This window comes from Anabrus simplex, chromosome 1 (assembly GCF_040414725.1).
Source record: "Anabrus simplex isolate iqAnaSimp1 chromosome 1, ASM4041472v1, whole genome shotgun sequence".
Classification (NCBI taxonomy): domain Eukaryota; kingdom Metazoa; phylum Arthropoda; class Insecta; order Orthoptera; family Tettigoniidae; genus Anabrus; species Anabrus simplex.
Genome location: NC_090265.1, coordinates 1,450,782,690 through 1,450,843,637, shown reverse-complemented (window position 1 = coordinate 1,450,843,637; position 60,948 = coordinate 1,450,782,690). Strand labels below are relative to the sequence as shown.

The following is a 60,948-nucleotide window of genomic DNA, read 5'->3' as shown; positions in this document are numbered from 1 at the left end:
TACAGATAGCGGACACCTAAATATGTATTTGTAAGGTTGAGGGAAGTGAACCAGTTAGATCATAGTTAAACCATGTACGTCGAAATATTGAAATCGTTCTCTTTTATATTGTTTGTTCTTTATAAATGGTGTGGACTATATCTTTTTATCTGAACCGACTCAGTTAATTTATAAATGTTAGGATTTTCAGTTTGCCAAAACTAATTTTGAGTAACGATTTATAAACTGCCTCAAAATTTAAAATACTGTTACCATATGTTTTCTTTTTCAGGTTTTCCACAGTGAAATGGTCTAATACGAGCCCATCGAAATGTGGATACAAATTAGGCTTACGATGTATTGCAAGTTGTTAGTTATTACTCAAAATTAGTGTCGGCAAACTGCAGAACCTAAGAGTTGCAAAATATACTTTATTTCCTAAATATTACTGTTTGCTGGTTATTTAATGGCATTCACATCTCTTTTCATTATTTAAAATTTAGTTGTATTTCAGTGAAGCAAATTAACAAAGCGAGTATTTTATTAAAAAATAACAAGTGAGTATTTAATTCAAAATACTAATATTGGCATTAACAAAGAAATTTATGGAAGAAAATGATTCACGTTATAACAGAAAAGCAACTTGGTAGTAATATTCAACAATAACTCAAGATTTCATGGTCGCATACAACATAAATTCAATAGTAATTTGAAATGTACAACCATACAATCTGAAAGTACATTGTTTTACAGGAACAGATTAAGTGATGTGTTTGGGCCTGATTTTCCACAGTGAATTGGTCTAATACGAGCCCATCAAAATGTGGATACAAATTAGGCTTACGATATATTGCAGTTGTTAGTTATACATAATTTGAATATGAATCCATGTGGATCCTAAAGGATATGTATTTGGTTGAAATACATTTGTAAAGTTTCAATATTAAGGCATTACATAACAATACCATATCATATGCAATATACTGGATTACAGTGCAATTTAGGTACATAGCTTGTCATGGATTTATTACATTTATGCTAGTTTACAAAGATTATACAAGGTTAATACATATGGCAGGTACTAAACATTATTTTCACTACACCGATATTGAAATTAATTCACATATCAGATATCAGTTACAATATACACAATGTTACAACAGTAGAATAAAATACATAATAAAAGGTACATTTTAGTTGCTCATGTATCTCCTTAACATAACTATGTCCTTTTAACAACCCTCAGATTTATTCCACTAGTACTGGCGAGAAGAGGAGATTTAGGATTGAGTTTCAGTGGAATATCCGTGCTTTCACAGACTGAAAATTCGAAGTTGGACAGCAGAGTGAAGAGTCCGATCTTGGACTGGAGCAAGCCAAACCTCATACCTAAGGACAGAAGGATTCATAGTTATGACATGATGAACAAATCTACATAAATTAATACGACGAATTGTCTTGATTTCTACACTTACCGATGCAATTACGAGGTCCTTCTCCAAACGGTAGATAGGAAAAGTTAGGACGTTTGGCCTTATTTTCAGTCGTGAAACGATCCGGGTCGAATCTTTCAGGATCTGGGTAGTATTTTGGATCGCGATGTATTGCAAATGTAGGAATCATTACCGAAGTGCCCTTCTCTAAGATGACACTGGTACCTGGTATGTTGTATGACTTGAAGGACTGTCTCGCCAGGTTTGGAATCGGTGGGTATTTTCTCAGTGTTTCTGAAAACAATTGCATAAAACACATTAAATGAGAAGAAGAAGGGGTCGAGAAGAGTACACAATTATAATTCCTGTTAACAAGTTTTATGATTTGTTCCATTTTTTCTGCTTGCTATGTGGTTTACGTTGCACCGATACAGATAGGCTTTATGGGATAGGACAGGTCTGGGACAGGTTTAGAACCCATCATATCCCGAATGCAAACTCCCAAGAAAAGCGTAGCCAACTCGTTCGGCGCTATGATTTTCGAAAAGCTTTCACGGTGTTGTTAACAATATTGAACTTGTTTAATTTTTTAACATCTTCGGGCCGATTGAACAAGAGTTACAGGTAGGTTAAAAGCTATATCTCATGCCAGGGCTGAGGCAAAAGATAAGAAAATAGCACGAAGAATGCCCGTATGAGCATGTATGGCGAGAGTGTGGAACTGAGCAGGTTTAAGGTAACTTAAAGAAATACAAATTTAAGATCAAGCCGAAAGTAAATGATAACGGCGAAAGTGATAATGGACTTCACTGGAAAGGGGGTGAATGAAATAGGGTACACATGCGTGCAGAAAATCTGACATATTCCTTAGATCACAGAGGTGTTGTTTCTTCAGTAATGTTTCCACAGTTACCTAACTAACACTTGGAGTCATCCAGCTCTTGCTGCTGCTTTCTATGACTGACTTGAACTAAATCCGGAGAAACGAAACTGAACGAATGAACGACGTTATGTTCGATGTGAAATAATAGGGAGTGAAAAATAGCTTCCTTTTGTGAAATTTGCTATAACTGGAGTAAATAAGGAGAGGTAGGCTATGTTAGAGACTCAACCTTGAAGAGATACGCCACACTATTAGAAGTTTTGAATTTTGTTTAGTAATAGCCTTTTTAATCGTTATTTATACAGGTATTATTGTGCCATACAATGCCAATAATTTTTTATAGGCTGTATATATATATTAATGTGATATTATTTTTATTGAATATACTACTGTGTAGGATGAGCACCACATGTGTTTGTTTATATTAACTTTTGTAAAAACCGAGCACGATAGCTGCAGTCGCTTAAGTGCCGACAGTATCCAGTATTCGGGAGATAGTGGGTTCGAACCCCACTGGCGGCAAACCTGATGATGGTTTGCCGTGGTTTCCCATTTTCACACCAGGCAAATGCTGGGGCTGTACCTTAATTAAGGCCACGGCCGCTTCCCTACCACTCCTAGCTGTTTCCTGTCCCATCGTCGCCATAAGACCTATCTGTGTTTCTGCGACGTAAAGCAACTTGCAAAAAAAAAAAAAAAAAAAAAAAGAAGAAAGAAAGAAACACAAAACAGTTTTGTAAACCTTAGAAGTGAAGCTTCCACGGTGTGAAGAATTATTTAATTTAATTTCCGGGTTGAACCGTGTTGTACTTGTGCGCACATCACGTCCAGTTTGCCGACGTTTCGAATACATTGCAGTATTCTTTGTCAAGGCGACTGAAATACCCCTACTCGATCCGAGGTAATCAGTCTCCCAGGCAGAAATTACATTACTAGAGTGGCCTTGATCTTGGCCTTTTATATCCTAGCCTTTCTGGCTGACGTAAGCCCTGGCTGTCTCGTGCAACCCCATTACATAACAGCGCGGGCAAGCCCCCACTACCTGGCTGTGACACATACTTTCCAGAATTTTCACGAGACAGCCAGGGCTTACGTCAGCCAGAAAGGCTAGGATACAAAAGGCCAAGATCAAGGCCACACTCAAGGCCTGAAATAACGGTCGAAGGGCTATAATCACTCACTGGTCCCCCGGGACCTATGAGAATTGGTGGCTGGTAGTAGTGTAATTTCTGCCTGGGAGACTGATTACCTCGGATCGCGTAGGGGTATTTCAGTCGCCTTGACAAAGAATACTGCAATGTATTCGAAACGTCGGCAAACTGTACGTGATGTGCGTACAAGTACAACACGGTTCAACCCGGAAATTAAATTAAATAGTTTTGTAAACCGGTGATGAACAATATTAAAAATATAATTAGGATTTTGAACTTGAAGTTAAATTTCTCATTTACATGTTTGTGTTCTATTATTGAGATAAAACTATATTTTATGAATTATGTTTACATGAAAACAGTTTAAATTTGTTTCTCATTAAATTATTTTAACAGTATTCAAGTAGCGAGAACTCAATGGCAGTGTTACCCTCCATTCATCTTGTGATGGAGTTAAGAAACTTGTCAGTCATGTTGCTAAAAGATCGGCGGGTGCTGAGACGGGTGGCCACAGCTGGTCCAGGGATTTACAACTCTGCATACCGACCAACCAACCGAGCAGAGAACCAGTGGCCACGGCTGCATTTGGTAATCAGAGAGGTGCTGGTCCCCACAGTCGCCTCTTCTGAGAATAGTTTTCCGTGGTTTTCCATTATTCGGCACTAAGGAGAATTCCAGGGCAGTTCCTAGTACAGGATACGATCACCAACCCCCTCACCTTCGCCATATCGAATCTCTCGGCTAGCGAGAGGGCGTTTCCCTCTAGGTGGCCCGCTTCCCCCTTCAGGAGAGCAATGAAAACTTGTATTAGGTTAGGTTGCTCGAGGCACTCAAAGGGGGAGGAGGTTGACAATGGAGAAGGTGGGGCAGTTAGATATAGCAGTACCATCCTAAATCCCCCTTTCTGCAAGCGCCACATTCCCTACACGCAAGTGAACATAAACCAGAACTCTCACGGACCCCTGGCTTGAAGGATAAGAGAAGTTTATCATTTATTTAACTATGAAAATTTGCAAATTCTCAGCATCTCTCGTAGAGAAATCCCTGTGAGTTTTTCGCTAAACAAGGAAGAAATTCCTATGAAAGAATATAAATCGCTTTGGGAACACTTAGTCAACTGCTGTCAAATCCTTGCTGACCTTTCGTGGCGCCACAGCAAGAAGTTTTGATTATTTTACGGCGCCTACTCAGGAAATTTTAACATACACTAAGGAACCTGTTGGGCCTGTGCTGGCACAAAGGAAGGGTAGACAGTACGAAGGATGCTATGTGGTAGAACTGGACATGATCACTCCAAAATTAATTATCGTATCTGATACATCAAAATGTATTAAAAAATCGACAAATTTCTAATGCCTTCTACACAAATAACTTAAATTATTTTTACTAAAATACACTGAGGTTAGACATAATATATCTCAACTCCACATGTTCTCGCAGCTGATCATTAATGCCAGCCATGGGTGTTACTTCAACACACTGCCTCAACACATAGTTCACACTGCACAACATGAACAGAAATCTTGTAATCTCCTCTCCCTCTCCGATGTTGCCAATGATTACCGGCAGCATGTGCTGGCTGACTAGTGCTTCAATCACGCAAGCGAACCACGAACTGTCATTCTGTTACAAAGTTGGATAAAACAAATGACACTCGGGCGAAACCAGGAGGGGACTTTGACGGATCTCAGATCTCTGAGTGAATTCCCGGTAAATTATTCTTAAATACTCCTAGCTTCCTGGTTGATCATATTTTCTCTGCATGTCTTAAGTATTCCTCTAAATCAATTACTTTGGCTTTAAGTATTTCTAATTCATCAACCTTCTCTGTTATAATTCTCAGTTTCTCGTTTACACACTCTTCTATCTCTTTCATTTCATTACATTGTTCCAGAATACGGTTGCTAGTTCTTTCCACCTGAAAAGCCTTTCTCATTATTTGTTTGACCTTCTCCATCTCTTCCCAGCCAATTTATCCCACTGGTTCGGGACCAGGATTCCTCTCAACACCAATTACAAGTAAGACTGCCACTACTTCTGTCACCGTACGAGATACCTGAAAGCCCCACTGTTGCTAGTTACTCTTCGCACTACCCCTACGTTCAAACTTCACACGGCCCTGCAATCGACCTATGGTCGCCCGATATTGTTCAGCAGCAATCCGCATATTCCTCACTCAGCACTCTTTATCAGCACAATCTTTCGCTTCGCTAACTCGGTTACAGCAGTGAGTGACCTACGGTAGGTAATATTTATCGTCTAACTTAAAGAGAAATAAAAAATGAAGATTAGCGAACTGAATGTCACAGAAATATTTACTGGGGGAGTTGACTGTGCGGTTAGGGTCACGCAGCTGTGAGCTTGCATCCGGGAGATAGTGGGTTCGAACCCCACTGTCGGCAGACCTGAAGATGGTTTACCATTTTCACACCAGGCAAATGCTGGGGCTGTACCTTAATTAAGGCCACGGCCGATTCCATCTCACTCCTAGACCTTTCCTATCCCATTGTCGCCACAAAAGCTATCTGTGTCGGTGCGACGTAAAGCAAATAGCAAAAAAAAAAAGAAGAAGAAAAACAGAAATGTTTGTGACTAGCTAATGTACCCGTGCCTCGCTACGGAATTCTACATTGTATACAGAATTCTAGGTTAAGTACTGTACACGTCGTTAGTAAGATTGTAGTAAATGGCACGACCCTTAACGTTGCCCCAGAAACGCGACGGGGAAGTCTTTTCTGATGTGAAGACTGGGTTAGGGAATTTTCATTTCAATGGCAGGCCTTCTTACCTACTATCAGTCACAAACAAGTTGGGGAGTTTGCATTATGATGGGAGGTCCATTTGCCTACTGCCATTCACAATCAAGTTGGGCAGTTTTCATTATAATGGCAGGCACTCATTCTCTATCTGCCTTTTTACGACCTCGGAAAGACTGTCTTTGTGGTTTTCCGACTGAAATCATCAAAAGTAATTCCAATGACGTCAGTGTCGCAATTAAAAGCAATGCTAGCAGATGAAATACTCGATCAAATGAAAAACGGCATTATTTCTCACTTTTAATTATCGACCAGTACTATGCTGCCGATCAAATAGTGTCAGGTTCCAGAGTTGAAATGACCAGGCGGCAACAGCCATGAACATTCCTCTGCCATTATATTCCGTTAAGTGTGCACACTCCTCATTCCATCAGCGCCTCAGAGTAGGGATCGAATAGCTGGAATGCCATGATGAACCAGTGTGTCACGTACAAGTAGTATCTGAAAATTTATGAACCAGAGGAATGACATGCTGAAGAAGGATGTTATCTAACTCTCCAGATACTTCCCGCCAATATTCAGGCAGGTTGTTATACTCATTACGCATCAGTATTTCCATCTATCGGAGATGAGTGGCAGCAGAAGAAACAGAGCATATCACACCAAACAATGGCCAGTGTAGTGTTATTGTTGATCATATTTATGTACTTTTGATATTGTGGGCCTTCACATTTAGTTGTACTCCAACTCTGTGATATTAGGGCACCTAATGTAAAGGGAGTCCTCCCTTCTTTCATGAACCCCTCTTATCTTATTCTTCATGCGTTCGTTGCTTAACAATTTTTTTCATTTTTATAATCATCATAATTCTCCTTGTCGATATGGACCGATGACCATGCTTTTTTACATCTTAAAACAAGCATGACATAAACCATCGCAGTTAACACGACTGAACAATATTTTCCTGTCAGCAATGCTCGGTATTGACATAGAGTAAGACAAAAGTCTAAATTCACCCAAATTCATGAATTATCTTATCATAATTATCTCCCCTGTGGGTGGGGGTGGTAGAATAACACCCACGGTATCCTCTACCTGTCTCAAGAGGCGGGCTCTGAACTTAGGAGCGCGGGGTGTGACCACGGGGCCCTTAGCTGTATCCTGACATTGCTTCCACTTGTGCGAGACTTCTCACTTTCAACTATCCTACCCGACTCCGACAGTATTACGTGTTGGGGCCTAGGAAGTCTTTAATTTTTACGCCTTTCATGGCCCTTGCCTTTCTTAGGCCAATACATTAATTTTTCGAAGTGTCGGACCCCTTCATTCTTTTTCTCTGATTAGTGTTGTATAGAAGATGGTTGTCTAGTTCTACTTCCTCTTAAAACAATAATCACCAACACCACCATTCTTATCATAGTGTACTGTAGAACTGAATAAGACATAAATGATCAGAAATTGCATTCTCTATAACTTTTGTTATGTAGTACTTTTCGATAGGACCACTAACCTCGGTACTTACCATTTCATTCAGAGTGAAAAACATTTATAGCCTAGACTGTAGTTCCTCATTCCCCGACTTTACATACCGATTTTTATTCGATTCTGTTTACCCATTTTCTCGTGGCTCAGCGTTAATCTGGACTTAGCAACACAAAGTCAAATTTATGAATATTTCTGTTATCATAGCCGGTACGGTAAAAATATAGGACATAAATGATCTGAAATTTACGTCTATACAACTTTAGTTACGTAGTATTTATCGATAGTTCCATTAATAACATAAATATTTGAAAAATACATTTTAGACCTTCCCCTAAACTAGCATTTCTTTCAGCGTGAATAAAATTATTTATAGCCCAGATTATAGTGGGTCATCCCCCGACTATAAGTACCGATTCTCATTAAATTTTCTTCAGCCATTTTCAAGTGATGAGGGTACATACATACATATGACAGAAAATTAAAAAAGGCATTTCCTTGCTCCTGTGGACATGACCGATACAGAAATACCATTGTAATTATAATTCTAATCTTATTTGATATAGATGAAAGTTAACATTATTGCTGATATCACGAGGCAAAGGAGATCCTGCTAAAGCGCTGAAGAATCCGCAATGCAGTTTCGATTTAGATCTACCATTGGTGAACACTAGTCTTCCACATGAACGTAGAAGAAATAATTTGAATCCCATAAAGGAGTACCTAGATTTCTCGATTAATTCCTAACTACGACTTGGAAAATCCCTAGAAAAATGCTGGGCTTACTAACGCTATAAATTGTAAACTGCTAGGCTTCGTCTCGTTTAATCTTACAACGCTCTTGAGGAATACCAAATGAACTACTGCATAAGAAACCCCCGGAATATTCACAAAACGCTTTGAAATCCTTCAAGAATAGCGGTTGAAGGAAAGGTTTTCACTGATTAGATGTACATCGTACATTGTTTCATTTAGGAGGCATAAGGATGACCTTTTGCATGAATGTACATCACCTTATAAACTACATGTTTGTGTAAACAACCATTGTACGTACTGATATTATTCCATCCATATATTACCTGACAACACTCTGTCCAAGTACTCCATGTTCTGGATGGCCTCGTACGTGATCTTTCCATCACACTCCTCCAAAGTATTGTCCACTTCCTCTCTCAAGCGAGCCTGGATGTCCGGGTTCACCGCCAATTCATACAGAGCGAAGCTTATAGCTGTTGAGGACGTTTCGAAGCCAGCAAAGAAGAAGACGAATGCTTGAGCGGCCAAGAGAGAGTCTGTCATTTCTGCAGACATACAAGAGAACGAGAGGATATATAAGACACAGAAATGTACAAGTTGTGAGACGAATGTTTCATCTCTATACTGTCTGTTACCTGCAAGAACAGATTTTGATATGAGAAGGTAATTTTATGAACCCTGTTTAAATACTCTTTACATATTTTAAGAAATGAAAGATGAAATACCATATGCGGGAAAACAAACGACACTGATGTCTTCTAAATGTGCACCATCACTTCATGACTTTTCAGAAGATTATTGAACTTGTTGTAAGGATACAAAATGTGACGATCTCTTCATTCTGAATTGGTTAATATTCGTAGGTGGGTCATCTGTCTTGAAACCTCTTTCAACATGCCCCATATGTAGGCATCCGGGGGCCATGAGTTCCGGGGATCAGCAAGGGTACGGGAATGGAGTTCCACGAGAAATTAGGCGATCTCCGAAGTGTTGTTGCAAAAGGTTAAACGACTCCCCCACGATGTTGGCTGTAGCTTCAGCTTGCTGAATCCATAATCATTGGAGGTGTAAGTCTCTGACGCCAAACAACGGCGCAAATCTCACACGAATGGGGTAATAAAGATGTTTCTGTGGACTTGCTGGTCCACTGTTTTTGAGTTCTGTGCAACACCCTCGACGAAATAAAGGCCCAATATTCCGTGACAGGATACACCGCCAAGTTTAGTAGTTTCTGTATAACTACCTTAGGTCGTTCAAACCCTAAAGAAACAAGTTGTTGCCGGTTGATGTAGTCATCAATGTGAATATGGCTTTGATCTGAAAACCCTTTGTTGCAGACGAGATCTGAATCCTCCTACGCTATAGACAATACTCAGCTCTAATACTGCAATCGGGCTCCCTCGTCCCTTTAAGCTAGACGCTGAGTAACTTAAATGGGATATGCAAATCCACCCAGCTCATTTAACACTTGTGGAATAGGAGTATCGCTCAAACCGAGGTTGAACGATGTTCGTCGCAGATTACAGTCTGGAGGCTGTATCACCTGTTGGGGAAGACGTCCGTGATTCTCCTTTGTAGTAACGGCTCTTGGGTGTCCTGTTTTCCCCTTTCGTTGACATAAGACGATGCCGCATGACGGAACTTGTCGACGACAGCTAACTTAATTCTGTAATTAAATCTTATTAAATCCCTCACACCTTGTGGCAAGAGGTATAAAATACATAGAATATTTTGGTGTATGGCTCCACCCACGATATCCCCTTCCTGCAGTACAAGGCGAATTAAAGGAGCACCCATGGCGTGGCTCTGGATTACGGTTACGGAACTGTGAATTGAACCTCCTCTGGAAGGGATGGTTTGAATACATCCATAAGTGATCCCTGCCTGTCGTAGAAGGTGACTAAAACGGTTGTGTTGTTATGGGTCTTCTATCGAATGTTAGTTGTAGTCCGATTCAAAATTGAATGTACCGGGCGAGTTGGCCGTGAGCGTAGAGGCGCGCGGCTGTGAGCTTGCATCCGGGAGATAGTAGGTTCGAATCCCACTATCGGCAGCCCTGAAAATGATTTTCCGTGGTTTCCCATTTTCACACCAGGCAAATGCTGGGGCTGTACCTTAATTAAGGCCACGGCCGCTTCCTTCCAACTCCTAGGCCTTTCCTATCCCATCGTCGCCATAAGACCTATCTGTGTCGGTGCGACGTAAAGCCCCTAGCAAAAAAAAAAAAAAAAAAAATTGAATGTGCTTTTCACGTGGGAATAGTCCCATACGTGAGACTACGCTCGAATACCCAGACGGTATCTACAACCCGTCGGGTTGGTGCGTCATTGTGAGCGATGGCAGGGGGAATTAAACACTGTTATGAGATGGACAGCAGACAATGTTAAGAATTTAAATGAGATGAAAAGTCAAGTTGTAAGTTTCCCTAAGAGGAAAAGTGTTGATGGGGTGATATAACTCACGGAGAACACTGGAAGTATCTAGGTCTTAATATAAGGAATGATCTTCATTGAGGTAATCAAATTAACGAGTTTGATAAGAAAGTTTACAGATCTTTTCATATTGTTATGAGAGTATTTAGGAGTTGTAGTAAGGATGTAAAGGAGAGGACGTATCTCTGATAAGACCTCAGTTATAATATGGTTCTAGTGTATGGGACCCTCACTAGGACTACTAGATACCAGAAATGGAAAAGAATTCAAAGAAAAGCAGAACGGTTTGTTCTGGGTGATTTCCGACAAAGGAGTAGTGTTACAAAAATTATGCAAACTTAGGGCTGGAAATACTTAGGAGTAAGAAGAAGAGATGCTCGAATCAATCAATTAATTTCAGTTATCAAACAATCAATACTGATATACATTTAGGGCAGTCGCCCAGGTGACAGATTACCTATCTGTTGCTTTCCTAGCCTTTTCCTAAAAGAAATTGGAAATTTATTGAACGTCTCCCTTGGTAAGTTATTCCAATCCCTAACTCCCCTTCCTATAAATGAATATTTGCCCCAATTTGTCCTCTTGAATTCCAACTTTATCTTCATATGGTGATATTTCCTACTTTTATAAACGCCACTCAAACTTATTCGTCTACTAATGTCATTCCACGCCATCTCTCCGCTGACAGCTCGGAACATACCACTTAGTCGAGCAGATCTTCTTCTTTCTCTCAATTCTTCCCAACCCAAACATTGAACATTTTTGTAACGCTACTCTTTCGTCGGAAATCACCCAGAAAATATCGAGCTGCTTTTCTTTGGATTTTTTCCAGTTCTTGAATCAGGTAATCCTGGTGAGGGTCCCATACACTGGAACCATACTCTAGTTGGAGTCTTACCAGAGACTTATATGCCCTCTCCTTTACATACTTACATCCTTACTACAACCCCTAAATACCCTCATAACCATGTGCAGAGATCTGTACCCTTTATTTACAATCCCATTCATGTGATTACCCCAATGAAGATCTTTCCTTATATTAACACCTAGATACTTACAATGATCCCCAAAAGGAACTTTCACCCCATCAACGCAGTAATTAAAACTGAGAGAACTTTTTCTATTTGTGAAACTCACAACCTGACTTTTAACCCCGTTTATCAACATACCATTGCCTGCTGTCCATCTCACAACATTTTCGAGGTCACGTTGCAGTTGCTCACAATCTTGTAACTTACTTATCACTCTATAGAGAATAACATCATCCGCAAAAAGCCTTACCTCCGATTTCACTCCTTTACTCATATCATTTATATATATGAGAAAACGTATAGGTCCGATAATACTGCCTTGAGGAATTCCCCTCTTAATTATTACATGGTCAGATAAAGCTTCACCTACTCTAATTCTCTGAGATCTATTTTCTAGAAATATAGCAACCCATTCAGTCACTCTTCTGTCTAGTCCAATTGCACTCATTTTTGCCAGTAGTCTCCCATGATCTACCCTATCAAATGCTTTAGACAGGTCAATCGCTATACAGTCCATTTGACCTCCAGAATCCAAGATATCTGCTATATCTTGCTGGAATCCTACAAGTTGAGCTTCAGTGGAATAACCTTTCCTAAAACCGAATTGCCTTCTATCGAACCAGTTATTAATTTCACAAACATGTCTAATATAATCAGAAAGAATGCCTTTCCAAAGCTTACATACAATGCATGTCAAACTTACTGGCCTGTAATTTTCAGCTTTATGCCTATCACCCTTTCCTTTATACACAGGGGCTACTATAGCAACTCTCCATTCTTTTGGTATATCTCCTCCGACCAAACAATAATCAAATAAGTACTTCAGATATGGTACTATATCCCATTAAACCACTAAACTACAGAGGTGGACGTTAAAATAATTCCTTACTTAATTTTGTTATATTTTAATTTGTATTTTGATAACGTTATCGAAATAATGCATTGAGTTTTAGATCCACTAATTATTTCAGTATCATAATCACTTTCATCATTACCATAATTTGTATCCTAGTCAGTAGAAAAAGTATACATTTTTAAGCTATTATTTAATTTCTTTTTTAAAATTTGCTTTACGTCGCACCAACACAGATAGGTCTTATGACGACGATGGGACAGGGAAGGCCTAGGAGTGGGAAGGAGACGGCCGTGGCGTTAATTAAGATACAGCACCAGAATTTGCCTGGTATGGAAATGGGAAACCATGGAAAACCATCTTTAGGGCTGCGGACAGTGGGCTTCGAATCCACTATCTCCAGGATGCAAGCCCACAGCTGCGGCATGGAGTCACATACCCTGGAGTAGGGTAAATGACCAAAAATCAAAATCAAATCATCAATGATCTGCTTGTAGGGCTGTCCGAGGTGGCATATTTCCTATCAATTTTTACCTTGCATTTTCTTAAACATTTTGAAAGAATTTAGATATTCATCGAACATTTCTCTTGATAATTTATTCCAATCCCTCACTCCTCGATCTATAAATGGAAATTTGCCCCAATGTATCCTCTTGGATTCCAACTTTTTCTTCTTATTCGTATACTTATTTCATTTCACGCCAACTCTCCACTGACAGCTAGAAACATACCACAATGCATTATTTCGATAACATGACCAAAATACAAATTAAAATATAACAAAATTAAGTAAGGAATTATTTTAACGTCCACCTCTGTAGTTTAGTGATTAGTGTGATTAGCTGCCACCCCCGGAGGCCCGGGTTCGATTCCCGGCTCTGCCACGAAATTTGAAAAGTAGTATGAGGGCTGGAACGAGGTACACTCAGCCAAGAGAGGTCAACTGAGTAGAGGTGGGTTCAATTCCCACCTCAGCCATCCTGTAAGTGGTTTTTCGTGGTTTCCCACTTCTCCTCCAGGCAAATGCCGGGATGGTACCTAACTTAAGGCCACGGCCGCTTCCTTCCCTCTTCCTTGTTTATCCTTTCCAATCTTCCCATCCCCCCACAAGGCCCCTGTTCAGCATAGCAGGTGAGGCTGCCTGGGAGAGGTACTGGTCATCCTCCCCAGTTGTATCCCCGACCCAGAGTCTGAAGCTCCAGGACACTGCCCTTGAGGCGGTAGAGGTGGGATCCCTCGCTGAGTCTGAGGGAAAAACCAACCCTGGAGAGTAAGCAGATTAAGAAAGAAAGAAAGAGAGAGAGAAAGAAAGAAAGATTATTTTTAACAGTATGACCATGTACATAATATACTGCCCGTCATCTCGTAGAAAAACAAGGGGCTTCGTGCTCAAAAGTTGTACACAACGCGTTGATTGATTGCCACGTCCACGCAGTCCGTAAGAACGTGTTCTACGGTGAGATGGTACTCTCCCTTCAATATGTACAAATGCGTTGCTCTACCATAACTGATCCGAAGGCGACACAATAGCACTGCTTCTCTCTGGGAGACCCAGAGGAAGGTCTTCCAAACCTTCATTGTTTCTTTAATCGTTCTTATAATTGGAAAGTAGGGTGGCATCCCACTCCGTTTCCCAATGGAATATTAGCAAATGTCTCCGCTGAGAATGTAGGTCCTTGGCTGGAACCTTGTAGGACAAAGGGACTAGTATGACTGCACCCTTGGAAGCCTCATCAGTGAACTCGTTTGTCGCTATACCCATGTGACTTGAAAACCACACAAATGTAATTATGTTGATTACTTTCCACAATCCAGCTAGTAGATCGTGGGTATGTTGCACCAGCGTGTATTGTGGGAAGTACCTATCGATAGACTGCAATGAACTCAAGGTGCCAGTACACACAAAGTAAAGCGGCGTTGAATGGACAGGGCGTACCGCAGAGCCTCAAAGCTTTAGTATGTACACACTGCAAGTTTCCGACAGAGAAAAGAGAAACCTATTATCGTTGACAATGAACGAACACCCAACCTTCCCTGCTGCCATCGAACCATCCGTGTACGTCACAGTTGATGCTGGACACTGACGGACCTAAAACACCTCCGATGAATTGAGGTGTCCGTGTTGGATTTTGGGCCGGTATGCAAATCCAGGATTTCAGGGTGACGCACCTTACTAGGTACACTGACAAGACAAGGAACCGAAGGCATATCAGACGTTGTGTAAACGCTATCCAGGTGTATTCTAACCGCTGCGTTGCTCGTGAATAGCCGGCAATACTTGTTATGAAATACGCAAAGATAGCTGGGGTGAAATGGCATCTACCGTAGATTTGCAGCATATGACAACAGCATTTGCTTGCGTCTCAGGTACAGTTCTTTCTAAAGCTTCCGTAGTCATGAATTCTAAAACATAAAGTTATCTTTGATGGGAGGAGTCAACTGGTATGTCCACAGTGTACGAATTACAACACTTGTGAGAGCACAGATCCTTGAGTTAGCCCGTTATTGATAACTTTCAGTCTGCTATACTTATTTTTCTGTTACGACCGACTCGCTGGTTGAATGGTCAGCGTACTGGCCTTCGGTTCAGAGGGTCCCGGGTTCGATTCCCGGACGGGTCGTGGATTTTAACCTTCATTGGTTAATTCCAATGGCCCGGGGGCTGGGTGTTTGTGCTGTCCCCAACATCCCTGCAACTCACACACCACACATTACACTATCCTCCACCACAATAACACGCAGTTACCTACACATGGCAGATGCCGCCCACCCTCATCGGAGGGTCTGCCTACAAGGGCTGCACTCGGCTAGAAATAGCCACACGAAATTATTATTATTATATTTTCTGTTACCACCTGAACTTACCAAGGGAGATGTTCAATAAATTTCCAATTTCTTTGAAATCATTTAGAAAAAGGCTAGGAAAGCAACAGATAGGGAATCTACCACCTGGGCGACTGCCCTAAATGCAGATAAGTATTGATTGATTGATTGATTGATTGATTGATTGATTGATTCCTATTTGACAACACATTGTTTAATAACTGTGTCATCAACCTGCATCCCGTCGGTTTAAAGAAATTATATAAACTCCACTTCACCAAACTGTTACCATATGTTTCTGTGAAGTCTACGAACACAGCTCCACCCTTCAATCCTTTTTCGAAGGCTCACACGATGTAAGTCGTCAATGCTAGAACCATGTCTTCACTACTTCTATGTGGTCTTAAACCCACATGTTGTACTGGAAGGATGTTAAAAAATTTGAGGACTGATCCTGTTAATCGTTCCAGTAGTTTATAACAAACACTCAATAGCGCAATTGGTCCGTAACTTTCAGGAAATATGTGTTGAAGAAACCGATCGCACGGCTAGTATTATCATAACTGATGGTGTCCTGGAAACCATTCGTAAATTTCGATTCAAGCCCTAGGGTCGTACTGTAGTCTTAAGTTTGTCTCCCTCACCCTGAAGGAGTGAGGCCAGCCGACTAACAAGAAACAATTTATTGAACACTATGCAACCTATATCTACACATTTTATAAAATATTCAACCCATAACCGGGTTTCTGAAGCTTTATTCAATTCTCAGTGGTTACATTAAAAATTATTTATTTTAAAGTTAAAATTCACATAATTCTGTCATCCAAACATTAAAAATTGATGTCACCGTACGGAAACAAACCAAAAAGATAGTGCAGTGAAATGGTTAACATACGCTTTACTACTGATTAATGCTGTGATGTAGTCGGGACTTGAGAGAAAATTCTGCCCCTCTCTCTCTCTGGTCAGGAGCAGTAGTACACCGTCAGGGACTGAAGTCGAGTTTCTGTGAGGAAGCCGTGTGAATTCTTAATGAAACGTTAAGATTCCCAGTTGAATTTCTCGTTTCACAAGGTATACTGAACCCATGACCTTTGTGCCATAAGAATTTTAAGTATGAAAATTATTACGGGAGACCCCATGTCAATTGTAATAGGAAGATCAAAATTTTATATATATCACGGGAGTGACACGTGGCAAGGAGGTAGCTACTTTCCGTCCCACGCCCTGAAATGTGACGTCACCGCACGTGTCGAATGTGGAAGGATACAGAAGAAAGTTTATGTTGAATAAATATAATCAAATGAAAGAATTAGTGGTGAATGCAATATAATGAGGGTCCTGTATTTATCTATAAGACGATTGGTCTTTAGTAAGACGGATTTGAGACTGCTAAGCCATTTCTGAGGATTATTTCAGATGGACGCGCATGTCTAGCTTACCCACGCTAAGTCAACAAAAAAGTAGTGCCTATCAAATGAGGTCATTTAACCAGTTAATTTAATAAGAATAAATTTTAAATGTCCAGGAACACTACTGTTAGCAATGTAGCAAGTATGTGGTTACATCATAAACTCTTTTAAATACAGTTCATTTAAGTCGAAAAAGTTACGCAAATTTTCTTGGCGGCAAAGGGAAAATGCCTGGAGAGAGGGGGTACTGTCTATAAATATAGAAGGGACGCCATGTTGTAACCCCTGCATTTTGTATCGTGAGGCTGAAGACAGAGGGTTGAACTGCTCTGTAAATCGATCGACAAGTAGACCAAGTCCAACCAACAGATTTTAGCCGATGTGGCTGGGGTCTTGACTCCATGTGGAGATAGTTTTTCTTTGAGCAGAAGTAATTGCATAAAAAGGACGGTCAAGATACCGAAGATTTTATAAATTTGTGTGGGGTAAGGATAGTAATTCGTGTGCGGTTAATAAATACTTATCAGTCGAGTGCGATCAACAAAAACGACAAGTGAAGGGTATTTCTTTTTTATGCTTTATTTCCAGGAAACAGGAAGAAAATGCAATGTACAGCCAAAAATGTAAAAATGGCTAAATAAGTGACAGACGGTCGCCGGTTAGCCCAAAGATGAACGTTGGCGTGACTTAAGGTAGGTGATACGCCATCTTACCGCCTACTATATCTTGTTTCATGATGTCAGACTTATATGTATTTGAAGTGGGTATTTATGACGCAGTTGGTCACCCATAATGTTTCTTTGTGAATGTCAGTATATGACGAAAAGGGTCATCTGTTTTTTCTGCTTGGATACATTTTTAAAGTATTGCGAGTCCCGTGTAATGTTGTAAAAAGTTACTAATGAGGGTTTCGAAGTGATATCACGTCCAAAGTAGATCGTCAGTTCCGTGTATTTTATTGCTTATATTTTGTGATGTCAAATTAAGATGTTTATTCGACGTAAAACTTTTAGTTGGAATGTTGATGGAATTGGTGCAAAGGGATCCGTGATTACCCATTTTCAATCGGATGGAAGCGCCTGTGTGTAGTGTTGAGTAATGCAGATGGATGAATTTTGTCACGAAGTGTAACGTATTCTATGTCCGTTCAAACCGTGTCTTAGTGACTATAATAACAGCAAAATTTGTCAGTCATTTTCGTGAAAATCCAGTTTTAAAATACGAAATCATTTTATGCGAAGTTGTTCATTATTAAAGTATTGTGCGTTATTGGGCGTCGTGGATTCTAGTAAGGATTTTTATTCCAGTTCTTTTGTCAGCGAGAGTCATTGAGTATGAGAAACAGAGATTAGATTTGTCGTATGAGTTGAGATATGATTTGTGAACCAGGTGATTGGAAGCCTGTAGATGATGCCGGGACTTTGTGGGAGCCCGAGGAAGATTTTATAATGTTTGGGATTGAAAGTAGAATGCGAGAATCCACGAAGGTATTAATTTGCGACGTGTACAAATATTGTGGGACATTTAAAAGTAAATCTATGTGTATATTTGTTTGGTCAGAATATCGTATTTTGTTCCATTTTGCTAAGTCAAAGGGGTTCATTCTTTGAAGCCAGTCATGTATGACTAAGACATGTGTTTCATGTCGAAACTGATAGACAGAGGAGGGTCGTGTGGGTTTCCAGCCGCCAGCTGATCGATAGGGGACATTTAGTATAACGGAAGACGTGTAGAGTGTTACGTGTTGAAACGAGATTGCATTCTTGGCAGCGGATATCATTAACTACGGGATCTAGTTGAAATTTTCATCCGGGAATAACGTGTAGGTTATTAGATACTGTGAATTTGTTTAATTGAGATTGTAATGTATATTTGAAACCCTAAGGTTAGAGTATAATGAGCGAGGTTAGCCAATTTCAGGGTTGTCCAAAATATAGAGTGGTTGTAGTGATGATTGTTTGTTTGTGAGGGTGCACAAACTTTATGAAATGTTATTACAAGATATGACGTCGTATTCGGCTTACGTTATACGGCGAGTTACTTTTGGTTTGTACTAGAGTATCAGGGTTATCCAAGTATTAATAATGGCTAGGGTTAGGTTAGATTAAAAGTGTGATGTCATGAAACTAGATATAATACTGGAAATGAATGATGTAAAAAAAATTCCAGCTACAAAATAATGCTGGATGATAAACATTAAACATGAATTGAATATAACTGCGTCACACGTTGAGTAGGGGCTTGTGAAAGAAACCATTCGTCCGTGGAGATAGAATTTGTTGTTCATTAAGATTTCATTAAATCATTTTTAATTTATTTAATTATTAAATACAGTGGAACCGTATTTGTGAAATAACTTTAAAGCAAGCGAATAACTTGAAGATGCATTCTGGAAATCGTAGTTTATTTTTCTGGGAATATTTAAGTGTTAACGTAACGATTAAGGGGACATATCCGAAGGTAATGGATTTTACTGCCACAAAGTATTGTGAGCGTTGTTGTTGCATTATTTGACTTTGATTGATTGAGCAGTAAATGTGCTGGGGTTGGTGAAGTGGAAATTTTGGTTATCAACCGACATAACTTAATTGTGTTTAGCTTTCAGCTTAGAAACTTGGGTGGTCATGGGGTAACCAACCTCAGGGACTTAGATTAGGTCCATATGCCACCGTAGCATCATTTTCCTTGCGGTCATCTTCCACAATGACTTTAAAGTAACTTAGTAGTTTAGAGGTCGGTCCATGACATAGTCGCAGGTCACATCGATTCAATTAAGGGTCCATGCCGTATAACCACTGTGTGGCACACACCGATTGGACTGCCTTAATTATACCCAGAGTTCAGAGTTCGTGTTACGAGGGATGGACCATCAAGAATCATTATGATGTTACATGTAGTCTCACACGAAAGCCGAATTTAAGAATTTCCGGACTTTCCTTTCTTTATTTAATAATTGAGACAATGGTTTCTAGTTAGGATGCCCATCAGGCAGTTAAGTAAAAGGCTCAAACCAGCGTTCGGTCCCTCTGTGTAAAAAAATGAATGTGGTGGAGTGGACAAGATAGAGTCCGAATTATACATGGATTTCAAATTATTAGTTTTTTCAGTAAATTTTTCCAAAATAAAATACAAATATTTTATGAATAAGACCTTTCATTTTAGTAGATAGATTAGGAATACTGAACCCTACCTTTACCTCAGCAAGTGATGAAGAACCCGATACGACTCAAGAGACAGATCTCATGAAATTTTGCTGATAGGTATGGAAGGTAGGTATCCTTCAAAGTGGACCAAAGGGTTCAATACATTCAACTGAATATTACGTCTGTTATTAGAGGTCATGAAGGCACCAATCTCTATCATTTCTCTATTATAATATTGACTTTAATTTGCTAGCTCCCTAACAAATGAAGTCTTATTAAAGTACGATGACAGCAACAACTTAGAGATTGGCTTGACATGGCTTTGAAATATTCTGCTTAAGAATATAAGGAGAGAAAGAAAGAAAGAAAGAAAGAAAGAAAGAAAGAAAGAAAGAAAGAAAGAAAAAGAAAGAAAGAAAGAACGAAGTGATTAAAGAAAGCCACATCAAACATAACGGAACTTCTAACCGTTCACTGTTCTTATGATGATTTTAAATAATGAACTGACTGAGGAAGAGGAGTAGATATGATTCATATTTTACGTCGTGCATAAAATTACCTTAAGTACGTACCTAATTTACCATCCATAGTGTAGTCACTGGCATCTCCATTTCTTTGTTTCGAGGTATCGTGGTGCCGATCCTCTATAGTCCCCTGGTTCTTCAGTTGGATCAATAGCTGCATAAAGTCGTTGCGCTGGATGTTATTTTTCTCACGATATTCCACAGTTTCTTTTACAGCCTTAAGGAAGAACTCGGTCACATCCTTCTCAACTATTTTTACTCTGAGAATGGAAGATAACTGAGGTACAAAAAGGACAAGCATGCGTTTTAACGCCCCTATGGCACTCAAATCAAATATCTTCTTTCCCATTCGACGGAATTCTGCATTTTCATCGGACATCGAGTTAAACTGGAGTCCGAAAGCACAGGTACCAATAACATCAGTAGTAAATTTAGCAACGACGTCTCTCATTTCCATAATATTACTTCTAGTGCTCTGTTCTGCCATATATTTATTCAGTAGCACAGAACACTGTTCCATCAACTGGAACATCATCTTCATCTTTCCTGAAGTAAAAGTCGGCGTAAGTTTTGTTCTTAAAGCGTGCCAGATGGGTCCTGAAAGAAGGACCAAATTTTGAGTGAAAGGATCATGCTCAGGATTTACTTGTGCTCCTCGACCTTGAAAGTACTGAAAGTCCTTCACCAATATTTGCTTTATAAGTTCCGGGTCTCTTACAATAAGAAACGGATATCGTAAGCGGAAAGCGCCGCCAAATCTGTGACCCTCAAACCGGTTGTAAAGATCCCGGAGTGATTCAGCCATGCTTTTACGGACTGTAAGAGCTTCGCGCAAGTTCCCAAAGAATGGTTCTGGTTTCAAATAATGAACACCTCGTTTTTTCCAGTAGTCGAAGTTGGAATTGAAGTACCACGTCAAGAATCCAAACAGCGCTCCTGTTAGAGCGAGCAGGTCGTAAAGAAAACTCTCGAAAACAAGTCCCATGGTGTAGCTGTTCAAAATCCTCTGTGAACGAGAGAAAAGAAAAATCACAAATTAAAGATAAGTAAGTCACATTACAAAACATTTGGAATACAGTATGGTCACTAGAAATGTACAATGAGCGAGTCTGAGGCCGTTCCGTCAGATTATACCTCTCCATTTCTACTACTCTGCTAGTTTGTTAAGAGAACGAGCTTCCTGTTAGAGCGAACAGAGAGAGACTCATTGCTGGTTAGAGTGAATCTAAACTCGAGACTACCAGTCCGCTGAGTACGCGATCCAACTGCGAGTTAGCGTGCTGGCCCTTGGTCATTGGGATCCTGGGTTCTATTCTCGGTTGGGTCGGAGATTTTAACTTCGTCTGGTTAAATTCTCCGGCTCGGGGACTGGGTGTTTGTGTTCGTCTTAACTGTATAAGTGCAATTCATCAAGTCAATTCATAATCAACACTCAGAAATATACAAAATTGTAGCTGGCTAAATAGTCGTTAAGAGCGAAAGCCAAACTTTAAAAAAAAACTGCGAGTTGTCTTCCTCTTCCATGTGTGTGTGTGTGTGTGTGTGTGTGTGTGTGTGCGTGTTTGTGTGTGTTACTAGTGTTACGTAGTGATGCCGCAGAAAAGAAGGCTGTAGAACAGAGATGTCCGCCTCCGTGGTGTAGTGGTTTGTGTGATTAGCTGCCACCCCCAGAGGCCCGGGTTCGATTCCCGGCTCTGCCACGAAAATTTGAAAAGTGGTACGAGGGCGGGAACGGGGTCCACTCTGTCTCGGGAGGTCAACTGAGTAGAGGTGGGTTCGATACCCACCTCAGCTATTCTGGAAGTGGTTTTCCGTGGTTCAAAATTCTCCTCCAGGCAAATGCCGGGATGGTACCTAACTTAAGGCCACGGCCACTACCTTCCCTCTTCCTTGTCTATCCCTTCCAATCTTCCCATCCCCCACCAAGGCCCCTGTTCAGCATAGCAGGTGAGGCTGCCTGGGCGACGTACTGGTCATTCTCCCCAGTTGTATCCCCGACCCAGAGTCTGAAGCTCCAGGACACTGCCCTTGAGGCGGTAGAGGTGGGATCCCTCGCTGAGTCCGAGGGAAAAACCAACCCTGGAGGGTAAGCTGATTAAGAAAGAAAGAAAGAAAGAAAGAAAGAAAGAAAGAAAGAAAGAATGAATGAACAGTGATGAAAATCAAATACACTGACTGACAGAGCAAATGCAACATCAAGAAGGAGTGGTCAGAACTTTATGCCAATTGCAGGGTAGACTGACGTCACTGAAGTATGCTCATGATGTGAAATGCGCCGCTGTGCTGCGCACGTAGCGAACGATAAATGGGACACGGCGTTGGCGAATGGCCCACTTCGTACCGTGATTTCTCAGCCGACAGTCATTGTAGAACGTGTTGTCGTGTGCCACAGGACACGTGTATAACTAAGAATGCCAGGCCGCCGTCAACGGAGGCATTTCCAGCAGACAGACGACTTTACGAGGGGTATGGTGATCGGGCTGAGAAGGGCAGGTTGGTCGCTTCGTCAAATCGCAGCCGATACCCATAGGAATGTGTCCACGGTGCAGCGCCTGTGGCGAAGATGGTTGGCGCAGGGACATGTGGCACGTGCGAGGGGTCCAGGCGCAGCCCGAGTGACGTCAGCACGCGAGGATCGGCGCATCCGCCATCCGCCGCCAAGCGGTGGCAGCCCCGCACGCCACGTCAACCGCCATTCTTCAGCATGTGCAAGACACCCTGGCTGTTCCAATATCGACCAGAACAATTTCCCGTCGATTGGTTGAAGGAGGCCTGCACTCCCGGCGTCCACTCAGAAGACTACCATTGACTCCACAGCATAGACGTGCACGCCTGGCATGGTGCCGGGCTAGAGCGACTTGGATGAGGGAATGGCGGAACGTCGTGTTCTCCGATGAGTCACGCTTCTGTTCTGTCAGTGATAGTCACCGCAGACGAGTGTGGCGTCGGCGTGGAGAAAGGTCAAATCCGGCAGTAACTGTGGAGCGCCCTACCGCTAGACAACGCGGCATCATGGTTTGGGGCGCTATTGCGTATGATTCCACGTCACCTCTAGTGCGTATTCAAGGCACGTTAAATGCCCACCGCTACGTGCAGCATGTGCTGCGGCCGGTGGCACTCCCGTACCTTCAGGGGCTGCCCAATGCTCTGTTTCAGCAGGATAATGCCCGCCCACACACTGCTCGCATCTCCCAACAGGCTCTACGAGGTGTACAGATGCTTCCGTGGCCAGCGTACTCTCCGGATCTCTCACCAATCGAACACGTGTGGGATCTCATTGGACGCCGTTTGCAAACTCTGCCCCAGCCTCGTACGGACGACCAACTGTGGCAAATGGTTGACAGAGAATGGAGAACCATCCCTCAGGACACCATCCGCACTCTTATTGACTCTGTACCTCGACGTGTTTCTGCGTGCATCGCCGCTCGCGGTGGTCCTACATCCTACTGAGTCGATGCCGTGCGCATTGTGTAACCTGCATATCGGTTTGAAATAAACATCAATTATTCGTCTTTGCCGTCTCTGTTTTTCCCCCCAACTTTCATCCCTTTCGAACCACTCCTTCTTGGTGTTGCATTTGCTCTGTCAGTCAGTGTACTTGGCAGCAATGAGCTATTGGATGATTCACTTGAACTTCCGACATTCCGAATTGCTCGAGTTGGCCCGGTTGTTGTGTTCAATGCGATCACACAATATGGACAGCTCGGTACGGTCATTGGCTCTGTAAATCTGAGCGTCCATTCGAGTTGGTTTTGCAAAAAACTTACTGACGAGGGTACTTGAGTAGGGAGCTTTGGTCGATTCTGGACTTCCAAATACTGAGCGAAACCCATCTCTTTTGTAAATAGTTTGAACGAGTCTGCTCGTACTTTTGCTCAGCTCTAATACATACGGTATTGCCAATGTAGTGAAATATTATCAAAGAGATAGGTGAATGCAATAGAACATATTCATGAAAACCATGTGACATAAGATTTTTAAAATGAATCTTAATTGACGCAGGTGCCACTTGCCCTCTGTGAATCAGTTGTAGAGTGTCTGCCTCCGGATTCCAAGATCGTGGGTTCATGCTCAGCAGTGGTGATTAGATTTTTGAAGGGTCGATTCGACACTCCATGTCATAAGATGTAGGCACATAAACATCTTTGGTGACACGAATGGTGTTTTCCCGATAAAATGAACTAAACCTCAACCACGAGTCACCCAACAGAGATCTGATTTACCTTTTCATCTGGTAGATTAAACCGGAGCATTGCAATTGACGTGCAGGCAGCCTAAGTTACTTAAAATTGAAATGCTATGCCCGGCAGCTGAAGCCTTTGGCCACGCAAAACGGAAAAGAATAGGACAATAGTATGTAGATCCTAAATTTGGTAAGGCGCACCAGCGAAGAAACATGAAGATTGTATGTCTATGCCTAAAATAACAGCTACAAGGTACAATTTCACCGTCAATTTGAACCGCGCGCCTTCTAGAATGCCATCTGTGCTATTAATCTGAAACTGTGTATCTGAAGAAGTTTGGACCTTTAGTCTTTAGATGTATCTACTATCGACTTATGTGCCCCCTCTGATGGGAGGACGGACAATTATTTGTCAAGGGAAATTGCTGTTCTATATGTTTGTAAACCTGAAGTGTTTGTAGATTATTTATGTGCTGAAGTTGTCAGCACATCTACAGCTTCCTTCTTCCTTATGTTATGGACCAATCAGAAATTTTGGTGTATATTTTTCTAGCCAATTAAAATTCGGGGTGTGTACAGGCATTCTGCCTAGGAACCTTCCCCTCTGCTATAAAAGCTGGCCACTTTAGGGCCGTATTGTCATCTTCATCGCTCTGGCCTAAGTGTACAGCATAGTTGGGGGCAGGGACAGCCTCGCCCGTCGTCGGAAGGCCCAACAACCCAAGGTAAGACATCTCTTAACATGTAATAGCTCCAGGCAGTTAACTTGAGGGGAAGGTTTCAAACTTCTTTCTTAATGTAAAATTCTAAAGTTTAATGAATGATAATGAAAATGAAAACCTACAACCTGTTTTCCAGTCATTGACCGGGTCAGGGATGTTTTTTTTTTTTGCTAGGGGCTTTACGTCGCACCGACACAGATAGGTCTTATGGCGACGATGGGATAGGAAAGGCCTAGGAGTTGGAAGAAAGCGGCCGTGGCCTTAATTAAGGTACAGCCCCAGCATTTGCCTGGTGTGAAAATGGGAAACCACGGAAAACCATCTTCAGGGCTGCCGATAGTGGGATTCGAACCTACTATCTCCCGGATGCAAGCTCACAGCCGCAAGGTCAGGGATGTAATGAATGAATCAAATATAGGCTATTATTACGATGGGGTCGCCACTCCCAAAATGATATATTAATGAATGATAGATGCTACGAAATGAGAATGGAGAGTGTTGCTGGAATGAAAGTTGACAGGGAAAACCGGAGTACCCGGAGAAAAAACCTGTCCCGCCTCCGCTTTGTCCAGCACAAATCTCACATGGAATGACGGGGATTTGAACCACGGTGTCCAGCGGTGAGAGGCCGACGCGCTGCCGTCTGAGCCACGGAGGCTCTCTAAAGTTTAATATCATCTTTTAAATGTCTGAAGACTTTGTTCAAATCCCTGCTGAGAAACATGTAATTTAGGGTATATAGAGTGTTCATCCTCTATTAATTCCCATTCAACTTGGTATGAGGGTGACTATGATTGTCTAAAACTCTAAATTCTTCAAAACTATTTTGGTACTTAATATTTCGCATCTAGTCACCTTTCTGTAGTATAGGCTTAGCCTCTGTAACTTAGGGCCATAAGCCCATGTAGGATTTCAAGGTTCTTTTTAAGGTTTCAAAAGGAGTGAAAGTGTTTTGCCTCCTAGCGTTTTGTTCATGCCCGATTCCCTTAAACCTTTTTCTTTTGTACATTTAGGCCATTTAGAATGGGCACTCATTGCCCCTGTTTAAACTCTAGTTATTTATAGACAGGTGTGATCAGACTGTCGAACAGAAATGAAATTAAATGGCGTATGCCTTTTAGTTCTGGGAGTGTCCGAGGACAAGTTCGGCTCGCCAGGTGCAGGTCTTTTGATTTGACTCCAGTAGGTGACCTGCGCGTCGTGATGAGGATGAAATGATGATGAAGACGACACGTACACCCAGCCCCCGTGCCAGCGAAATTAACCAATTATGATTAAAATTCCCGACTCTGCCGTGAATCGAACCCGGGACCCCTACGACCAAAGGCCAGCACGCTAACCATTTAGCCATGGAGCCGGACTGTCGAACATAAATGTCAGTAAACACTGTTTTCTAAGTTTATCTAGTGTAAAATTTGGATAAGAAGCTTGTGCCTTTGAGAAGCGGAACTGTAGTAAATTTTGGAACTCAGTCTCCTAAAGTGCAATTGAGTGGAGCATTTGAAATAGTGTACCTTTAGAGCTACACCGCTCATTCTTCGTAAATTGTTGTGCCAATGATTTTCCCTATTGTACCTGATCTTGGACTTATAGTCCAACCTTGTTATACAAGCTCACAAGCTCTTGAACCGTTATTTGGTCTTGCTTATTCAGATTATCTGTCAAATTTAAAAATAAAAAAGAAAGGAAAGAAATAAAATTTCAAAATTTAGTGTTTTAAATTATGCTCTCATCTTGTCTCTGTCTACTCATTCACGCCAGCACCTTCTTACACCTCTGCGCTTCACGAAATCCCCTAAATGACTTAAAATAAAAATGTTATGCCCGGCAGCTGAGGCCTTTCGCCACGCAAAACGGAAAGGAAGAGGACAATAGTATATAGACACTAAATATGGTAAGGCGCATCACAGCGAAGAAACATAAATACTGAATGACTCTGCCAAAAATAACAGCTTGTTAATAAATCCTAACAAACCTCAGACTATAATATTTTGTACCAAAAGAAACCGTAACTTGTTAAAAAGTAGACATGTACCCCCAAATATGTTAAACAATACTGTCGTGCTATTGTACTTCAGTAAGAAACTTAGATGTTATAATGACTGAGACACTAAACTGGACTGAACAAGTGACAAATGCATTCCGTAAATTTCAGAGATCCCTTTTTCCTCTCAAACGCTCCTCTATCATATTTCCAAAACACCTTAAAATACAACTGGTAAAATCCCTCACCTTACCTGTTTTAGACTACTGTGACACAGTTCTTACGGGCATATCTCAAGACAGTAATAACGGAGTTTAAACACCTGTATCAGAGTTATATTAAAGCTTCGAAATGATTCTCACATTTTATCTTATTATAAGAAGTCGCCATGGCTTCGTGTTCACGATCGTCTCAGTCTCCACACATTATCCCTTCTGCATGGAATACTAAACTAAGATGTACTGAATTACCTCAGATGTACTGGATTACCCATCTCAAACTTTAATTACCTCTCCTCCTATTATAACCATGATACACGATCTGGCTCCTCTTTAAATATATTTCTCAGTCACTCCAGGGCTTACCACCGCTCCTTTTTAGTCACTGCCGCTAGGTTGTGAATATCCCTTATGGATTATCCTCCCTACTAACATCATAAATTTGCGTACTCGTAGAAGATTTAACATGAATTGTCGAAATCACTTGATGAATACTTCTAGCTGACTTGTGCGATGAATGAAGTGTGAATGAGAGCGTGAATGAGCATATCTTCATAACATTTAGAAATGTAGTTGCTAGTTATAGGTTCTTACTGTGTTTCCTTCTCTTATTATTACTACTGTTAGTCTTAAAATTATTATGTTCATTTATAGTGTTATGTTGTACATTCTATACTTATTTCTATTATTACTATCTCCATAGTACTACTATCTTTTTAAATGTATTGTATTTTAATTTAAATTAAGTTAATTTCTGTTAAATATCGTTTTAAATGATGTGGGCCTTGAGACCTAACTTCGCCGCTTGCTTGCTAAGTCATCAAATAGAAATATGTTCATATTAAATATACACAAGAGCATTAGGAAGTCGTCTCTGATGGTATCTGTCTGAAAAGCCGCTATTTTAGAATATAATATTTTATGTCGACTTAATGCTCAAATCTGTGTTTATTGTAAAAGTCTTCATTTCTCTAAGTATATTAGTCTTCAATACCATTAGTGTACGTCGATTAAGAGTCAAGCGTTCTATTCCTCTTACAAGAACAGTATCTCCAATTTGCGTTTTCATCGCTTTGGCTTACGGACTAGCACTGAACTGTTTAGCTGACTTGGGTCGATTTACTACCATGTAGAGAATTTCATACTGCTTAGGTGTGTTAAGCGGTCATATTCAGGTTAACTGATATTCTAGAACAAATATTTCTTTCGTTATTCATATCAGAACATTGCAATATGGAAGCATATAAAAGGAACATTTTATGCACAACATTAAAGTTGGCCTATACATTATAATACAATCTAACAGCAAACACTACGTCGGTCCAGTACTGCGCTACTTGCAGAGACTCGTCCGTACCGTACATTAAATCTTCCTGGGTGCTGGTCATAGGAGGCAAAGGACATTGATTTCGTAGGCTTCTCCACATACACATAGTGCAGTGCCCTTATCTCCCAGATATCTCCATTTCTACTAATTCTTCTGCATCTTCCTACTCCTGCTCGAAGTCTGTTTAGGATTTACTAGGTTTTTCAAACAAACTCATAATTTTGATTCTCTTCGGCCACAGTCTTAGGGCCCCCATACACCTATCGCATCTCCTCGCCACACACGTACAGATCGAATTGTCCGGTCATCATCTTCAAAGCGCCCTGTAGTCTGGTTGAGTATGGATGAGTACACGTTTTTCATGGGGATAATGTCATCAGTACATGAATTGCTTGCATATGTAGCGATTGCATACGTCTTAAAGAAGAGAGGACGGAAGCGGAAACGGCGCTGAGTATGGAGGAAACAGTAGTTGAACCGAAAAAATTACATCCATACAAATTTGTTCCAAGAGCTACAAGTACACCCAAAATTTGGCACAATTATTTCCCTATAGATGAACCTCCCCTTTACATTTTACTTTCCACAGTGAAGGGTGACCTCTGAGGCCCTCAATAAATGTTTAGATACAGAGTTTTCTGACCACTTGACCATGACTCCAATGCGGGAGTCCACATGGAGACTAGACTGACTGAGAATTTGGCCTGGCGGTCAGCCGTGATTCCCCCACAAACGAAGAATGATTGAAAGACAAGCAATAAGGACAGGATACAACAGCAAGAGGGACACTTGTTGAATTTTGTAAAATATGTCATACAGCAGTAAGGACTGAAATGTTGGCAACAAGGGACATGAGAGGGATAATTTGGTGGCTGATGGGAGTAATTAAGAATAAACATATAAGACAACAAAATCAGAAAAATCGATGCGTTTTATGCATTTTAGACGTGGAAGTGGCTCACCTACTAAAAGACTATAAGGAAACAAGAAATATCTGAGAGAAGTATATAGATGAGGAGATAAGTAAAATTTAAAATGTATCTGAACTTGACCCTATTCTTAAGTTATTTGACAGAGAACGGAGGACACCAGTGAGAACAGCAAAACTATGTAATATTATAAGAGGAATGTGGGAAAGGAAATTAAAAGAGGACGAAAACAGAAGATTCATGTAGCTAGTAGTAAGAATATGTATACGGAGATATTTTCGACTCTATGACGTAGTTAAAGTCCAGGAAGTATCTCAAATGCCAACTTTATATAATGATTAATTCTGTATATGTAAACATTTTTAATAATATGTAATATTGTGTGTTGTAAAGAACTATGCATGCATTAATTATTATTACAGTAAATGAATACTCTCTCCCCAGCTGGTGACTGGGAGGGAGCAGTATTCTATTTACTCATACTGGGTGCTCGAGGTGCCATACAAAGAATTTCTGAAGATCTTAGAGAGTGATTCGGCTTACCATCCTGTACTTGAGATGAGGTTGTAGTGACGGTGCTGCAGAAATCCTGCCAAATCTTAAATCAGCATGTTAATCCGAACATGTGAGTATGATTTGCTATAGCTGTTAAATGAAATTTCCGTTAGTGAGTATATTGAGTCCCATGGGGTACCTTCGTTGGAAGACGGTTTTGTAAAATAAACAAGCAAACTTCTCATCTGCCTGTCCAAGAACTGGAGAAATCACAATCTTCGCAGCTGGCTAAACTAACTTTGTGATTGATTTTCCAACCTGGGCCATTTTTAAAACTACTTTGAGAAATGAGTCAACCAATCTCTCAGTAAAGGAAAGCAATATTCTTAAAATCGCGTACTTTTGTCTAAGTAATTCGGCATTGCCCTATTTGTCTGTAAAACTTTCATGCTTCTTGTAGCCAAATGCTTCCATTCGGGAGAAAGTGGGTTCGAACCCCAGTGTCGGGAGCCCTGAATATGGTTCCCCGTGGTTTCTCATTTTCACACCAGGAAAATGCTAATGTTGTATCTTTATTAACGTGACGGTAACTTTCTTCCCACTCCTAGTCCTTTCTTATCCCATTGTTGCGCTAAGACCTACCTATCTGTTTCGGTGCAAGGTAAAGCAATTAAAAAAATATTCATTTAAACAAATTAGATTCGAAACGAGATTTTTATACGCAGCTATAGGACAATGTTTCAGAGCATATTAAGCATTTCTGACTAAGGTTTCCTTTCTCGCTCATTTACGATAGCTATGCTGGGTCAGGCCAAGGCAGCACTAGATAGATCTAGTTGGCCTTGGTCAGGCTTGGATGTGACGATGTTACATGACGCGGTTACGTGCCAGATGCGACCGTGCCGGATGCGACGCGGCCATTATCGTGCCAATAGCGACCGAGCGGAAAAGCATCGTGCCGCATGCGACCCATCAATCACTTACAACTGATTTGCATTAAGAGCTGTCACCAAGTGGCAGATTGCTTATAAGTAGCTAACTTGGTCTTTTCTAAAATAAAGTTCTGGCACCGTTGTTAGCAGGTTCGAGTGCCGTTGGTCGAAAGAAAAATATAATAATGTTGCTGGCTTTACGTCCTAGTAATTACTTTTATGGTTTAAGAAGACGCCGAGGTGCCGGAATTTAGTCCCGCAGGTCTTATTTTACGTGCCAGTAAATCCACCGACACAAAGCTGACGTATTTGAGCACGTTCAAATACCACCGGACTGAGCCAAGATCGAACCTGCCAAGTTGGAGTCGGAAGACCAGCATCTCAACCGTCTGAGCCACTTAGCCTGGATGAAAAAAAAATCACCATCAGAATGTTGGCCGGCAGGGTAGGAAAGTTGGTGGTAGACAGTTTCTAATCACTAGATTGCATGCCAAAAGCCGGGATTCAAATCCAAACCTTTTCGCAGTGTTCAAATGGAGTGAGGGGATATGATGCTGTTGATGGTGATTCGGCCGTCGGATGGCGATGTAAAGCATTGAGCAGACCCCTTGGTATTATTCAAGAGGAGTAGGCTACGTGCCGAAACCGGGTTTCATCTCTCCCTACTTCATTATCATAATCCCACATCCAGACGCGCAGGGCGCCCAAGGGAGTCAGGTGCCTGCACCAGGCAAGCCGAACACGTCCTCGGACACTCCTGGTACTAATAGGACACGATAAATAGGCCTAAGTCGTAAATAATTTCAGAGAATTAGGATCTTTTTTATTGCTAGTGGCATTACGTCGCACCAACACAGGCAGGTCTTAAGGCGACGATGGGATAGGAAAGGGCTAGGAATGGGAAGGAGACGACCCTGGTCTTAATTAAAGTACAGTCCCAGCATTTGCCTGGTGTGAAAATGGGAAACCACGGAAAGCCATCTTCAGGGCTGCCGACAGTGGGATTCGAACCCACTACTCCTGGATGCAAGCTCAGGGCCGCGCGCCTCTAAACGCATGGCCAACTCGCCCGGTGGGAAAAGACATAAACGCATCACCATGTTTCGTGTTGTAAAACGAGTTTTCCCCAGAAGTGTTGTGTAAAGTAGGGGCAGTAGCTGCTTATATGGCATTGCACTTCGTTTAGCTTACCTTATTTTGGGTGATGACACAACTTATCAAATGACAATTTGCTTGTCAACGCCGGTCGCATCCGGCACGGTTACAGATTATGCGGTCGCTAGTGGCACGGGTCGCATGCGGCACGGTCGCATCTGGCACGCCACCACATGACACTGGAGCAGGCGTACGTGTCAGGCTGGAGGACGAGTTTATCCTCTTCTGAACTCGCTGTTACTAACGTTTTCATGGATCAGGTGCTGATGCATTGTCCGTTTTTGGTTTTGGTAGGCTCATGTGATGAACATTTATCTTTCTCATCACAACGTCAGCATCATGCATTAATCAACATAACGGACAACAGAGGGAGCATCTTACTTAAATTCAGGAAGGAAGAATATGAAGTTGCTATTAAACCGTCTCTGAGAAAAAGGTGGAGACATGATTGACGTTTATATGAACCAGTTTTCCTACCAGAAGAACAAATTCAAGGAGGAGATCCAGTTTCAATCGATGTCGCTTCATTACTCCGGAAATTCAACATCTTCACATCAGAAAAATCCGTAGTTGTCGTCACGAAGACGATTAATTCATCTCCCGTTTTAGTCCCGACCGGGCGAGTTGGCCGTGCGGTTAGGGCCGCGCAGCTGTGAGCTTGCATCCGGGAGATAGTGGGTTCGAATCCCACCGTCGACAGCCCTGAAGATGGTTTTCTGTGGTTTCCCATTTTCACACAAGGCAAATGCTGCGGCTGTACCTTAATTAAGGCCACGACCGTTTCCTTCCAATTCCTAGCCTTTTCATATCCCACTGTCGCCGTAAGACCTATCTGTGTCCGTGCGACGTAAAGCCACTAGCAAAAAAAAAAAAAGTTTTAGTCCCGGTTTTGAATACATGGTAAAGTCGGAATATAATCGTCTCAAAATCCGCAAGTGTTCTATCCAGTGTTGCCAACTTAGCGGATTTTCCGCTAAATTTGGCGAAATTGGAAGATTGACGGCGAAGAAATATATCATTTAGCGGGCAGCGGATTTTTTGGCGGAATTCTAGATTTATTATAGCGGAATTTAGTGTTTTATCCATTTCAGTTTTTTTAACATTTGTACTCCAGTTTGTCTCCGAGCTATTCTCTATTTCTTGTCATGAGCTGGCAGTCACATGAGGAAAACACGTTATTTGGATTTGATGTCATGAGATCACGGTATCGTGGCGAATGACGACAGATAATGAAACTGAGAGAGTAGCATTTACTTACGCTATGAAGGAAGACCGTTTAATCAACTGGCCTCTTCTGTGTAGTGATGAGCGATACCGTGATTTGTGAGTCACAGCGTGATTTGATATCGTGATTTTCTGATATCAGTGATTTTTAGTCGTGACGTGATCACAATCACCGCATCGTCCGTGCTGCTTGGTGTTTGTTATTTGTAGCTTGTGATCAAGAGAATGCCTTGTTATTGTGACTAGGCTATCTCTGTGTAAACATTTATAAGAAAATCAGCCACCTAAGGGTTTGCATTTAATAAACAGCCTACATTTTGGTTGCATTACAGACACGGTCGTTGCCAAAAACTTCTAGGCGTACAAACATAATCATTTTATTATTTACATTCGTTTTTTGTAGACATGCCGAAGTTCAACCAATATGTCAAGGAAAAAATAGGATCAACATTGGTAACAGTCGTGTTTTATACTGTAACCGATTATTTGGTATGTGCTAGGAAATGAAATTCTACACATTTATCTGGCACAAGTGAAAAATATAATGATGAATGACTATTCCCAGCCACCTAATGTAAGGTTAACGATACCAGCGCACCTTTCCCTAGATACCAGTACCGGCAGTAATTTAGAAAAATATATGGTATGGAAAGGCGTTGACCCAGCTGCGTGAGGGCAATTGGGAAGCTACAATGAGGAGCGGTCTAAGAGGCACGGCAATACACTTGAGGGATGTGACGTGCTGACCACACGGCTATCTAATATCTGCAAGCCTAGAGCTGCGCAGCAGCTGTAAATGAAAGCAAAGACCTTTCAAGGCCTGGAGTGTTCTTGTTCGTAATTAACTTTAGAGTAGTAGTGGTTTAAATGAAATAATTCAAAATTACAAATTTTATTCATTAGCTATTCCTTATCTTAGTCTAATTTTCATCACATTATTGTGTTTTAGATTTCACAAGAGCATGCTGATAGTGCTAGTCACAAAGCAAAATCAACCATGAAAAGTAACACTGGACAGACTCTGCTCACACAAAGTATACCTCCCACAATCCACAGTAGTTTCTATGCTTATATGTTTAGAGCCCTAGTTGCTGAAAATATCCCCTGGAATTCTGTGCATAGCCATGTTTTCAGAGATTTGTTTACAGAAATACACCAACAACACATACTTTCAACATCTACATTAAAGAAAAACTACTTAGATATAGGAGGTAATTTTGCCAGTCACAGAGGATATTTGGGAGTCCTTACATAGGGATGTATGTGGACAAAACCAGCAACTCTGTGGGCAGGTACATTGCTAATCTTATAGTAGGAAAACTGGAACCCAATTGGCATTTACTGCTCTCCTTTGTTCTAAGCAGCTTCAGAAAATAGAGCAAAGCATTGTGTACATCATCAACAAGGGGTTCCAGTTGTTGTATCCTGGGAGTGTTGATGATTATAAAGACCTTCTCCTTGTCTCCAATGCTGCTTCCTACACGATTGCTACTCTACCTCTCGTTAAAACTTTCTACCCTTCTTTAATGTCCATGTTACTTGCATGGCCCATGCCTTGCACAGACTCACAGAAATATTTAGGGCCAAGTTGCCTGCAGTAAATAATCTGATTTCAACAACGAAGAGAGTGTTCTGTAAGCTTCCATCAAGAATAGCCATCTTCTGAGAGAAATTCCCCTCTATTCTTTTCCACCACAGCCAATCATCAGCCGTCGGGTTCCTCAATGGAAGCTGCCCTGTATTATATCGAACATGTGTGATAGACAATATGCCTTTAACAGACAACTCTGCATGTGTGTCGTATGGGCAAAGATCTGATAAAGGATTATTCCAGTGTTCAGAGAGACATTGCATATATTCAGGCAAATTTTTCATTTCTTCCAGTCAATCATTACAAAAATAGGGAAAAAAGTAGAGTCTCAAACAGATATATTTTGTAATTGAGGAAGCTGAGAATATTACACAAAGTACTAGGGGTAAAGTAAGGGATAAAATAAAAGACAGGCGGGCTAGTGTATTGCAGAAGAATCTAGGTAATTCAGTGCAGGAAAGGATATATCAGGTAATGGATGGGGAAAAATAGACCTACCTATTGAAATTGAACTGAAAAATGTAGGTAAATTTTGCTATGCCCCTCCAACATCTGTGAGTGTAGAGCACATTTTTTCTGCTTTAAAAATTGTTTTAACAGACAAAAGACGCAGCCTGACTGTGGAAAATTTGGAGAAGATTATTGTTATGTGCTGTAAAGCAAACTATGACTGAAAAGTGCAGTAGGAATGTTCCTCAAAAATAAATACGCATACCAGTACTACGCATTTAATTTAATTTTAGTACAGCACTGATGAAAATTTTTTGTTTCCTAATCCATAGCTGTTTGTAATAAACGCCTGTTTAATTATGCCTTCATTTTGCAACTATTCCTATTTAGAAAGGGTAGCCTATACCACATTACTGTACTTAACGTAAAAAAAAATATCACATTACAGTGTAGGTCTATATTGTCATATTTTAAAGTCGATTTTCTGCCTATTTTTAAAGCATATTTGAAGTGCCCATATTCTCTTTTAAAAACCTATTTACTTGTTTAAAAGGCCATTTTAGGTGCCTAAAACATTTTTTAGAGTCTAAAATCCCAGGTCTGTATCATCAGATACATGCCGATTGTCGACTACTGCTTTCTGGCAAAGCAAGTGAGAGGTGCTTGCATTCCAAATGTTTATTCAGATTTGAAGTACTTCTTTTTAAGACAATTTCTGTTTGCTCATATTACATATTGTGAAATTTTCATCCACTTCTTTAAAGGATTGATACAGGTCACTGTTCTTCCTTTTTCTAGAAAACGCCATTTCAGTCAACTTGCCTCCTAATGCTGAGCTTCAGTGACAATATGCCCCCGGGCATTCCAAAATACAGGAGAAATACATGTTTGTTACTATTCTAGGAGAGTCCCGTGTACCACGATTTTTTTGAACGCGCGCTTAAAAATAATACCACACTGCGAGTCAACTGACAATTTCCTGAAACTGATATTGCAAGCGATGCCGAGGATTATAAGTGTTTCAGTTGTTAATATATTCGGGAGGAATGTGCTCAATTCCTACAAATACATTATGTACTGAACGATATGTTGACGTCCTTAAAAAATTAAATCAACAAATGTCCATACTGTTGGTTATCATGGCGATGCTGCTTCCTTGAACGCATCGCTTCGCATGGATACCGTTGCGGCAGCACATGTCGTGATATCACGACTGATCACAACATCGATCACAGTCACAGTTTAGGTAGCAACATTCTAGTTCTGTATATGGAGTTAAGAGGGCGCACGATGATCACTTGAAGTGAAATCACGACTGATCACAGTGATAGCGTAGAAAGTAACAGTCGTTACTCGTGATTTCTTGATATCAGTGAAAAAATCACAGTTCGTGAAATATCGCCCATCACTACTTCTGTGTGTGGCCCTTGTGGTAGGGGATTCACCTACTTTGCACCCGGCAGTAAAACGCCTACAAGTTTTAGCGCGCCGGCTCGCAGGTAGGGGATTAATCCCAGTGAAACTCACAGATCAGATAAGTGCAGACATTTACTTTTATTATTATTATTGCTCATTATTTGAGATAGGATTTCTTGGCGGAATTTTAGCGGATTTTTAGTAGTATTTAGCGGACCTTGAAAATATAAGTTGGCAACACTGCTTCTATCCATCGTTAACTTTAATTTATTATGTACACTTTGTTATCTATCCCCAAAATGAAATTTTATAAGCTATTTGTATCAGCTTTAAACGCAATACATACGATACTTAAAATATCATCGTATTACCAAGAAATTAGTAACATAGCGAGTGATATGTTATCAACTGTTTTTACGAAGTTCAATATCATTCATTTTTAAAACCAGATCCATTTCCAGGGCGACATACAGTTTATGTTACTTCAATTGACGTTTCTGAGTCTCATTCCTGGCTTTCACTATGCTAGTAATACCATTCCTTGTGCAGCCGGTACCTGTTATGAATGGTGAGAAGCCTCCACTTTTAGGGTCAGTTCGTGTCTGCATTTTAGTTAGGTTGATATGTTCAGTGAGGAAAGCAGCGGCAAACAACCTCACGCCTCATTTCTCTTTGGTGACTCCTAGGCATTCTATGAAAGCTAATGGTGAAACTGCTGAAGATACAACAGGTCTTCGGATTGAAGTCTAAACGTAGACTACAAGTAATTTGTTACCAAGTTTCGTGAACGGGTGCGAGTGTAGCAGCTTAGATATATTTTAGGACATAGAATTATTTTTGCTATTCCTGATAACCATATCGACCCCGATCCTGAATGCATGTTTCTAGAAATTGAAACCTTGCAGAAGAATTGTTTGGTTGTTCTCATCTACCGTGCACTTAAAGTACCTTTTCTTAACAAATTAGAAAACTTTCTTCATGACCACGTAAACGAGTACGAACATGTGATTATAATGGGTGATTTTTAACTGCAATCTTCTTTCGAATAACAAGGAGAGTCAAAACCCTGTGACACGGTTCAGTCATCCAACTTACATATTCTACCCTTGAAAGCTACCCACATCAGTCGTAAATCTCGATCATTGTTGGACTAAATTATTACAAACTGTCCTCATAAAGTCTTACAGCATGGTCAGCTATATAAAAATGTGACATATTCTCTACGTGGTCATAGTCATAAACCAAAACTAATTTCCTTTAGCGACCTAAAGAACGTCAATATTGAAGCACTTAAATTTGAAGCTTTAGGTGTTCCGTGGCAACATATCTATGAATGAAATGCAATTGATGACAAAGTAAATAAATTATTTCATATTAGGAATTTATGACAAGCATGTTCCATTCTGGGTGGTTCAAGCATAATGTCAACAAGTTGATTGGTTAAGTGCAGATATCAAAGACCTCATGGCCCGACGTGACTGTGCTTTCAGTTGCTTCAAAAAACACAAAGCTGATGATAAAGAGTACAGAATTCTAAGAAATAAAGTTACGCAGTCCATCATAAATGCTAAGGTAAATCATGCACGCAATCTACTGAACACAGACAATTCATCAAAATTGTGGCAAACCTTACAAAACATAGAGATAATTTGTAAAAGACTCCTTGAACACAAGTTTCATTACTCACCCCATTCAGATAGTCCCCGAGAATGAAAAAACCGTTACTAATGTTGGAGGTGGGAACCTAGCTGACGCTGTGTTACAAGGCGCTAAAGTTGCACTGAGTAGAACAATAAGAAATCTCAAAGTTGTGTTTGATGAAGGCTTTTCGTGGGCAGAGCATGTAACATATACTTGTTCAAGAGTGTATCAATTACCCCCATCCGTTGCAAATACAATAAAATATTCTACCTCTAGCAACAGAAATTAACCTAGTCAGCATACTAATAATTTGATTACTTTTATGTTAACTCACAATTAGCCAGTAGACTACAGAAAGCTTAAAATTCCTGCATTCGTTTCATTTTCAGCGTAAAACGTATTACTCCTCATCTTAACAAACTGTCAATGCTAAATCTGCAAACCAGAAGGCAACTTCATGTATTGTGTCAGATAGGCAATATTCTAAAAATGTCTACACCTCAGTACCTAGCATCCAGGTTTACCAAGCTCTCAGTGACCTATCAACTCAACACGCGCTCCCACAAGAGGAACTTCCTGACCATCCCTCACACACCGCCGAACGGTACTCGCACTCTTGCACAGTAGGTGCTGAGCGGGTCTGGACGCCACACCGGACGAGCTACGGAACCTGATGTAGCGTTCGTCGTTCATAAACCTGTATAAGAAATATGTACTTTATATTTAACAGTAACTATTTTTACTGTTAAATTGTGATTACGACTAGCATTATTATTATTATTATTATTATTATTATTATTATTATTATTATTATTATTAAATTCCGATAACGGTTATCTTTAAGTTATGCCAATTATTAAATTATTTCCTACTTACTTTAAATGTATCAGTTTCATGCAGGTGTTAACCTTAGTTTAGTGTAAGAGAAGGCTTTAGAGTGTTAACTACGCCAAGCTAAAAGGCAAATACTGTAATTAAAAATAAACTAAATACAAAATAGCTTCGGGTTTTATCTGCAGAGGATACTCAAAATAAATCAATAAACAATAATCGTACAGTATAGCCTCAACTAACGGGTACAGACATTTTATTTGACGCCATCTGGCTCTCTGCTCGCCAAATTCGACGTTTCAAATTTCTCTAGGCCTACTAGATGGCAGAGTAAACGGAATCTTGGGCGTCTACGGCTCAGTTTTAATGGATTTTTTCGGATTATGTCAACAGAGATCTTTTAGATGCCATCATCGTACCACATGGAGTTCGCCCTAAAAATCCGACTACCCCTGCCGGGTTTAAACCAGCTATCTTGGGATCCGGAAGCCGACGCTCTACCACTGATCGACAGAGGCAGCTTCCTTAAAATAAAATAATATATGACATTTACGGCTCCTTGACTGAATAGTCAGCGTCGAGGTCACCGGCTCAGACTGTCTCGGGTACGATTACCGATGGCGTCGGAGATTTTAATCCCATATGGTTAATTTCTCTAGGCTGGGAACTGTGTGTTTATGTTATTCTCAATACTCTCCTCGTATACACTTACAGCTCATTACACCACGAATCACCACAGAAAATATACTGTACAATAGTGAATACATCCCTCAATATGGGGTTGGAGTCAGGAACGGCATCCCGCCGTAAAATAGGGCCAAGTCACCATGTGCAACACAGATCGCATTCGCGACCCTGGCAAGGTATGGGAAAAGCGGCAAAAGAAAAAAGAGTTTGCAGTGGTTAAGCAACATTACCCATACGCATTAATAACATTGTATTTATCCGTTGCAAAGAGCAAGTTGTCGTTTTATGTGGGTGTTAATATCAGGACCAACCCCAACACGCAAACAGCCGAGGTATGAACTGTGCTGAGTAAAGACTTTAGGATACGATTAGTGCGTCTGGATAATATGAAAGGTAGTGTTGGTCGTGCTGCAATAGCACTTTCTGACCAAGCAAGAAAGCTCACAATGCTTGGTACGCTTCATTATTGCACTGCTATCGGATTTTGTGTTTTCCTGATACCTGCCTACCTTTGCTGGTGCCATTTGAGGATCTAACCAGCCTTCAGTTTGAAGACATAACAGACATACTAAGGGCAACATTTCAAATACAATGTTCACGTCTTGAAAATGGTTAGTCCGCCTCTGTGGTGTAGTGGTTAGTGTGATTAGCTGCCACCCCTGGAGGCCCGGGTTCGATTCCCGACTCTGCCACGAAGTTTGAAAAGTGGTACGAGGGCTGGAACAGGGTTTACTCAACCTACGGAGGTCAACTAAGTAGAGGTGGGTTCGATTCCCACCTCAGCCATCCTGGAAGTGGTTTTCCGTGGTTTCCCACTACTCCTCCAGGCAAATGCCGGGATGGAACCTACCTTAAGGCCACGGCCGCTTCCTTCCCTCTTCCTTGTCTATCCCTTCCAACCTTCCCATTCCCCCACAATGCCCCTGTTCAGCATAGCAGGTGAGGCCGCCTGGGCGAGGTACTGGTCATCCTCCCCGGTTGTATCCCACGACCCATAGTCTGAAGCTCCAGGACACTGCCCTTGAGGCGGTAGAGGTGGGATCCCTCGCTGAATCCGAGGGAAAAACCAACCCTGGAGGGTAAGCAGATTAAGAAAGGAAGAAAGAAAATGTTTAACTTTTAATAAATATGAGATATGATTCAAATGTACAGTATATTTATTGTAAAGTTGTTATACTAGTTAATTTACTATTTCTGAATAGTTGAAGTTCATAAAAGTTTTACTTTCTTGCAATTTATACACAATAAAATTTCAAAACCTATAAAAATATTGAAGGACATAAATTTGTAATTTATTTTCCATTTTAAAAACGAATATTTGTGTCGTGTGTTTAATGATGAACCTTAATCTCCAAATAACCTGTCCGCCACTCCATTTGAATCGTCAACATAAGACACGTCAACGCACCGGTTTAACCTTCGAATCTACACTTTGTAAAGGACAGGATTAGCTTAGTTCCGGCTTCGGTTACATTTACCTACCATCGTTATACAGGTTCGTGTTTTTTTTTTTTTTTTTTTTGCTAGTTGCTTTACGTCGCACCGACACAGATAGGTCTTATGGCGACGATGGGACAGGGAAGGGCTAGGAGTGGGAAGGAAGCGGCCGTGGCCTTAATGAAGGTACAGCCCCATTATTTGCCTGGTGTGAAAATGGGAAACCACGGAAAACCATTTTCAGGGCTGCCGACTGTGGGGTTCGAACGTACTATCTCCCGAATACTGGATACTGGCCGCACTTAAGCGACTGCAGCTATCGAGCTCGGTATACAGGTTCGTAGGCGATGGAAGAAATTATAGGTACTCGCATTAACACAACATGTGAACTAGTGTCTCTTCACACACACACACACACACACACACACACACACACACACACTAGGCACACACCGTGTTTCTATGTAGTACACTTGCAACAACAATAACAACACTGTTTTGTTTCCACTCACCGGTTACTGGTGTGCGACCGTACTGTAACTACGCACCCACTGACATGCCTCTGTCTGTTGCACTGCTGTTATGTAGCCTATCTAAACAAAAAAGAAGTGCTGCGTCATAGCCTACGCTGCACGAGGTGAAGTTTCATCAGTTGCATGCCCGTACTCAGTCATTACAATCCTATCTTATCTTTCGTCTTACATTTTAGGCGGTGATTACGTAGAAGAGAAAACTCCCAGATACTACCTACACCTTACGAGATATGGCAGTGGGTTCGGCATTATTCTCACTCTAAATCGACTCCTCTCTTTCATCATCCCTACTTATAAACGGTCTTCTTGAGCCAGGGCCTAAGACGAAATGGTTTTGGGGGGCTCAGAATTTGCTAAAAAGTAACAACATACTGTTACTGTACTATAAAGGAATAATATTTTAAAATTAATTTGCTTAGCTCAAAATTGGAGTTACTACATATTATAAACGGAAATCATCAACACAGTTCAAAAAAATTAGGGGAACATGTGTTGTAATGTCTGGTATGTGAACGTTTCCGGTCTAGAAAGCCGGGTCGGGGATTTTAACCTTAATTGGTTAGTTCCAATGGCACGGGGGCTGGGTGTATGTGTTGTCTTCATCATCATTTCATCCTCATCATGACGCGCAGGTCGTCTATGGGTGTCAAATAGAAAGACCTGCACCTGGCGAGCCAAACCCGTTCTGGGATATCCCGGCACTAAAAGCCATACGACATTTCATTTCATTTTCATTCTACCATCAATTCTCCCTGAGGCCCAATTGTCAACATAAATGCCTTTGATTGATTTTAGTAATATAACTTTAATTCCATAGTCTCCCAGTATGGCGAATATCTTTCCCTCGGTACCCTGTCATATGCTTTCTCTAGATCTACGAAACATAAACACAACTGCCTATTCATCTCGTAGCATTTTTCAATTACCTGCCGCATACTGAAAATCTGATCCTGACAGCCCCTCTGTGGTCAGAAACCAGACTGTTTTTCATCCAATTTCCCCTCAACGACTGATCGCACCCTCTCTTCCAAGATGCCAGTGAATACTTTGCCTGGTACACTAATCAATGAGATACCTCGATAGTTATTGCAATCCTTCCTGTTCCCTTGCTTATAGATAGGTGCAATTACTGCTTTTGTCCAATGTAAAGGTACCTTACCCACACTCCATGCTAATCTTATTATTCTATGAAGCCATATCATCCCTGCCTTCCCACTATACTTCACCATTTCAGGTCTAATTTCATCTATTCCTGCTGCTTTATGACAATGTAGTTTATTTACCATCCTTTCCACTTCCACAAGCGTAATTTCACCCACATCAGTTTCCTCCTCCCCATGAGCTTGGCTGTTCGCAACACCACCAGGATGATTTCCTTTTACGTTGAGAAGATGTTCAAAATATTCCCTCCACCTCTCCAGTGATTCCCTGGGATCTATTATGAGTTGACCTGAATTACCGCAACACTGCTCATTTCCTTTTTCCCTCCCTTCCTAAGATTCTTTATTACTGTCCAGAAATGTTTCCCTGCTGCTTGACCTAGCCTTTCCAGGTCATTACCAAAATCTTCACAAGACCTCTTTTTGTATTCAACAAGTATTTTGTTTCGCTCTGTTTCTTTCACCTGCGTACAATTCCCTGTCTGCCTCGGCCCTTGTTTGGAGCCATTTTTAATAAGCCTTCTTTTTACGTTTACAAGCTGCTCTCACTTCATCAGTCCACCAAGATGTTCGCCTTTTCCCATCTTTACACACAGTTGTTCCTAGGCATTCCCTTGCTGTTTCTACTACAGCATCCCTGTATGCCACCCATTCTCTTTCAATTTCCTGGACCTGCTTACTGTCTACTGTTCGAAACTTCTCACTAATCATATTCATGTACTTCTAATTTCCTCGTCCTGGAGATTTTCTACCCTTATCCGTTTGTAGACAGATTTCACTTTCTCTGTCCTAGGCCTAGAGATACTTAGTTCACTACAGACCAGATAGTGGTCTGTATCATCGAAAAATCCCCGGAAAACTCGTACATTCCTAACAGATTTCCTGAATTCGATGTCGGTTAAGATATAGTATATTATGGATCTGGTACCCCTAGCCTCCCATGTATAGCGGTGAATAGCTTTATGCTTGAATAATGTATTCGTAACTGCTAAACCTATACTAGCACAAGAGTCCAGCAAATGCTTCCCATTCCTATTAGCTTCCATAAATTCCCCACATTTACCAATCACCGTTTCGTATCCTTCAGTTCTATTTCCAACTCTCGCATTGAAATTGTCCATTGGCACTGTCCTATTCTTGTCGTTGACCCTGACCACGATGTCACTCAATGCTTCATAAAACTTGTCAATTTCATCCTCATCTGCACCCGCACATGGTGAATACACTGAGACAATTCTCGTCCTAATTCCTCCAACTGCCAAATCTACCCACATCATTCGCTCATTTACGTGCCTAACAGTAATTATGTTGCGTGCAATGGCATTCCTGATAAACAGCCCAACCCCATACTCTGTCCTTCCCTTTCTAACACCCGTCAAGTACACTTTATAATCTCCTTCCTCGTTATCTCGCCTTACCCGAATATCACTTACTCCTAGCACATCCAGCTGCATCCTCTTTGCTGACTCAGCCAGTTCTACTTTGTTTCTTCCATAAACCCCAGTAATATTGATAGCTCCCCATCGAATTCCATTTCGTTCGCCAAGTTGTTTCCAAGGAGTCCCTCGCCTGTTAAATGGGAGTGTGACTCCATTACTCCCATAGGTCTTAAGCTTGCTTAAAACGTTTATAATTTCCACTGTAAAAATATTTCAAAAGCAATATCTACCGATTGATAGTGATATCATTAACCAGCAGTCCAATAGGCTCGAATCAAGGAACCTGCCTTTGATTACACCTAGTAAGTAACAACAGGGAGTTTTTTTTATTTTACCACACGATGGTTACTGAGAGGAACTCTTTCACTGCTTCAGAATTCCATTTGCCATCCATCACCACCAAGATTTCTAGATTCTACCTACTCAGGTTGATGTGGGCTGTATTGCAGTATTTGAACCAACCAGGGCGTTATGCTGTTTTGCTGCATTAGTGGGACAAGATGCCATCTTCTGAGTGTGACTATCGTGCCGACAGGTATATCGTCCAACACGTCATGCATAATTGTCTTCTGAAGAAGATTTGCTGATTTCGCCAGTCTGATTTCTATGACAATGAATTATGAAGGGCAAAATGTTAAATTTCCAAACTGTACGTAGGCTATATCAATATTCCATTGTAAACTTATCTTGATTTGCCAAACGATTATAATAATCAGGGCCCGGATGTCCATGCATTTGCATGTTCTTTTCTTAGGGGTTAATAATGTATGCTTATACATTATGTGCGCGAATAATGGAATTTTCATTTATGTGAACATGGTTTTATGGTGTATATAACTGCATATTTTCGCGATTATATTTCAATATTTTATTGTCTATATGGCATATTTTAACGGGTTTTCAGGTTTTTAAAATTCGTGATATTTATCAGTGTACCATATTTCAATATTTAGTGCCTCTGTGGCATATTTTAACTCCTTCTTCTTCTTGCGTTCAGGCCTTCTAAGGACCACGTTACAGTTTCAATTGTTCCTCCTTAGTTGTTCTTTCCTTTTCTTCCAGTATTCTTTCATTGTTTCACTGTGTTTCTTTTTCCTGTCTTCAGTCCACTTTGTGCCGGTTTTTTTTTCCTTCCTCCCTTGGAATCCTTCCATTTGTAAGACTTTCTTCCTAAAAATCTTTCTTTCCAATAATTCTTCTTCTCGTATGTTGTTCCTTTCCAGGTCTTTCTTGACTTCTTGAATCCAGGTGGTAGTTGATTTCTTTTCCCAAAGGTCGTGAAGATTCGTTTAGTTAGTCTATTGTCATCCATTCTGTAAATGTGTCCAAGAAATAGCAATCTCCTTTTTCTTATTGTTTCTGATATGTTTTCTACGTTCTGCTAAATTTCATTGTTACTTCTTAATTTCCAAAACTCTGCAATTCTTAGAGGACCTAATATTTTCCTTATAATTCTTCTTTCTAATATTTCTAATTTATCAAGCTTGTAGTTCAGTGCTAGACATTCGCTGGCATAAAGGCATTCTGGTTTCACTACTGTGTTGTAGTGTTTTATTTTAAGTTTTCTTGATAAGCACTTTCTGTTGTAAGTATTCTTAGTTATACCGTACGCTCTTTCCATCTTTTGTGAAAGCTTTTTATTTTCTTCATCTGGATCATATTGGCATTAACGTTGCACGCGATAGGGCAACTCGTCGCGTGGAGAAGAGTAATACTGATGTGATGATGGCATGGAGTGAATCCCCTGCTGTATCACCCTTCATTGCTTTGGCTGGCCACTGGCGCTAGGGCTGTAGTTTGTAACGGTGATATGAACTGGCTGCGTGTCAGATACATTTTCTAATTTATTTTTTCTGTTTCAATTCCATTCTTGGCTTTGAAGATATGAATGTGATTGAAGTGTGGAACAATGCAGTGGTTGGAAGCCCAGATTGTCTGGGAAATAGTTGATTCTTTGAAATAAACAATAAAAGTAAGTTATAACACCGAGCAAATGGCTGTGCATTTTGGCCCACGTAGCTATCAGCTTGCATTTGGGAGAGAGTGGGTTCGAACCCCACAGTCGGCCGCCCTGAAGATGGTTTTCCGTCGTTGCCCATTTTCACACCGGGCGAATGCTGGGGCTGTACCTCAATTAAAGCCACGGTCGCTTCTTTCCCACTCGCAGCCATTTCCTACCCCATCGTAGCTGTAAGATCTACCTGGTCGGTGCGATGTAAAGCCGGTTGTAAAAAAGAAAAGTAAGTTATATATGTACTTACGCGTCATGCTAAAGATATGCAGACGATTCCAATTGTCATCGGGACTGTCGCCAATCAGCTTAGCGACCCCGAAAACTGCGGATTCAACACTAATATCGGTCTTTTTTTTTCACATTTTCTTTTTCACTCCTCCTCAACTCCCATGCCGACACAGGCTGAACTTGAACTTAAAACGGCATCCAGAGTGTCACAAACCTCATCAACCCCGAAATCTATTGATCCGACATTAATATCGTTCGTTTCCAATCATGTTTACATGTCCCCCTCGCCCCTGTGGGTGCTACGGGTGTCTTACCACCACAGCGTCTTTATTATTTTTTCAGATAGTAAGTCGTATGGCGATAGATGAGTTTAAAAATACACTGACTGACAGTGACAATGCAACACCAAGGAGGAGTGGTTCGAAAGGGATGAAAGTTGGGGAAAAAACAGAGACGGCACGGACGAATTATTGATGTTTATTTCAAACCGATATGCAGGTTACACAATGCGCACGGCATCGACTCAGTAGGATGTAGGACCACCGCGAGCGGCGATGCACGCAGAAACACGTCGAGGTACAGAGTCAATAAGAGTGCGGATGGTGTCCTGAGGGATGGTTCTCCATTCTCTGTCAACCATTTGCCACAGCTGGTCGTCCGTACGAGGCTGGGGCAGAGTTTGCAAACGGCGTCCAGTGAGATCCCACACGTGTTCGATTGGTGAGAGATCCGGAGAGTACGCTGGCCACGGAATCATCTGTACACCTCGTAGAGCCTGTTGGGAGATGCGAGCAGTGTGTGGGCGGGCATTATCCTGCTGAAACAGAGCATTGGGCAGCCCCTGAAGGTACGGGAGTGCCACCGGCCGCAGCACATGCTGCACGTAGCGGTGGGCATTTAACGTGCCTTGAATACGCACTAGAGGTGACGTGGAATCATACGCAATAGCGCCCCAAACCATGATGCCGCGTTGTCTAGCGGTAGGGCGCTCCACAGTTACTGCCGGATTTGACCTTTCTCCACGCCGACGCCACACTCGTCTGCGGTGACTATCACTGACAGAACAGAAGCGTGACTCATCGGAGAACACGACGTTCCGCCATTCCCTCATCCAAGTCGCTCTAGCCCGGCACCATGCCAGGCGTGCACGTCTATGCTGTGGAGTCAATGGTAGTCTTCTGAGCGGACGCCGGGAGTGCAGGCCTCCTTCAACCAATCGACGGGAAATTGTTCTGGTCGATATTGGAACAGCCAGGGTGTCTTGCACATGCTGAAGAATGGCGGTTGACGTGGCGTGCGGGGCTGCCACCACTTGGCGGCGGATGCGCCGATCCTCGCGTGCTGACGTCACTCGGGCTGCGCCTGGACCCCTCGCACGTGCCACATGTCCCTGCGCCAACCATCTTCGCCACAGGCGCTGCACCGTGGACACATCCCTATGGGTATCGGCTGCGATTTGACGAAGCGACCAACCTGCCCTTCTCAGCCCGATCACCATACCCCTCGTAAAGTCGTCTGTCTGCTGGAAATGCCTCCGTTGACGGCGGCCTGGCATTCTTAGCTATACACGTGTCCTGTGGCACATGACAACACGTTCTACAATGACTGTCGGCTGAGAAATCACGGTACGAAGTGGGCCATTCGCCAACGCCGTGTCCCATTTATCGTTCGCTACGTGCGCAGCACAGCGGCGCATTTCACATCATGAGCATACTGTGACCGTGAGGCCACAAATGAGTGAACAGGTGTTGGTGCGGCTTGTGTTCGCTTGTCGGCGAGATGGGGTGCGCGCGACCTTGGGCAAGGGCGAGAACGAGTTTTTTTGTGCAGAGGACGGCCGGCTGGCTAACGGAATAAAAATAAAAAAAAATGAAGGTTGGCGAGTGAGAGAAGGAGGCCAGCGCGTGTCACCTGTAATTGCGAGGAATGATATGAATGAAATATTTGTAATATCTTTGGTGGCGACGTGCATAATTACGGAAGGCTCAAGGACTAAATTAAAATAAACTGGATAAAAGAATAGCACATATGGAGGATATAAATTAAAAACTGAAATTTTGGAATAATTTACACGACCTTGTGGCTAAAATGGTGATGAAGTTGTAGATTCGTACAGTAGAAGAATTTAGTTCCTAAATTGACTTTACTTCCGTGCATGTGCACCAGACATGATATTTAAGTCATGTGATACGAGTACCCACTCTCACACACACACTGGCGTGTTCCTGGACTATCACCTTCAGTCGCTCAGCGTGGAACGTCGTGAATACTGGCTTCACTCCTGTGCTCTACACGTCTGAAAATTGGATACAATTTAGAACAGTGCTGTGATCAGACGTCGAATGTGCAGATATTAATCCCTTAAGTACGTGTCATTTCCAAAATACAGTTACGTGTGTGTTTGGAGCCTACTCTAAAGCATTTTGTGTAAGTTTCAGCTTTCTTACGAGTGGACGCGGAAGACGTGGACGTGAATATTTCCAGAAGAGGACGGAATCTCACATCATGGATTACCAGTGCTTCACCATGAAGTTCTAAACCTTTGACCATCGTTGGCGGCGTCGGGATGCAGATTCTTTCATCCTGGCATGGCTGATTGAGAACCCAGACTTCCAGACATGAAGATTTCTCTATAAGTTAAGTCGATTACGTCTCATTTATATCTGTTCTATGTAGTTTTGTTCTATTCTTTCTTTCTTCTTAGTAAGCTATTTTGACACATTTTATGGTTATTTATTTGCTCGAATACGTCGTAAAACTGACACATGTGACTACTTAATGACCATGTGGCCATGAATTTGACAGTGAAGGGTTCTGATAGTTATCCATGTGTTATCGATACCATCTTTGCTTATTGAGTAAATTTCGTCACGAATATGAATTAATTTATGTCTGATAGATTTACTGGTAGGATATTTCGTCCACATTTTCTATATTTTCCTTGTAATGGAACTTCTACTTGTACCTCGTGTCTGAGACAACGTGTCATCGGGATATTGAGTCCGAATTCTATGTACGAATTTAATGTGAACATGTGCATTGGGAGCATGTGATAATTAGTTGGAGTAATTAATCATCGAGACACTTTTAAGTGGATATTATGTATTTGTAGGACGATGGTAGGTCCTGATATTTCATGACTACACATATTTGAGATTAGGATGCGACAAGTTAGGGTCGTCATTGTGGTACACTGAACGTGTAGAGTATATGGAATAATTGGCATGAATCTTCGTGAAACTGAGCTTTTCACATGTTAATGGATTATTCGCGATAAATGCAGTGTAGTCTAATGTTAGTGTCTTCAGATGAAGAAAATGAAAGTCCATGTTAATCGATGTACTTTTTAATTCGTGGGAATATCCCAACTTTTCTCAAGTAATCCAGTAATTTCAAGCTCAAGGTACAGATGAATGTTCGAGAAGGCCTTAGGTCTAAAGAACAGGTCTTCGACGAAATATCTAAATAATATCTGATTCGTGACTATATCAGCTCATTCGTTGATGTAATTTTTCGCTCTCATGTGATAACTCAATCTTGCTGTAACTCAATAAATTCGTTAACAGGAGAGTAATACGGTTGATCGACACTCGTCGACATGTACATAGTGTAGATATTTTCTTCTTGGTACTTACAGTCTTCTTGACAATTTCCGTAGTTAGCTGTAGAAGTAGTTATTTGTTAGTATTTAGAGGATTATTTTTTTTATGTGTTCTGTTCTGAAACATGTGATACTGATATTATCGATTGATAGTGGACAGGATCTCCACATGGATGGTATTCTCCCCATTTACTTACGTTTGCAAGCCCAGGAGGCGTTTTAGTTTGTTTAATTATTGGTCAAATACTTAACGTTCAGTATAATTCTCACGGAAAGAGATGTGAGACGACGTGAACAGGTATATCCGACGTCTCGGATTAACTTAGAGAAAACCAAGGCAAATTCAATTTTTCATTTTATTGTTAGGTAACGACTGTAAATTTTATTTTTTGCTATGAGTGTTAACTTTTTGAATCTTGGATATTTCTTTATTATACTCGTTCTTACAATTACTGCATTTTTTCCAGATTATCGATGAAGGCTTGGCCCAGACCTCATTTTTCTGAATGAAAATTTTAATTCAACTTTAAACCAATAACTTAATAACTTTAAAGACGAGAAAAAATTTTTTTCACAATGTAAATACTCTGTTAGAATGTCAGGGAAATAACTGCCGTGTACCATCCCATTTGATTGCACATAGGTTTGTTACATCAAGAGCCATAGTAAATTCCGTAACGTAACGATCATAATCATAATCATAGATTTCAGGATGGCCAATATTGCATTTAATTAAATAAAAGTGTCACATTTGTTCTACACTTGGAACGTGCTTATTTGATGAACCCTATGATAATCCTGCCACATTCATTTATTTTATAAGCCTACAGCCACCGAACTGAGCACCCCTGGGGTGTCTCGTGTTCGCTGACTGACTATGACGGGCACAATACCTCAGTGACGTCAGTCTACCCTGCAATTGGCATACATTTCTGACTACTCCTTCTTGGTGTTGCATTTGCTCTGTCAGTCAGTGTAGATAACATGTGTCTAAACGTATTGTAATTAAATAAATTCAGGAAACTGGATAGTGAATGGTCCAGTGTTTTGGTCCAGTGCGGCTTGGACTCATAATCTGAAATCAGCTCCTTTCGAAGACACAGGCCGGCTAGCACGCCATAGTGACACTACTTTTAAAAAATGCATTCCTTGTCATGAAGACAAAACTCTGGCCAAGAGTCCTGTGGTGGTGATTATAGGTTTAGTGAAGGACGAGAAGGGATTTTCTGGAGCCTATAAATAGGACTTTTCCCGGCTTTTTTCTGAAAGCGAGAATGGGAAACCACAGGAAACCATTCTCAGGACAAACCGACTCCCTTTCCGAATGCAGAATTCAACACTGTATCAAGCCGCACCCCTCAGTCCCGATACCAGTACAAGCTATTCCGTTATAAGCACAATTCAGTGCAGATGTACTAGGGGAGATATCTCTCCACTTCTAGGCTTCCCTTCTAGGCTAGCATGACCGGAAATGATAGCTTCCGACTGAGGTAAATAAATAAATTCAGGAAACTCAATCGTAAAAACACCAGTGTTTCGGGGCAATGAGGCTTGGGCTCATCAGTTGGAAACCAATTAGGGTAACAGGTGTACTTAAACTGTTCCACCTGATCCAATTTCATATTTCCCGCGTAGCATTCAAATTCCGTAGGTTTCTTCTCAGTCAGTATCTCTTTCAGATTGGAAACGCCTATTTTATATCGTAATTATATTTCCTTCTGAGGCTCAACACATTACAATTTATAATACGGCAATTTATGAAAACAAAATAGAGACGAGTAAATATTAAAATATACCTTACATATAGCAACATAGAACAACACGTGGAAGTGAAAGCCCTATGCGACACTTGAGAGAAACTGGAGAGTCCGCGCATCTTCTGGCTGGTGTGGAGCTTGAGTGTCAGTATACTAAGATAGTGTTAATGTAGGGTAAGAGTAGACATACCGCAACACAGCCTGTCTAGTTGGGTCTAATTGGATGACACGAGCAGTAATGTTAAGTCGGATTACCCAATCGGTTAAACACACAACCGCAAGCTCTGCGGTCCATCTGGAGTCCCGTACCGTACCGTGACAAGAAGTAAGCTGCTTTATCTGCTAACAAGGCCTGCGTTAATATGCTAAAGGAACATTAATGAGAAGCCATTGCTTTTCAACTTGAACTTAAGATAAACTCCAGGAAAGTTTTTAATTATGTCATTAAATTAATTCAGATTTAGATCCTAAGTAAATTATTCTTCGTACGGTATAATGCTGTAACAAATAGATCAACTGAGCATAAGAGAAGTTTATAGTACAGTGATCAACAAAATTTGCACATTATGGTTTAGTGCACTTTTTACATTACTATATGTATGTACGTACATTATACGCTTCAGAAGGTATATACGGCAAAAACATGCAGTCAGCTATGCAAGAGCAACAGAAACGCAACAAAAGCACAAATTTGGTCATTTGAGATTTTGAACACAAATTATCGGTCATTGAGCGGCAAATCAATACTGTGCATAGCCACCTCGGGCCATTAGGTGACGAATGACACATACTCAGCACAAAAGGATCCAACTTGTTTTAGGGTAGATTAAATCACCCTTGGATAGCAGCTTCAGTCAGTTGCTGAATGTTAGCAGAAGGATTAGGACGGTGTGTAATTGCTCTCTTCAGTTTACTCCATGCATGTTCAACAGAGTTCATGTCCGCAGAATATGCCGGCCACACCATTCGCTGTATAATATACATCTCAAAAGAAGTAATTGACACCTCTTGCTCGACTAGCACTAGCGTTATCATCCACTTGTATTAAGCCGTCGCTCACAGTAGCAGCAAAAAACGGAGGATGTTGTATCTGTATGACAGACCAGTCATAGGATAGGAATTAGAGGCGTACGCCGGCCAATCACGATCCTACCCCAAAACATGACGGAACCCCCTTTGTCATGTAGTCGTGAACGGGAGAGCACAAGAGAAACACAATGTTCTTTCTACGTGATTTTATTTCAAAGAATGTATAAAACAAGAACACTTTTCACGAAGTGTTTATAGCAATAGGTTCCACCATATGCTCCTCACCCTGGTCAATTTCTAGCGGTACGACCAGATGAATAGTTCTCACAGTTCGACCTCCTCCAGGAATGGAAAGCATTACAATCCGTACAAATCCATCGCTGTCCTCCTTCAGCCCCGTCACTAGTCCTTTCCTCCACAAGTGGCGTGGCAAAACTTAATCTTGAATAAAGACGACGTCACCAAACGCTAGCCTTGAATACTTACTTGATGGACATTGAATGTGATGGAAACTCTGAAGTAGCATCGAGTACTTGCTACTCCAGCGTTTCTAGAAGTCATGAGCTGATTTTTGCTGCCTGAATACGCTTGTCAAATCTGATTTGTGCTGAGGCTCCGATCCCGTAGGGAATGTTGATCGGTCCTCATCCAGAAAATGTGCCGGCGTCAGCAACTTGTCATCGCCTTGAGTGATGGAGGTGAGTGCGACTTCAATGTTGATGAGTATAGCCTGCAGTCCTTCATCCATGCATGTCCGACCCAATACTTCTCGGAGACAGCGCTTCACAGATCCGATCCTTCGCTCCCACCATCCTCCCCACAAAGCCGCTCTATGAATGCTTATATAATATCTTACAATACTGAGCCAGGAAGCGGTTCATCCATGCATGTCCGACACAATATTTTGGGGAGAAAGCGCTTCACATATCCGACCCTTCGCTCCCACCATCCTCACCACAAAGGCCGCTCTGGGAATGATGAATTGTCATGTGATAATATGTTGAGCGAGGAAACGGTTAGTCTTAGCAGCAGATAGGGTTATCATAAACTCTGATCATTAAATGTCCCTGCGTTGTCCGGGTATATCACGTTTGGTATTCCACGTCGGTCGATGAACCTATGAAGTGCCATAATAAATTTGTCTGTTTTCATGCCACTGCAAATCTCTAGATGAACTGCTCGTGGAACTGCGCACGTAAAGAGTGTTACGTATGCTGTCTCTGTCATTCCTCCGCTCCTTATGTATAGCGGTCTATTCCGCTAGTGTTAAATGGTTTCAGATGGTGATGGAGCTTCTCTTTGTCCACCTAGAGGGTCGTTCATGATTTTACACGGAAGACAGGTGTGTAAAACTATTCTCACTGCCTGACGGCCTGTCAGTACCCAAAATTGGTTTAGAAGTTCGGACAACACAATGTAAACTCTCAAGTGGTACAATCTGATGTGTGTCTCTCCATTCAACACGGAGCTGTATCTCAGACACCCGATTGGCTACAAACGTCTTCCATTTATTGAGGTTGCGTTGTATCCAGCACAATGCCACAGTGGCGTCGGTCTATAGTGTGTCCTAGGTTACCTCTAAGCCTGTATCAGGAATAACGCAGGAGTCTTGTGCCTAGAAATGCAGCTAAAAGTTCCAGTCTCGGAAGAATTACTCTTTTCTTGGGCGCAAGCTTATTCTCACTACACGTAAAATGAACTGTTGCGTTGCCTGCCAAGTTTGATCGAATGTAAACGACTGCTCCATATGCCTTCTCGTAAACATCACAATATATACGAACGTGAAAGTTGCTTTCCCGTGAAGTAGCTACCCATCAGTGAATTCGCACATCAGACAATTATAAACTGGATATCCAAGCAAACCAACGGATTCCCAGATCATTAGGTAAGATCTCATTCCATCTTACGCCTCTACACCTTGTGTCCTTGAATAGTACATTTTAGAAAATGGAGACAGAAGATAATAATCCTATTAGATCATAACACTTTGCACTGATCTGCAGGATTTATCGTTTAGTGTAATGTCTTCGTGATACTCTCAGCATCGACAGAAAGGCACTCGTTCTCTGCCTTCCATCGAACTAGAATTGATGTAACATTCTCCGTATATTGACCTTCAGCATTATAGATAGCTGTTAAATCCCTTGTGTTAGAGGACCATTTAGAAAGAGGTAAACCAAGGAATCTTATCACAACGGTTAACTGATAAGGAAATGTGATTGCTTCTTGGCTGTTCTCCGTGCCGGTAACGTCCATGAACGTGCTAGTGTCTACAAGTGTCGCAGCAGTGGGAAAGCTATCCTTGTGTTCTGCTGCGTGTTTCTTCAGTGTAGAAAGTAGAAATGGACTACACGTTCAACCAAACGGTAGTCGATTGAAGCGATAAGTTGAAATTATGTCCGATGTCTGATAAATCCCTTCGCTTTTTCTTTGTTAGTTGCTTTACGTCGCACCGACACGGATAGGTCTTATGGCGACGATGAGGGAGGAAGGGGCTAGGAGTGGAAAGGAAGCGGCCGTGGCGTTAAATAAGGTACAGCCCCAGCATTTGCCTGGCGTGAAAATGGGAAACCACGAAAAACCATCTTCAGGGCTGCCGACTGTGGGGTTCGAACCCACTCTCCCCCGAATGCAAGCTGCTAGCTACGTGACCCAAACAGCACAGCCACTTGCATGTTGATATAACTTACTTTTATTGTTTATTTAAAAGAATCAACTACTTCCCAGATAATCTGGGCTTCCATCCATTGCAGGGACTGGCTGTGTTGGGAATGGTGTTATTAGTATTGTTCCACACTTCAATCACTTTCATATCGTCAAAGCCAAAGATGGCACTGAAACAGAAAAAATAAATTAGAAAATTCGCTGCCTTAAGCAGCTGCATGCCGGGCTGAGTGGCTCAGACGGTTGTGGCGCTGGCCTTCTGACCCCAACGTGGCAGGTTCGATCCTGGCTCAGTCCGGTGGTATCTGAAGGTGCTCAAATACGTCAGCCTCGTGTCGGTAGAGTTACTGACACGTAAAAGAACTCCCACGGGACTAAATTACGGCAACTCGGCGTCTCCGAAAACAAGAAAAGTAGTTAGTGGGACGTAAAGCAAATAACATTATTATTAAGTAGCTGCATACTATAAGAACCTCGTTAAATCTCTATCCTTTTCATTTAGGGTAAGTTGGCTAAATGCTTGAGTAATGTCACAGATGATAGCTAATGCATTATTAACCGCCAGAGTATCTGACAGCAATTTGGGTCCCAACTCCAAGACGTCATTCAAGGACGGCGAATTCTTCTCACACGCAGAAGCATAGAAAACAATTCTCCACTTCACGCTTGCCAGTCTTTCCCTTTTTACTGCTTGATGGAGGTTTGTCCTACTGTCTGTTCTATAGGTGCATTCTCCACTTGTCCTTTGATAATGTTGTATAGCATGCGAGAACTGTATGTGCTTTTCAATGCCGCGTTGTTCTCTATGCTATGGCTAACGAAGTCAGACGTGCCTCTGCATTCTGCATTCGATTGACTGTTAGAATTACATCAGCTTTCCTCGGAAGGATGATTGAAATTTTTCCATGATCGTATCCTTAGTACCCAACGTCGGACCACTGTCTACGCTTATCCCAATTCCGCTCATGTCCCAGTCGTTTCTAACTTCATCGTCTAGAAATGGTGGTGCCTGGTCTAGATCAATGAGGTTGACTGCAACTGAATTCACACATATTCAAGAATGGTTTCCACTAAGCACCCATCCAAATATCGTGGAGATGAAGACACGGGAGCGTGAAGTTCGTATAGGAGTGGAATCCTTTACCATTTTCCAATAATGATCGTCTTCTATTAGAACTTGTATTGTAAAGTCTTCCCCTTCTAGTCGATTTTGGAGCTAGTTGCAATGCCTTTCGTGGTGGAGCCGGCAGATTTTCTGTAACTGGTTGCAGAGAAGCGAGATTGAAAGCTGCTCATTATAATGTCCCTATTTTCCTCTACTTGCAGCTTTAAATCCTCAATCAATGTGTTTGCAATATAGCCTGGCTAGATTAGCTTCCTCCTTCAAGCACACAACGAGTGATCTGCTATGTCCGGTGTGTCCAGTAATGATGACACGAGCAGTTTGTAAATAAGTAAAGTCTTCAGAAGAGGCATCTATGTTGTCAACAGAAGTGGTACTATCGTGGCTCGTAGTGTTGTTGCTTCTTTCACCTACCACACAAATGGATACATGATGTGCTTTCTTGCATTTGGAGGATCGCACCTTCTCCATTTTCCTGCAGTTTGACACTGTGTCCAGTATTCAAACTCTTCAGTTTGCTTATTCGAAAATTACTTCTATGACAGACTTACAGTCTTGTGCCCAATGTGTTTGGGTCACGCAGAGTACTGGCTGTGGATCTTTCCTGTTCCTTCGTGGGGTCTTCTCGGTTCTGTTAACAACTTTCCGGATTTCGGCAACACCTTGTCATGTAGACGTGAAAGGAAGAGCACAACAGAAACACCGTGTTCTTCTTACGTGATTATTACTTTATTTCAAAGAACATACAAAAACAAGAATACTTATCAGTATACTTTTCACGGAGTGCTTATATCAACAGCCTCAACAGCCCCCTCCCCCAACCTTTCAAGGAGTGTTTATATGAACAGGTTCCACCTACCCCCGATGCAGATGTTGCTCCAGAATGAAGGGCTCGTTCCATCTCTCAGCGGATCGTCTCCAGACTCTAATGCTTCTATTGTATGGGTACAATCTTGTGGTGACCTCATCAGAAAATATCGTAAGCTTCCATCGTGCACGATACCATGGGATATGCGTAGTTGTGCACCTCATGTGAGCTATGCTATAGCATGGTTTAAAGGGAGCTTTTACCACAGTCCTCCACCGTGCAGCCGATTTTGGACTGTCTGCTCTGACACCTTCACTCAGGTAGCTCTCCAAAAGCCAGGGTGGAAAGAGGTGGCAGTTGAAGTGGCCTTCGACGTATTGAAAGCAACGAATTGTTCCTCCCTGCGAATTGTTTTCCGTGTGCGTCTCCTTGAACATTTTTCACTCTCTGGAGACGTCGCTCAGACTAACTCCAACAGGAGCGGAAACATCCACTAGTCGCCATCCTTCTCGCAGCAATGTCACAATTCGAATGCGGTTAGTAGCAAAAAATGGTATTCTTGCTATGTCTACCTCAGTCCTACGCGTGCTATCTATATACCAACGACCTCACGTGTTGTTTAAGTGACCGACACGACAAATGCCCATTTTCGGACAAATGTTGAACCTGATCTGGGCTTAGCGTCACTATGTGTATCAGACATTGGGAGTGGCGGTTCGTGGAGTTCGCAAGAGATGAAGCACAATGTTTTAGACCTTTTACGTCTGCCGAACAAAATACGCGGAAAATAAAATTGTCAGTTGGTTAGCTAACATCTACGCATCATGTGTTGAGTCTTGAGCCAAGAGTTCAGTGTGTGGAAGGGTCACGCGCGTTCCATATACAAGTTATTGGTCTTGTCTGGAGTCGAGCCAAGTGCAAAGTAGTCCTGCGTTATGATAGCCACGGACGTGGATTCAAACTTGTCTACATGGAACTGTTGCTTGAAGTAGCAGCTGCGCGCACAACGAAGTGAAATATGAGATCCGTCAGTGAAGATTAGAAAGTATCGCCGTTCCAGTTAAAAACTGCCAGTCGGAGATCCGCTGTAAGGTCAAGATACTTCCTTTTTAAATAGCCACTAATTAGTGAAGTGTGGTTATTTATTGTCGAGTGTAACTGTGTGTGTTTTAATTGGGTCATCGTCGATTAAATTAGTTCAATAAACCGGTCGTGTTTTCGTAGCAATAGTGTTTACAACCTTTTGATATGGGCTAAAACAAATTAACAAATTTGTTACTTTCATACATCTGTCTTAGTCTCATTCTTGGCTTTGACGATATGAAAGTGATTGAATTATGAGCAAGAGTTAGTAGCGCCATTGCCTATGCCGCCAGTCTCTATGATGTCAAGGTGATGCTGATGGGGCCGGTTTAGGATCGGCAGGCCTTCTTCCTTGGTAAGGAGAGCAACGAGATGCTGCATCACTCCTATTTTCCCTAGTGCACCTCTTCAGTGATACCTAGGCTAAGTCCTAGCCGTGTCCTATCCCACTGTCGCTATAAGACCTGTCTGAGTGGGTGCGACTTAAAGCAAATAGCATAACGAAATAAATTCGCTAGCCTTCTGAGCGCAAGTTGGCGGGTGCGATCTCGGCTCATTGTTAGACCGGTGGTATCTGGAGGTGCTAAATACACCAGCCAAGTTACTAGATTCATTGGCAAGTAAAGGAACTCCCGCGGGTCAAAATTCCGATACATCGGTGTCTCTAAAAGCTGTCAAATTAGTAACTGGAACGTAAAACCAATATTATTATTATTTCTCCGTTAGGGTCTTCTAGGGATCACGTGACAATTTAAATGCTTCATACTTTGCTGTTCCTTCTTGTTCCTCCAATACTCCTTCATCTGTTCACTATGCCTTCTTTTCTTCTCCTCGGACCATTTTTAGCCTGTTTTCTTCCCCTCCCGATCTTGGAATCATTCCATCCTTAACACTTTATTTCTAAAAATCCCTCTCTCTGTTGCTTCTCCTTCGCTTATGTTGTTTCTTTCCAAATCTTTCTTGACTTCATGAATCCGGGTTGTTGTTGTCTCCTTGTCCCAAAGATATCTGAAGATCTGTTTGGTGAACTGGCTGTCATCCATTCTGTATAAATCTCCAAAAAGTATCAATTACTCTTCTGCATTGTATCTGTTATGTTTTCTATGTCCGGTATATTTCATCATTACATCTTGATTTCCAGAGTTATGTAGTTCCTAGCCGACCGAGTGTTTCCCGTATAATTTTTCCTTTCAGTATTTCTAATTTATTCAGCTTGTAATTCAGTACTAGACATTCACTCGCGTGTAGGCATTCCGGTTTGACTACCGTGTTGTAGTGTTGTACTTTGAGGTTTTTACATAAACATTTTTTGTTGCAGATATTCCTAGTGTTACAGTAAATGCTCTTTCCATCTTGTGTATCTTTACCTCTACGGGGGACTTTTCCAAACCATTTGCTTGAATTGTTTCCCCCAAATATTTGAAAATCTTTACCTTCCTTATTCGAACAATTTCTGTTATTAGAAATTCTGGAGCATTTTCTAATATTTGCCATGAATTAGATTTTTTTCTACAGATTGACTTGTATTGCTGCGTTTTTCAGGTTTTCTTGAAAGTATGGCGAAATCATCTGCAAATGCTAGACAGTTTCTTTCAACACCTCTGTTCCTTCATCCCAATGATAGCTTGT

At 41.4% G+C, this 60,948-nt stretch overlaps 1 protein-coding gene across 1 annotated transcript; it reads right to left on the bottom strand.

Annotated features, from left to right (window-relative positions):
- Positions 1 to 440: 440 nt before the first annotated feature.
- On the bottom strand, positions 441 to 42,523 carry LOC136879383 (probable cytochrome P450 6a14). The gene is made up of 5 exons (XM_067153201.2): positions 42,393 to 42,523; positions 20,707 to 21,664; positions 8,764 to 8,985; positions 1,455 to 1,706; positions 441 to 1,368 (listed from the first exon to the last, which is right to left on the bottom strand). The coding sequence occupies exons 2-5, from the start codon at positions 21,641 to 21,643 to the stop codon at positions 1,202 to 1,204; spliced, it is 1,578 nt and encodes a 525-aa protein (XP_067009302.2). The 5' UTR covers positions 21,644 to 21,664; positions 42,393 to 42,523; the 3' UTR covers positions 441 to 1,201.
- Positions 42,524 to 60,948: the final 18,425 nt, after the last annotated feature.

Bases quoted from the DNA above. Each gene is read 5' to 3' on its own strand.
- LOC136879383 (XM_067153201.2), bottom strand. From the start codon at position 21,643: ATGGGACTTGTTTTCGAGAGTTTTCTTTACGACCTGCTCGCTCTAACA. The intron at 1,707-8,763 runs GTAATATATGGA...AATTGTTTTCAG, and splicing joins CTTGGACAGAGTGTTGTCAG to AAACACTGAGAAAATACCCA. The intron at 1,369-1,454 runs GTAAGTGTAGAA...TTCTGTCCTTAG, and splicing joins AGGACCTCGTAATTGCATCG to GTATGAGGTTTGGCTTGCTC.